This window comes from Muntiacus reevesi, chromosome 1 (genome assembly GCF_963930625.1).
Source record: "Muntiacus reevesi chromosome 1, mMunRee1.1, whole genome shotgun sequence".
NCBI lineage: Eukaryota > Metazoa > Chordata > Mammalia > Artiodactyla > Cervidae > Muntiacus > Muntiacus reevesi.
Genome location: NC_089249.1, coordinates 158,051,111 through 158,123,199, shown reverse-complemented (window position 1 = coordinate 158,123,199; position 72,089 = coordinate 158,051,111). Strand labels below are relative to the sequence as shown.

General features: G+C 43.9%; 1 protein-coding gene and 2 pseudogenes across 2 annotated transcripts in view; all 3 read right to left on the bottom strand.

Annotated features, from left to right (window-relative positions):
• The window catches only part of LOC136152343 (taurochenodeoxycholic 6 alpha-hydroxylase-like), a 16,075-nt gene extending 4,875 nt beyond the window's left edge, over positions 1-11,200 (bottom strand). The window contains exons 1-9 of one of the 2 annotated variants that reach the window (XM_065913634.1): positions 10,996-11,200; positions 8,235-8,376; positions 7,598-7,642; positions 7,017-7,144; positions 5,703-5,827; positions 5,189-5,343; positions 4,636-4,742; positions 4,361-4,551; positions 4,130-4,263 (exon numbers count right to left, since the gene is read on the bottom strand). In XM_065913634.1, coding sequence (XP_065769706.1) covers positions 4,130-4,263; positions 4,361-4,551; positions 4,636-4,742; positions 5,189-5,343; positions 5,703-5,827; positions 7,017-7,144; positions 7,598-7,642; positions 8,235-8,376; positions 10,996-11,190 — 1,222 coding nt within the window. In that variant the 5' untranslated portion in view covers positions 11,191-11,200. The remainder of the gene's footprint in view (positions 1-4,129; positions 4,264-4,360; positions 4,552-4,635; positions 4,743-5,188; positions 5,344-5,702; positions 5,828-7,016; positions 7,145-7,597; positions 7,643-8,234; positions 8,377-10,995) is intronic. The other variant, XM_065913638.1, reaches the window with a different exon arrangement.
• A 19,751-nt stretch (positions 11,201-30,951) lies between these two features.
• On the bottom strand, positions 30,952-45,587 carry LOC136152372 (taurochenodeoxycholic 6 alpha-hydroxylase-like; annotated as a pseudogene).
• A 2,323-nt stretch (positions 45,588-47,910) lies between these two features.
• On the bottom strand, positions 47,911-61,333 carry LOC136150091 (cytochrome P450 4A25-like; annotated as a pseudogene).
• Positions 61,334-72,089: the final 10,756 nt, after the last annotated feature.

Here is a 72,089-nt window from a genome sequence, read left to right as displayed (position 1 = left end):
AAGGGACAAGATAAAATTCCAGAAAAACAGCTAAATGAAGTGGAGATAGGCTACCTTTCAGAAAAAGAATTCAGAATAATGAAAGCGAAGATGATTCAGGATCTCATGAAAAGAAGGCAAAGATTGAGAAGATGTAAGAATCATTGACCAAAGACCTAGAACAACTAAAGAATAAACAAACAGAGATAAATAATACATTAGAAGGAATCAATAGCAGAATAACTGAGGCAGAAAAATGGAAAAATAACCTGGAGGACAGAATGGTGGAAATCACTGCTGCAGAACAGACCATAGAAAAAAGAATGAGAAGAAATGAAGAGAGCCTAAACAACATTTGCAGTGTAGGGGTCTCAGAATGAGAAGAGAGTGAGAAAGCACCAGGGGAAATATAAGAAGAAGTAATAGCTAACATGTTCCAGAACATGAGAAAGGAAATAGTCAACCAAGTCCAGGAAGCACAGAGAGTCCCAGAAAGGATAAATTTAAGGAGGAACACTCGGAAACACATAGTAATCAAATGGAGAAAGATTAAAGACAGAGATAAAATATTAAAAACAACAAGGGAAAAACAACAAATAACATACAAGGGAACTCCCATCAGGCTATCAGCTGACTTCTCAACAGAAATTCTGCAAGCCAGAATGGAACGGCATGATGTAGTTAAAGTGATGAATGGGAAGAACATACAACCAAGAATACTCTACCCAAAAGACACTTCTTCAGATTTCATGGAGATAAAAAAAGCTTTCCAGACCAGACAAGCAAAAGTTAATAGAATTCAGCACCACCAAACCAGCTTTACAACAAGTGCTAAAGGAACTTCTCTAGGTAGGAAACACAAGAGAAGGAAAAGACCTACAGAAAATAAATCCAAAACAATTAAGAAAATGGTAATAGAATCATACATATCAATAATTACCTTAAATGTAAATGGATTAAATGCACCAACCAAAAGACATAGACTGGCTGGGTGGATGAACACATGTGCATATATGCACTTCAACTTACCACATCACTCTGCTTACCACCCAAATTTTAGGTAATCATTTTAGTGTTGTTGCTGTTCAGTCACTCAGTCAGGTTCAACCCTTTGCCATCCCTAGAACTGTAGCACACCAGGCTTCCCTGTCCTACACCATCTCCTGGAGCTTGCTCAAACTCATGTCCATTGAGTCAGTGATGCCATCCAACCATCTTATCCTCTGTTGTCCCCCTCTCCTCCTGCCTTCAATCTTTCCCAGCATCAGAGTCTTTTCTAATGAGTCAGCTCTTCGCATCAGGTGGCCGAAGTACTGGAGCTTCAGCTTCAGCATTGGTCCTTCCAATGAGGAGTCAGGATTGATTTCCTTTAGGAATAATTGATGTGATCTCTTTGCAGTCCCAGGGACTCTCAAGAGTCTTCTCCAACACCAGAGTACAAAAGCATCTATTCTGCAGCTCTCAGTCTTCTTTTTGGTCTAGCTTTAACATCCATACATGACTACTGAAACAACCGTAGCTTTGACTAGATGGAACTTTGCCAGCAAATTAATGTCTCAACTTTTAAATATTATACAGTGGAAGTGACAAATAGATTCAAGGGATTAAATCTGATAGGAGAGTGCCTGAAGAAGTATGGACAAAGGTTTCTGACATTGTACAGGAGGCAGTGACCAAGACCAGTACCAAGAAAAAGAAATGCAAAAAGGCAAAATAGTTGTCTGAGAAGGTCTTACAAACTGCTGAGAGAAGCAGAAGACAAGCAGAAGGCAAAGAAGAAAAGAAAAGATATACCCATCTGAATGCAGAGTTCCAAAGAATAGTAAGGAGAGATAAGGAAGTCTTCCTTGGTGATCAGTGCAAAGAAATAGAGGAAAACAATAGAATGGAAAAGAACAGAGATCTCTTCAAGAAAATTAGAGATACCAAGGGAACATTACATGCAAAGATAGGCATAGTAAAGAACAGAAATGGCATGAACCTAAGAGAAGCAGAATATATTAAGAAATGTGGCAAGAATACACAAAAGAACTATACAAAAAAGATCTTAATGACCCAGATAACCAGGATAGTGTGATCACTCACCTAGAGCCAGACATCCTGGAGTGTGAAGTCAAGTGGACCTTAGGAAGCATCACTATGAATAAAGCTAGTGGAGGTGATGGAATTCCAGTTGAGCTATTTCAAATCCTAAAAGATGATGCTGTGAAAGTGCTACACTTAATATGCCAGCAAATTCGGAAAACCCAGCAGTGGCCACAGGACTGAAAAAGGTTAGTTTTCACTCTAATCCCAAAGAAATGCAATGCCAAAGAATGTTCAAACTACCACACAATTGCACTCATCTCACACACTGGCAAAGTAATGCTCAAAATTCTCCAAGCGAGTCTTCCACAGTATGTGAACCATGAACTTCCAGATGTTCAAGCTGGATTTAGAAAAGCCAGAGGAATCAGAGATCAAATTGCCAACATATGTTGGATCATAGAAAAAGCAAGAGAGTTCCAGAAAAACATCTACTTCTGCTTCATTGACTATACTAAAGCCTTTGACTATGTGGATCACAACAAACTGTGGAAAATTCTTCAAGAGATGAGAATACCAGACCACTTTACCTGCCTCTTGAGAAACCTGTAAGCAGGTCAAGAAGTAACAGTTAGAACCAGACATGGAACAACTGACTGGTTCCAAATTGGGAAAGGAGTTCAAGGCTGTATATTGTCACCCTGCTTACTTAACTTATATGCAGAGTACATCATGGGAAGTGCCAGGCTGGATGGAGCATAAGCTGGAATCAAGATTGCCAGGAAAAATATCAATAATCTCAGATATGCAGATGACACCACCCTTATGGCAGAAAACAAAGAGGAACTGAAGAACCTCCTGATGAAAGTGAAAGAGGTAAGTGGAAAAGTGGCTTAAAACTCAACATTCAGAAAACTAAGATCATGGCATCTGGTCCCATCACTTCTTGGCAAATAGATGGGGAAACAATGCAAACAGTGACAGACTTAATTTTCTTGGACTCCCAAGTCACTGCAGATGGTAAGTGCAGTGATGAAATTAAGAGACACTTGCTCTTTGGAAGAAAAGCTATGACCTATCAAGACAGCATATTAAAAAGCCAAGAAATCACTTTGAGACAAAGGTCCATATAGTCAAAGCTATGGTTTTTCCAGCAGTCATGTATGGAAGTGAGAGTTGGACCATAAAGAAAGCTGAGCACCGAAGAAATAATGCTTTTGAACTGTAGTGTTGGAGAAGACTCTTGAGAGTCCATTGGACATCAAGGAGATCCAAGCAGTCAATACTAAAGGAAATCAGTCCTGAATATTCATTGGAAGGACTGAAGCTGAAGCTCCAGTACTTTGTCCACCTGATGCAAAGACGTGACTCATTGGAAAAGACCCTTTTGCTGGGAAAGACGGATAGCAGAAGGAAAAGGGGATGACAGAGGATGTGATGGTTGGATGGCATCACTGACTCGATGGACATGAGTTTGAGTAATCTCTGGGAGTTGGTGATGGACAGGGAAGCCTGGCGTGTTGCATTCCATGGGGTTGCAAAGAGTCAGACACAACCGAGTGACTGAACTGAACTGATGTCTACATCCCCATTCCTTCTCTGAAAATGGGTTCATCAGTACTATTTTTGTAGATTCTCTATATATGTGTTAATATGTGATATTTGTTTTTCTGTTTCTGAGTTACTTCACTCTGTATAACTGGCTGCAGGTTCACCCACCTCACTGCAACACTCAGTTCCGTACTGTTTTATGACTGAGTGGTATTCCCTTGAGTTTATGGACCAGATCTTTATAATCCATTGATTTGTCAATGGACATCTAGTTTGCTTCCATGTCCTGGCTGTTGTAAATAATGCTGCAATGAACACTATGGTACACGTTCTTTTTGATTTCTGAGGTCTCAGGTTATATTCCCAGTAGCGGGATTGTTGGGTATATGGTAGTATTATTCCTAGATTTTAAAAGAAAAACATTTTTCAAAACTCATTGAAACTGCAGAGTAAATATTATGTTCTGGCAGAAAAGAATCAGAGCATACTGCAACTGGGAAAGCACATGTGGAATTCTGGTCTAACCATGTGGTCCTACAGAGTGCTTAGCTGAGTGGTGAGGTGAAGTTCATACCTGCAGGTAAGGAGCGTCCATCAGGGAAGGTGATGGGCTTGCTCAGCTCTCTGCCAATGGCTGGCACTGGTGGATAGAGTCTCAGTGCCTCCTTGATGCACATGGTGGTGTAGGGCATCTGGTCCAGATGGTCCCTGAAAGCAAGCCCATCTGAGAGCAGGCAGGACTGGACAAACAGGGGTTCTCTCTAGCTCAGGTGGAACAGGATTCTTCCATCTCCTGGACACTCACCAGGTGATGGAGGTGTCATCTCCCAGGAGGCTCTGGATCTCTTCCCTGCATCTCTGCTGATGCTTGGGGTGGGAGGCTAGAGCATAGAGTATCCAGGAGATGCCACTGGCTGTGGTGTCATGACCCTCGAACATGAATGTGTCCACTTCGGCACGGAGATCCTCATCAGACAAGCTGCTCCCATTCTCCATCTGTGGAGGCAGGGCCAGAGTGCAGGGTCTGCCCTTCCTGTGTGCTTCTGCCCAAAGGCTCAGGCCTCTCCTGCCCACACTCACTTTGGCAAAGAGGAGGATGTCCAGGAAGTCCAAGTGCCTCCTGCTCCTCATCTTCTCCAGCTCTCCCTCCTTCTGCAGGTGAGCCTTCCTCTCCTTGATCACTGCATCTGTCCCAGAACAGTGGTTCCCAGCCAGAGCTGAGGACTCTGGGGGCCCATATACAGCATCCCTATAGACCCATCTGCCCCTCAGGCCCAATCTGGATGCCAGGTGGATGAGGGTGAGGGTGGGACTGGGTGAGCATATCAGGACTGAGAGCTCCAGCATCATCTACTCCCAGCGGCAATCCCTGCGGTAACACAGCCCATGGAGGGTCTGTGTGAATCCTGCTGGGAGGGGGTCTCACTCAGTCATCACCAACCTGGTAACTCCTGTAATTCCCTACACAATACCTGACACCTTATCTCTGGGTTCCCAGCCCTGCAGCTGGCGGTCATGAGCCAGCTCCTGAAGAGGAAGCAGGAGTCTGGGCTCTGCCTGAGGGATTAAGGCCAGGCCCTTTCACATGTGCCTGATGAAGGTATGTCGAGCAGCACACGAGAAGGAGGAGAACCTGTGTGTTGATGCGTGAGCTGGCAGGCCTGGTGGTTCCTGCGGCCTTCACGGGTCAGCCTGTAGATGAAGTCATTCTGGTAGAAAGCATTCCTCACTCGGGAAAAGCTCATATAGCTGAGGTCCCTGATGGCCTGGATGTAGGACTGGGAGTTCCTGAAGGGAAAGGATTCAGAAGAGACTGGAGTTGAGGGAATCTCTGACCTACTGGGGCTCTGGGTCAAGGATTCCTCAGTCAGAGGGGACAGGCAGCACTGAGGTATTGTCATTTCTGTCTTAGCCTGAGGAGTCCCTCAGTATTTACAAGAGTCCTGAGGATCCGGTTTCTCCCTGCATAGGAAAGTGGGACTAATGATTGAATCAAGAATAATCTGGGTAGAATTTGACTGTGGTCCATGCCTCTGCAGAACTTACTTTTTGGGCTTAGAAGCATCCACACTGCCCTTACTGCCTCTCAGGAAAGTCCTTCCCAGCTGGTGAGAAAAGGACCCTGCTGTTGAAGAGGTGTCACTGACCTGTCCGTCTGGACGCTGCCCTGGTAGCTGAAGGCGCACTTCATGATGGTGTCCAGGGTCATCAAGGAGACATGTTCAAAGATCTCCAGATGTGAGTCCTGGCTGACAAGCTCCTCCCAGTTGTCCTGTGGAGGGATGGGGACTGACCCTACTCTGCTTCCCCAGAAGGCCTGGTTTTCTCTCTGTCTCTACATCTTCAGACGAAATTTCCTAATTTTCTAAGCAGACATGTTTTAGCAACTTAGGGCTGTAACACACATGTATACTGTGATTCCTATTTCTTTGAAGCGTTACTATAGTTGTATTCTCTTCTAATATCCTAGTTAATCATGAACGTTAGAAATAATTTATGATATTAACCAGCTGGCAGCTGAGCAGAAAGCATAGTTTCTCGGGGGAGAAAATTTTGTGTCCTGAAATCAGAACTGGACAAGTGATATCTAACACTACAAAGCAAATATTTCAAGGCAAGGAAAAGCTAAAGTGACTCTAATGGGGCTCTTAGAAGGGGCATGAACTACTCAATTCCTTTCATTCATTTAATGTTACCTAAGACCACGTAAAGGACTATGTCCTTTAACATTCAGAAAACTAAGATCATGGCATCTGGTCCCATCACCTCATGGGAAATAGATGGGGAGACAGTGGAACAGTGTCAGATATTGTTTTGGGGGACTCCAAAATCACTGCAGATGGTGACTGTAGTCATGAAATTAAAAGACGATTACTTCTTAGAAGGAAAGTTATGACCAACTTAGATAGCATATTAAAAAGCAGAGACATTACTTTGCCAACAAAGGTCCATCTGGTCAAGGCTATGTTTTTTCCAGTGGTCATGTATGGACGTGAGAGTTGGACTGTGAAGAAAGCTGAGTGCCGAAAAAGTGATGCTTTTGAACTATAGTGTTGGAGAAGACTCTTGAGAGTCCCTTGGACGGCAAGGAGATCCTGAATGACATCCTGGGATATCCACTCTGCCACCGAATCTGCCATTGCCCAGGCCAGCCAGGACCAATTTGCACTGACCTCCTTGATCTATTCCCTGTGTTCAGACATGGAGATGGGAAACATGTGGACCCTGAATACACCATGGCCCTGATTTCTCTTGGTGAGGAGAAAATTATGGATCCAAGCTGGTGCCTAGATGTTCCTCTGTCCCACCTAGCTTTAATGAATGCTGTCTCATACTAAGTCGAGAATGCATCATTCCATGGGGCTCTATTCAATGGATGTCTGAGGGACATAAGTGTCTGATAGTGGACTTTGTCAGCTGTGCTGGATTTTAGTGCTTACAATGACAAGTGATGGACTCACCAGCATCACTCGGACAGAGTCGGCCATGAGTCCCACATAGGGCTTCAGGATGTCATAGTGGAAGGCTGGGGTCAGCATCCGCCGGTGCTGGAACCACGTCTGCCCCTCCAAAAGCAGCAAACCTTTCCCTGAACCACAGATGGGTGTGTATGGGCATTGGGGAGAGTGGGGCCAACTTGGGAGGAACCAAGGGTGTCAGGAGAAGGCTCATCATAGGCAGGGGTGGGAAAGCCCAGTATGTTTCAGGGATGTGAATTTACAATATGTCTGTCCATAGGATGTGATTATGAGAGCAGTGAGATAGAGGTTGAAAAAGAGTAGGCAGACAGGTGATAGAAGGACTTATCGAAAAGTTGGGCTGGGAACATTAGTAAAGACTGAGAAGTTATGAAGAAGAGGCTTAGCTAAAAGGAGGGCTACAGCACCATTATAAAGGCTGAGGGTTTTATTAGGAGAAGAGAAATGAGGTTTGATTCAGAGATAAGGGTGCCTGGCACCTATTGTTCTCCATTTATGCAAAGAGACCACTCTTGGTTAACCTAAGTGGTGGGTGGTCTGCAGTTGTATTTAAATGTACTTACCAATCCAGGGAGTCAAGTATTTGTAGGTTCTATGAGGCTTTGGGTCTGAAAGGTATAGAAAGAATGTGGATGGCAACAAACTCTGCAAGGAGCCTCCAGAGCAGCTGAAGTCTAGACCACGGACTCCCTTCCTTGCTTGGTTCTTGTCAGATGACAACATTTCTGAAGCCACAGCACTCTTGCCTCCCATCCCTGACTCTCTCTGTCCTGATAGTCATTGTGGTCCCAGGAAGGTAGACTCGGTGCTTCAGAGCAGAACACCCACAGGACTAAGATGGTGAATTGCCCTGAAACAAACTCAGTTCATTACCAGAGAATAAGACAGAACCTGTGATTTTTCTACAGCGTGTGGTCATCTGGCCATTGTCAGATGACCCAGAAGAGGCAACAATGAGAGGTGCCCCACCTAGATCAGTGTGGACAGGGAACTGTCTTCCAGTTCTGGGATCATCTCAATTTGTTTATAAAAAGTAAAAAGTAAGACATAAAAGAGAAACCCTCGTCTGGCTTGTGGTTGGGAGGGTGTTTGGAGGAGTTCAGGCCTTGATGTCTAAAGTGTCAGTCTCTTGTGGAATTTCACACCCAGGGACATGTACTCAAAAGGAAGATTGTCTCCAGCTGAGGGTTTCCTTCTCACCTGATCTCCCCAGGACCATCTTCATGTAGTCAGGGTCATAGACCAACACAAAGGCCCTTGTGCCCCACAGCCAGCGAACACAGGCACTCGGGTATTTCTCTAGCCTCTTCAGTAGGAGTGGCAGCTCACTCTCCTCTTGGTACTGTCACCAAGGGAAAGACAAGTCAATGATGCCTTTCTTTTAGTTCTGGAGCTGAAGTCAGGGTGAAGGGCTGGAAAGGTGCCAGGAAATCATTCTGGATCCATCAGCAGAACTACGAGTTTAGAACTATTCCTTCTGACCTGGAATCTCATCCAACCTTGCAGAATGTCCATCACTGTCCTAAGATCAGATTCTGTCCCATGTCGGGTAGAGGTATGGGCCAACACTACAAATTGCCTACAGAAACTTAATCAAAGATAATTATTTGGTTTATGAAAATTTTGGAAATCATTTGTACACAATGACATAATTGTTTGAACAACTGATGATGTTTGGAATGTATATAGCTAAGTGGAAAAAAATTAAATACCACATTGTATGTATATATTATTATTTTTCATATTGAGTGTGTGCACAGTTGTAGGACAGATTCTGAGTGTACACATATGAGAATGGTATTGAAATAAGGTTTTGATATGTGGATTTTTAATCTCATTTTCATTGACTTACTGTCAGAAACTTTGGTACACTTCCCACTGCTTAGAGGAATATTTGTAACATCATTATGGACCACTAAGGCGTTTCCTTTCTGGTTCTACTGTCTCTACTCTTGCCCTGATGAGGTGGCGATTTCACAGGATGCTCTGCTCTGCCTTCAAGATGCTGCCTGTGCTCCTTGCACTGGCTCCACCTGCTCATCTTCCAGGTCTTTGCCCACGTTCTTCCCTCTACCTGGTGGCCTGTTCTCTGTGCCACAGAACAACTGCCTTTCCTCAACTTTGGAGACTCAGTTTGTTTTGTCACCTCTGGATTTCTCATCAACAGTTGGCCCCAGGTGTGTTTCATGCAGTCAAATTGTCATTTCAATGACTCTGTGTAACTCAGAGCAACCTTCTGCCCCTTTGGTATCTGATCTCCACCTACATTCTTCTGCCGTCAAAACTCCCCAGCTTTGAGGCAACTTGTACTGTGGGTCACGTTCCTTCACTGATCCTCTGTTTACTGAGCATTTACTTTGTGCCAGGTATGGATTTAAGTTACTAAATTAGGATGCTGTTCTAGATGCTCATCTGTTTGGACCCTGCAGGCTAGTGGGGGAGACTGAGAGGTTAAGCGGCCAAAACAGGAGTGGGTCATGAATGTGTGATGGAGGGAAGACAAAGCCTGTGGGGAAGCTTTGAGGAAGAGGGTCTAACTCAGACCTGGGTGTTAGAAAAGTCTTCTTCCTGCACTTGCTCATTGTTTGACTCATAAATTACCAAGATGCTTTCAAGATAGAAAAATGAACCAGAGGCAGGCTTTCCAGAAGAAGCTCATATCTACGATCTTGCAGAGAGAAATAGCTGAATCCAGTTACCACTGACTAGTGAGGAAGACATCCAAGGGAAAAAGAGTTGTCCTCTCCTCTCCTGGAAGACCCAGGATGAAAATGACTTGGGCCTGGGGCTTGTGAGAAAGTCATGTGAGGAATGAGATCACTGCAGGGAGAAGGCACATGGGAGCCACGTCCCAGAGGCTGGAATGCACAGGCCGGGGAGGAGGACCTTGAGTGACCTGGGGTGCAGGAGATTAGGAAGGAGAGGGGAGAGAGGTACTGGGCCAGCCCACAAGGAGCTTGGGCTGCTTCTGGTACTTGTCCTTGTCTCCACTATGCTCTAATCATACTGCTGACAAAGAAAGGCCTCAGATCTTTTCAACCTGTGATTGTCTCCTAACACTTGTTTAAGCCACAAACCCTTGGTGAGCCATTTCCACGTGGCCCCTGACTTTGCTCTGAGCTCCCCCCACCTCCAGGCAAGTGCTGCCCCTCCCAGCCTGCAAGCTGCTGCTTTCCCTCTTTGCTGTCCCTTCACACAATGGACTGACACCCCTCTGTGCAGGCTGGGCTGGGTGCTGACGGTGAGGGGGATTACAGGCTCAGTGCCAAGAGCTCACAGTCCAGAGAGAGGACACCAGGCAGGCAGTACCCCTCACCTGACCCCATCCTGGGAAACTGTTCCTGCATGCCAACAACGTGTCAGGAATTAAGCCATGTAATTACACGTCTGGAAAAATCCCTCAGTCCTAAGAAATCAAGCCAGTTTTTTTTAATACCTGACATAACATGACCCAGGAGGTGAGCCTCTTTTCTGTGACCTGCACTGTCTTAGATTCCTGTCTATTGTCTCTACACACAGTGAACCCACAGGGCTGATCCATCAGACTGACGTCTGTGCTCCCAGGCAAGCTCAGGGCCAGGCAGGGAGCATGCAATTGAGTGATGAGCAGGGAAGCATCTAGAAGCCTGTTCTGTGAGGACAGTTGAAGCTCCTCTGCCTGGAGAGCAGGGAGAGTCGATAAGGAGCAGCCATTGTCCTCAAAGGGCAGGGTTTCCAGGACAGCCTGAGATCTCCCTGAGGAAGGAGTGTCTGGCAGAACCGAGGGCATCAGCACAGGGCCTGGGAGGAGTGAGCCCCCAGGACTGGGTGAGGAGCCTGGATCTAAGATATAAGCTGTGTGACTTCATGGGGCCATGTGCTGGTCACACAAGAAGGCTTTGTCCCATGGACTAACTGACCATGACCATCCCTTACCCCAGCCCTCCCGGCCCTCCCACTCCCCCATCCTGCCCTATCCTACCTCTTTCTTGTGTCCATAGAACCAGTGGGAAGGAGGACACGGGAACTGATGAAGGGCTTTGAGCAGCCACTGTCTGCGCAGATAGAACTGTGCCAGCTTGAGCAGAAGCAGAACCAGGCCGAGCAGGGAGACCACCTGCAGGAGCCCAGAGACCCCGCCCAGGGCTCTCGTGGGACTCAGCACATAGACACTCATGGTGCAATGGCTTCTGGATCGCTGACTGTCCCTGACTGTGGCTGACCTTCCTGGAGCACCTAGCTAGGTCTGGGAGAATTTCCCCGCCCACATGGGGGAGGGCAAAGGTGAAGACAGATCTCACACCTGGGCCTTCAGAGTTTTTTTGTGTGTTAGTGTTTGGTTTTATTTAATGTAATCTCTCTTATGTTACAAAATGTAAAGAATAAAAAAGAGAAGATAGTACTTATAACGTGAAGGGGGAGTTTGGGTTGTTCCAGGATCCTGCAAACTATCACATGCTTATATATATTTTTAAATAATCAGACAATTTGAAATAAAACAGAAAAGTAAATGTTTTTTAAAGTTTCCTGATGGCTGCGTTCCCTCGATGTTCACCTGAAACTATCATATATTGTTAACTATGTTCCAGTACAAAATTGGGCTGGTAGTTCAAACAGTAAAGAATCTGCCTGCAATGGAGGAGAACCAGGGTTCGATCCATGGGTAGGGAAGATTCCCTGAAGAAGGGAATGACAACTCACTCCACTATTCTTGCCTGGAGAGTTCCATGGACAGAGGAGCCTGACAGCCTGACAGCGTATCTATAGATATCTATAAATAGATATCTAAGAGGATAAGATGTCAGAGGAGCCTGATGTCTAGACATCTATCAATGTCTATAGACATCTATCCTCTTAAATTTTTAAATGTGTAATACAGTACTATTTTCCATCCCCAAACAAATTTGCAATTTGGGGTTGCAAAGAGTTGGACACAACTGAGCGACTAATACTTCCTTTTTGATAGAAAATAAAAAAATTATCTGCATTTAAAAAATTGCAGATAAAAAATGGTCAGACATTTCCTTTTTTTCCAGAGCCCCACATATGTTTCTAATGAGCAGTCATGTTTAAAATCATCTGAACTATACGATGATCTTTTACTTTATCTTGTTTGTTTCACTTTTTCTATTTCATATTCAGAACTCCGATTTCATTTTGTTTATGTTCTCCAATTTCTCCATCTCTTTTTTTTTAATGTTCTTTGTCAAGCCTTTATCAAGTGTAGTAGAAAAGACTTTGTATACGTACATATATAAATATGTATAATACATATATTTTAGAAAACATGAAGTTTTGCCTAACTAAGAAATGTATAGCATTTTTATTCCACTTGTTTGACTTAGTATGAATAGAAGGCTATATTTCTAATTTAAAAATAGATATACAACAAATAATGAAGGTTTACTGTATAACATAGGGAACTGTAGTCAATATTTTGTAATAACCTATGATGGAAAATAATTTCAAAAAAATATATATGTATTTGTATAACTGAATCACCTTGCTGTGCACCTGAAACATTGTAAGTCAACTGTATTTTAATAAAATGTATATATTTATTTAAAAATAAAGCTTCCTCGAATAATTGATACCTGTGTTAGCTTATTTAACATTTGATGTTACACAGAACCGGAGTTGAAGTCTGTAGTAACATCTAGCTGTGGAGTACCTTACAAGACCACATGGCTCATTTTCATTCGTCCAACGTAACTGAAAATTCTCCTTCTTTTATTTAAACCCTCCAATAGGTTAATACACACTGAGGCTATGGATGCTTATGTATTTTCTTAAGTTTGCAGTGACTTGTCTATGTGAATATCCCTACTATCCATCTTAAGAGATGAGAGAATATAAATTTGAAATACAGTGAAAGATAACCACTACTGAAAAATGAGAGTCTTAGTTTTTTGTTTTTTTAAATTTGGGATCATGTAATTAAGGTTTAAGAAATTTTATTCAAATCTCTTGCTTTAGTTACCTTTTGTAGCCTTCAGTTTCTTAAAGCAAGTTTTCTTTCTGAGTTATTGTTTTCATCCTGTTGTTTATTAATCATTTGCTTCACCTATGTTTTTCTGTTGGGATAGATAAAGTAGTTAGCTGAGAATCTTGTAATCTTTATAGAGTGAGCTATGTTATAGGGGCAGCTTCTTTTGCTATATATGAAAGTCATCCTGAATACAGTGTTTTTTCGGTAACAAAAAGAAAAAAGGCCAAAGAAAAGGGGACAAATGAAATTTCCATTTAAAAAGTCATAATCAGCAGTGACAATGTGAGGAAAGAAGATGCCACTTGGTCATTTTGGAGAGGCATTTAGGTTTTGGGTCAGTGCTTCTGATAACGATGACTAATGTCTTTCTGGGAGTAAGCACGTACTCCAACATACTCTCCAGCCTAGAAGGATGGCACTCAGCAATAGGCATCACTCAGCAAAAGCATTCAGGTGTTCTAAAATAAAGGCTTTCCCATGCAATCAGTGTGACAGTATTCTCAAAAAAATGCAAACGTAATTCTAAGGCATGTAACAACACATTTTAAGCTCTTTCATGTCAAGTACTAGGAGAAACTATTTTAAAATTAAAATGTAGATAAATGAAGCAATTTAAGATGTGCTCCCTACTGTGTTACTTCCAGGAACAGGACCATGTATTGCTGTTATTGTTTAGTCACTAGGTTGTGTCTGGCTCTGCTACTCCATAGATTGCAGCACGCCAGGCTTCCCGTCCTTCACTAACTCGGGGAATTTGCTCAAATTCATGTTCATTAAGTCGGTGATGCTGTCTAACCAAGTCATCCTCTGCCTTCCTCTTCTCCTTTTGCTTTCATTCCTTCCCAGCATTGGGGTCTTTTCCAACGAGTCGGCTCCTCGCCTCAAGTGGACAAAGTATTGGGGCTTCAGCTTCATCATCGGTCCTTCCAATGAATATTCAGGGTTGATTTCCTTAAGGATTGACCGGTTTGATCTCCTTGCAGTACAAGGGACTCTAAGAGTCTTCTCCTGGACCACAATTTGAAAGCATCAGTTCTTTGGCGCTCAGTCTTCCTTATGGTCCAACTCTTACATCAATACATGACCACTGGAAAAACCATAGCTTCGACTATATAGACTTTTGTCAGCAAAGTGATGTCTCTGCTTTTTAATATGCTGTCTAGGTTTGTCATAGCTTTCCATCCAAGAAGCAAACGTCTTTTAATTTCATGACTGCAGTCACAGTTCCCAGTGATTTTGGAGTTCAAGAAAATATCTGTCACTGCTTCTACCATTCTCTTTCTATTTGACATGAAGTAATGAGGCCAGATGCCATGATCTTGGTTTTTTTGAGTGTTGAATTTTAAGCCAGCTTTTTCACTCTCCTCTTTAACCCACATCAAGAGGCTCTTTAGTTCCTCATCACTTTCTGCCATTAGACTGGTATCATCTCCATATCTCAGGTTGATGATATTTCTCCAGGTAATCTTGATTCCGGCTTGTGATTCATCTAGTCCTGCAGTTCACACGACGTACACTGCCTAGAGGTTGAAGAAACAAGGTAACAATATATAGCCTTGTCTTACTCCTTTTCTAGTTTTGATCAGTCCGTTTTTAAATGTGAGGTTCCAACTGTTGCTTCTTGACCCACACAGAGGTTTCTCAGGAGACAAGTAAGGTGGTCTGGTGAAAGGCTGTTGCTGAACGATAAGACACCAGGATTCTTGGCCTCCAGAGGAGACGAATTCAATCTGGGACCAGAGACGAGGCTGGATCGCTCAGAGCTTTTATGTGAGAAAGTTTTATTAAAGTATAAAGGAGATAGAGAAAGCTTCTGACATAGGCATCAGAAGGGGACAGAAAGAGTACCCCCCTGCTAGTCTTCAGCTGGATGTTATATAGTCACTAGCAGTCTGTTAATGAAAAGAAAGGAATGTCTTAAAACTCAGAATGGCACCAGGCCCCTCATCCATAAATTGCATTTTGTGATAATCCTGGCACCAAATGATTCATCCCAGGCCATAAAATGATTGACTTGAATCTTGTAGAAGGGCAGATTACCATAAAAATAGTTTTGTTTACATAGATTAGGGGAACAATATCTGAGTATAACATACTGGTTTGTCAAGTAGGTTCTGAGCCATTTGGCCGAACAGATTGGAGTTAGTCTGGGGTAAGTGCATAGTACATTAACATAGCTTAAGACAAACATTTCCATAAGAAAAATGTATTGGTTAACTCAAGGTTTGAGAATAGTTAGCTTCAGGTGAAACCAGGTGTCATGGCAACATAGCATTTTAAGAGAAACCTTTTAAATTTATGTAGAGAAGGAAAAAAATATCGCTAGTTTGTTTCCTCCTGCTGCTTAAGAGAGATAAAAATGTCTGGCACTTGCAGCTTATTTCCTCCATTTGGAGACCCCTGGCCAACAGGAGACCCCTGTTACCCTGTCACTGGTACTACCTACTCTTTAAGAATTTTCCATAGTTTTTTGTGATCCACATAGTCAAAGGTTTTAGGGTAATCAAAGAAGCAGTAGATGTTTTTCTGGAATCCCCTTGCTTTCTCTATGATCCAACAAATGTTGGCAATTAGATCTCTTCTTCCTCTGCCTTTTCTAAACCTAGCTTGTACATCTGAAAGTTCTTGATTCACGTACTACTGAAGCTTAGCTGAAGTATTTTGAGGAAAACCACACTTGTCTGGTAGTGAGAGAGTTAAAGCTTAGTCAGGTAGTCCAAGGCCCTTAAAGGAGGAGGAGGCAGTCTTTCATACTTTTTTTTTTTTTTTTTGCCTTAGTCACTCTAGCATGTGTTTCTTTTAGCCCTAAACTGGTATTGGAACAATACATCTTGCCAAAGAGAACTGGTTTTGTTCAGTTCAGTTAAGTCGCTCAGTCGTGTCTGAGCGACCCCATGAATCGCAGCACGCCAGGCCTCCTTGTTCATCACCAACTGCCGGAGTCTATCCAAACCCATGTCCATCGAGTCGGTGATGCTATCCAGCCATCTCATCCTCTGTCGTCCCCTTCTCCTCCTGCCCCCAATCCTTCTTCCCAGCATTAGGGTCTTTTCCCATGAGTCAACTCTTCGCATCAGGTGGCCAAAGTATTGGCGTTTCAGCTTCAACATCAGTCCTTCCAATGAGAGAACTGGCTACACAGCAGTAATACATATTACTCGGGGAAAATCCTTTCCTAAGACTCCCATTATGCTTTTCTTAGGGTCTGTGTTAATGGTTATATTTGTAACAAATCTTGCCTGGGAACCTGTTTCTCAAGGCTTATATTCCTGATTACACAGAACAGTATATTTTGTCCAGAGACGTTGCCTGAAACTTGTTCCTATTGGCTAATTTTGTATTGAAGTTATCTCAGGATGTATGCCTTGGTAAAGGATCTGGTGGAACTTTCACAAAACTTGAGGTATCCTTTTTATCTATTCTCAGCAGCCAGTTGAGAAGTATATAATCCCTGTTTTAGTGAGTGAGGGTGGGTACTCTCCTACCCGCTTCCAGTGCCTTTTGCTGGAGGTTTTATCTATCCTTTTTGCTCTAATAAAACCTTGTTACACAAAGCTCTGAGTGACTGAGTCTGTCTTTGGTCCTGGAGATAAATTTTCTCCTTCAGAGACCACAAATCCAGCAGCACCATTCACTGAACACCATAAACTATCAGTAGTTTGAACATTCTTTGGCATTGCCCTTCTTTGGGATTGGAATGAAAATTGACTTTTTCCAGCCCTGTGGCCACCGCTGAGTTTTTCAAATTTGCTGACATATTTAGTGCAGCACTTTAACAGCATCATCTTTAAGGATTATTAAATAGCTCAACTGCAATTTCATCACTTTCACTAGCTTTGTTTGTAGCAATGCTTCCTAAGGGTCACTTGACTTCATATTCCAGGATGTCCAGCTCAAGGTGAGTGAGCATGCCGTCATGGTTACCCTGGTCATTAAGACATTTTTTGCATAGCTCTTCTGTGTATTCTTACCACTTTTTCTTAATATCTTCTTCCTTTGTTAGATCCTTACCATTTCTATCCATTTTGGTGCCCATCCTTGCATGAAATACCCCCTTGATAGCTTCAATTTTCTTGAAGAGGTCTCTAGTCTTTCCCATTCTATTGTTTTCCTCTACTTCTTTGCATTGTTCATTGAAGGCATTCTCCTTGCTAGTCTCTGGAACATATATTATCTGTGCACAAAATCACTTGTGTTAAGAAAACTTTAAAAAGAGCCACACATACAGCAGGGTTTTTTCATACTGCATTGCTATATCCCGAGTAAGCTTTTCATGATTACAAAAAAGAGAATGAATGACTAAACAGATCTTTTTAGATCTTTTAATATTAAAAGTTTAAGATTAAAACAGCCCCGAATGTTCATTGGGAGGACTGATGCTGAAGCTGAAACTCCAATCCTTTGGCTACCTGATGCGAAGGACTGGTTCATTGGAAAAGACCCTGATGCTGGGAAAGATTGGAGGCAGGAGGATAAGGGGACAACAGAGGATGAAATGGTTGAATGGCATCACCGACTTGATGAACATGAATTTGAGCAAGCTCCTGGAGTTTGTGTTGGACAGGGAAGCCTGGCGTGCAGCAGTCCAATGGATCGCCAAGAGTCAGACACAACTGAGTGACTGAACTGAATTGAACTGAATCCTAACTAGACTGCTTACAAAATGAAGATGATGTGTTATTGCCTCAGTTTTTCTTAAAAGTGTACGACCTTTCAGAAGAGCATTTGCAATGCTTCTCATACTTTTTCATATACATCTTATTGGCCTGACATGTCTTAAGAACCATGAGAAGACAGATGTCATTGCATTCAAACAATACTAATCATTCTGGAATTTTTACAGCCTCAGTGACTGCATGTAACTCCCAATTATAAATGTCCATGCAGCCTATAGTGGGAACACGTTGCACATGAAAACAGTGAGACACAAAAATTGTGAGACAGGGGAGGAACAAGATGGCGGAGGGCTGGGTGAATCTCTCCATGGATACATAAGGAATACACCTTCAGACACAGAAATGCATGCAGAACACCTGCTGAGAGTGCACAGGAGTACCTGACCAGCAGAAAAGAATATGTAGACTTGGTAAAACTTGGTAGGACAAAGGAACAAGGGGGGAAAATGGGAGTGTTAGTAGGACTGGATCTGCCCTTGGCAGGTGGGGGAACTGAAGCAGGGATCCGATCTCCACATCAGGGCAATTGTCTGAGTCAGAGGAGAAACATTTAATGATGAGAGGGAAACAGCTGATCTGTGGCAGCCTAAATGGAAAGAGAATCAGACAGTCCTTGACGCAGCCATATATAACCTAGACGGCGCAGTTGCTGGGAGCTGGAGTTTAGGGACTGTGGAGAAATCCCAGGGCGAGGGCTGCTCTTGACTGCAGAGACAGATCAAGGGGATGTGAGGGAGGATATTGTGGTGGGAAATACCTGTGGAGGAAAACTGGGCAGCCATGGAAGCAAGGCGATACTGCTAAGTCACACGTAGGGGGTGGAACCATCATCATAACCTCTCTCCCCCCACACGCCAACATTGGCAGCTGAACAATAGAGAGGCTGGCCCATCAAACACCTGATGCACTGAACTAGAGTTGGACCCCACCCGGGGTGCCCCGTTCAGTGCCTGATGCACCGATCTACAGAGTAGGACCCCAGGCAAGGAAGCCCTCTAGGTGCCTGAATGGGTGGAGTTGCGGAGAAAGACTGGCCAAAGAGGCCTTCTGATCGACAGCTTCAAGAAGCTTGAGAAAAGACTCTGATAGGGTCATAACTCCTGCAGCAGAGGCAGTCCGTGTCCCTGCACAATTGGCACTGCCAGAGTCCCTGCAAGCCAATCACGTATGCCACATTCATGCTCAACTCTCACTGGGGCAGCTGCCACAGGCAAAAAAAAGTCTTGTGCCTATGTGTGCAGGGTCGTTTTGGTATTGTCCGCATCTTTGCACCTCTGTGGACTGTGGCTTGCCAGGCTTCTCTGTCAGGGAGGTGGTTTCTCCGTGCAAGACACTGGAGCGTATTGGCCAATACTGGATGCCATACCCTTCTAGAGCACTATATTTCCTGCTGCCCTACCTGCCAATTCCCCTGAGTACCTGGTGCTGCCAGAACCCCTGCAACCCAAGCAGCTGCACCACCTCCACACCTGGCCCTCACAGGGGTAAACCCAAATCCTCCAGGGCAGCCTCACGAGCAACCTGAGGACCCTGACAGGAGTGACTCAAGAAAAACATTTATTATTCTTATGTTTTGACTTGTCCTGTAGATTCTTTTGGATTTTTTTCTCTTTTTTTTCCTCCTCCCTCCCCCCTCCCCCATTGTAGTTGTCGATTTTATTGACACTATGAAATCTAACTAAACTTTTGAGGTTTTTTCTCTCAGTCACATTTTTTATTGTTATTATAAACGTCTGCCTCTATACTGGGCTTTTGCAGTTCTGAGGAGTTTTTTTCCCCCTCTCTCTCTATCTTTAATTTTAATTTTTTAAACCTATTATTATCTTTTCTACCTTTATTCCTTTGTTTGCTTTTCCTACTCTTCTTTTCCTCTTGTGGTTAACCTTTAATATATATAAATCTTCTTTATCTGCCTCTATTTAACTTTGCATGTCTATTCTTTGTTTATTTCTTTCCTTTAGTCTCAACATATTTGTTACTTTTATTTTCATTGCTTTATACCCCAATTGACAACTTGTATTAGTCTTGTTTTCCACTTTGTGCTTTAGTTGGTTTTGTTCTGGTAGGTATAATTTTAGGTTTCCTTTGTTCTCTGGGTCAATCTATTGTACTTTATTTTTGTTGGACTGCTTTGATTTGCTTATAGGTGTATGTATATCTGTATATATTCAGCCATACTTTTTATTGTTTTTATAAACCTCTGCATGTATGCTGGGCTTTTGTAGATCTGTGGAGTTTTCCTCCCCCCCCCCCTTTTTTTTCTTCATCTGTTTTTTTTAACCTTTTAAAAAATAATTTTAACTTTTAATTTTTTAAACCTATTATATTTTTTCTACATTTATTCCTTTGTTTGCCTTTTCTACTGTTCCTTTCCCCTTGCAGTTAATCTTTAATATATATCAATCTTATTCATCTATCTCTATTTAACTTTGCATATCTATTCTTTCTTTCTTACCTTTCCTCTCAACATATTTGTTAGTTGTGTTTTCATTGCTTTATTCCCCACTTGGCACCTTGCTTTAGTTTTGTTTTCCAGCTTGTGCGTTAGTTACTTTTGATCTGGTAAATATAATTGGTATAATAAATATAACTGGTAAATATAATTTTTGATTTCCTTTGTTTGCCAGGTCAATCTATTGTACTTTATTTTTGTTGGGTTGTTTTGACTTTGTTCATGGATGTATATGTATATGTGTATACTCCACTGTTTTCACTTTTATCTGACTGATTTTGTAACTGCCATTTGTCTGCAGTTCATCTTTGGTTTCTCGTTTTTGGATATTTGTTTTAATCTCACTTAATGCCATAACAAACCACTTGTGGAATCTTTGTTCCTAATCAGAGATCAAGCCCTGAGCCTTTGGAGTGGGAACATTGACTCCAAAACACTAGATTACCAGAGAACTAAACCTAGGGGTTATCAAATAGTGAGAACTCACACAAAGGAAACCACTCAAGTACAAGATCTGGCATCACCCAACCACCAGTAGCACCCTGTGCAGGATGCTTCATCTAAACAACAAACAAACAGGTCAATATCACTGATGAACATAGATGCAAAAATTCTAGCAGACAGAAATTAATAAAATTCTAGCAAGCAGAATCCAAAAACATATTAAAAAGGTCATACATCCAAGTGGGCTTTATCCCAGGAATGCAAGGATTCTTTAATATCCACAAATCAATCAATGCAATACACCACATTAGCAAATTTAAAGATAAAAATCATATGATTATCTCAATAGATGCAGAGAAAGCCTTTGACAAAATTCAACATCCATTTATGATAAAAATCATACAGAAAGCAGGCATAGAAGGAACATACCTCAACATAATAAAAGCTATATATGACAAACTCACAGCAAACATTATCCTCAATGGTGAAAAATTGAAAGCATTTCCCCTAAAGACAGTTACAAGGCAAGGGTGCCCACTCTTACCACTACTTTTCAAGACAGTTTTGGAAGTTTTGGCCACAGTGATCAGAGCAGAAAAAGAAATAAAAAGAATCCAGGTTGGAAAAGAAGAAGTTAAACTCTCACTGTTTGCAGATGACATGATCCTCTACACAGAAAACTCTAAAGACACCACCAGAAAATTATTAGAGCTAATCAATGAATATAGTAAAGTTACAGGATATAAAATTAACACATAGAAGTCCCTTGCATTCCTATACACTAACAATGAGAGAACAGAAACAGAAATTAAGGAAACAATTCCATTCTCCATTGCAAAGGAAAGAATAAAATATTTAGAAATACATCTACCTAAAGAAGCAAAAGACCTATATATAGAAACTATAAAACACTGATGAAAGAAATCAAAGACACAAATAGATGAAGAAATGTACCATGTTCAAGGATTGGAAGAATCAATATAGTGAAAATGAGTATACTACCCAAAGCAATCTATAGATTCAATGTAATCCCTCTCAAGCTACCAACGGTATTTTTCACAGAACTAGAACGAATAATTTCACAATTTGTATGGAAATACAAAAAACCTTGACTAGCCAAAGCAATCCTGAGAAAGAAGAATGGTACTGGGGAATCAACATGCCTGACTTCAGATTATACTACAAAGCTACAGTCATCAAGACAGTATGGTATTGGCACAAAGACAAAAATATAGATCAATGAAACAATGTAGAAAGCCCAGAAATTAATCCATGAACCTATGAACACCTTATCTTTGACAAAGGAGGCAAGAATATACAATGGAGAAAAGACAACCTCTTTAGCAAGTAGTGCTGGGAAAGCTGGTCAACCACTTGTAAAAGAATGAAACTAGAACACTTTCTAACACCATACACAAAAATAAACTCAAAATGGATTAAAGATCTAAACATAAGACCAGATACTATAAAACTCCTAGAGGAAAACAGGCAAAAACACTCTCCGACATAAATCACAGCAGGATCCTCTATGACCCACCTCCCAGAGTAATGGAAATAAAAGCAAAAATAAACAAATGGGACCTAATTAATCTTAAAAACTTTTGCACAACGAAGGAAACTATAAGCAAAGTGAAAAGACAGCCTTAAGAATGGGAGAAAATAATAGCAAATGAATCAATGGACAAAGAATTAATCTCAAAAATATACAAGCAGTGCCTGCAGCTCAATTCCAGAAAAATAAACGACCCACTCAAAAAAATGGGCCAAAGAACTAAACAGACATTTCTCCAAGGAAGACATACAGATGGCTAACAAACACATGAAAAGATGCTCAACATCACTCATTATCAGAGAAATGCAAATTGAAACCACAATGATGTACCACCTCACACCAGTCAGAATGGCTGCTATCCAAAAGTCTACAAAGCAACAACTGCTGGAGAGGGTGTGGAGAAAAGGGAACCCTCTTACACTGTTGGTGGGAATGCAAACTAGTACAGCCACTATGGAGAACAGTGTGGAGATTCCTTAGAAAACTGGAAATAGAACTTCCATACGACCTGGCAATCCCGCTGCTTGGCATACACACTGAGGAAACCAGAACTGAAAGAGACACGTGTACCCCAGTGTTCATCAAAGCACTGTTTACAATAGCTAGAACATGGAAGCAACCTAGATGTTCATCAGCAGATGAATGGATAAGAAAGCTGTGGTACATATACACAATGGAATATTACTCAGTCATTAAAAAGAATGCATTGAATCAGTTCTAATGAGATGGATGAAACTGGAGCCTATTATACAGAGCGAAGTAAGCCAGAAAGAAAAACACCAATATAGTATACTAACGCATATATATGGAATTTAGAAAGATTGTAACGATAACCCTGTATGCAAGACAGCAAAAGAGACAGATGTATTGAACAGTCTTTTGGACCCTGTGGGAGAGGGCGAGGGTGGGATGATATGGGAGAATGGCATTGAAACATGTAAATTATCATATGTGAAACAAATTGCCAGTCCAGGTTCGATGCATGAGACAGGGTGCTCGGGGCTGGTGCACTGGGATGATCCAGAGGGATGGAATGGGGAGGCAGGTAGGAGGGGGGTTCAGGATGGAGAACACATGTACACCCTTGGTGGATTCAAGTCAATGTATGGCAAAATCAATACAATGCTGTAAAGTAAAGTAAAGTAATTAATTAATTTAAAAAAAAAAAGAAAAAGGGTGAGCAAACAAAATTAATGATTAAAAAAAAAACTGGAAATAGAACTGCCATATGATGCAGCAATCCCACTGCTGGTCATACACAGTGAGGAAACCAGAATTGAAAGAGACACATATACCCCAATGTTCATTGCAGCACTGTTTATAATAGCCAGGACATGGAAGCAACCTAGATGTCCATCAGACGAATGGATAAGGAAGCTGTGGTACAAATACACAATGGAATATTACTCAGCCATTAAAAAGAATACATTTGAATCAGTTCTAATGAGGTGGATGAAATTGGAGACTATTATACAGAGTGAAGTAAGCCAGAAAGAAAAACAACAATACAGTTTACTAACTCATATATATGGAATTTAGAAAACTGGTATCGATAACCCTATATGTGAGACAGCAAAAGAGACACAGATGTATAGAAGTCTTTTGGACTCTGTGGGAGAAGGCCAGGGTGGAATGATCTGAGAGAATAGCATTGAAACCTGTATATTATCATATGTGAAACAGATCGCCAGTCCAGGTTCGATACATGAGACAGGGTGCTCAGGGCTGGTGCACTGGGATGACCCAGAGGGATGGGATGGGGAGGGAGGTAGGAGGGGGGTTCAGGATGGGGAACACATGTAAACCCATGGCTGATTCATTTAAATGTATGGCAAAAGTCACTACAATATTGTAAAGTAATTAGCCTCTAATTAAAATAAATTAATTTAAAAAATAAACAACAAACTACAAAAATACAAACTCAGTCATCAGCAGACAAAACTCAGCCTTGCCCATCAGAGGAAAAACAAATGAGCAAACAAACAAACAAAAACAGCACCAACCTAACCCTATAAGAAGCTTACACAAACCACTGGACCAACCTTAGAGGGCAGAAAACAAAAGGAAGAAAGAATTCAACCTTGAAGCCTGGGAATAGGAGACCTCGAAACTAATAAGTTTAAAATGTAATGAAAAGGCAGAGAGATACTACACAAATGAAGGAACAAACTAGAAACACAGAAGTCCAAATAAATGAAGAGGAAATAGGCAAACTACCTGAAAACGAATTCAGAATATTGATAGTAAAGATCATCAAAAACCTTGAAATAGAAATGGAGAAAATGCAAGAATCAATTAACAAAGAACTAGAAGAATTAAAGAATAAACATGCAGAGACAAACAACACAATTACTGAAATTAAAAATACTCTAGAAGGAATCAATAGCAGAATATCTGAAGCAGAAGAACAAATCAGTGAGCTGGAAGATAAAATGGTGGAAATAACTTCTGAAGAGTAGAATAAAGTAAAAAGAATGAAAAGAACTGAGGACAGTCTCAGAAACCTCTGGGACAATATCAAATGCACCAACATTCAAATAATAGGGGTCCCAGAAGAAGAAAAGAAAAAGAAAGGATATGAGAAAATTTTTGAAGAGATTATAATTGAAAATTTTCCCAGCCTGGAAAAGGAAATAGTCAATCAAGTCCAAGAGGCACAAAGAGTCCCATACTGGATGAATCCAAGGAGAAACATGTCAAGATACATACTAATCAAACTAACAAAGATGAAACATAACCAAAGAATATTAAAAGCAGCCAGGGAGAAGCAACAAGTAACATACAAGGGAAACTCCATATACTTAACTGCTGATCTTTCAGCAGAAACTTTGCAGGCCAGAAGGGGATGGCAGGATATATTTAAAGTACTGAAAGGGAAAAATCTACAACCAAGACTACTGTACCTGGCAAGGATCTCATTCAAAATTGATGGAGAAATCAAAAGCTTTTCAGACAATCAAAAGTTAAGAGAATTCAGTACCACCAAATTAGCTTAACAACAAATGTTAAACAGACTTATATAGTCAAGAAATACAAGAAAAGAAAAAAGATCTACAAAATAAACCACCCCAAAATTAAGAAAATGGCAACAGGAACATATATATCAATAATTACTTTAAATGTGAAAGGATTAAATGCTCCAACGAAAAGACACAGACTGGTTGAATGGGTACAAAAACACTACCAATATGTATGCTACATATTTTCTACAAGAAATCCACTTTAGACCTTAAGACACATATAGACTGAAAGTGAAGAGATGGAAAAATATATTCCATGCAAATGGGAAGCAAAAGAAAGCTGGAATAGCAGTCCTCATATCAGACAAAATAGACCTTAAAATAAAGAAGATTACAAGAGATAAGGAAGGACATTACATAATGATCAAGGGGCCAATCCAAGAGGAAGACAGAACAATTGTAAATATCTGTGCACCCAACATAGGAGCACCTCAGTACATAAGACAAACACTAACAGACATAAAAGGAGAAATTGACAGTAACACAATAATAGTAGGAGACTTTAACACTCCACTCACATCAATGGACAGATCAGCTAACCTCCAATATTTTGGCCACATCATGCGAAGAGTTGTAGGGATTGCGGACAGGAGGAGAAGGGCATGACAGAGGATGAGATGACTGGATGGCATCACCAACTTGATGGACATGGGTTTGGGTAGACTCCAGGAGTTGGTGACGGACAGGGAGGCCTGGCGGCTGCGATTCATGGAGTCACAAAGAGTCGGACACGACTGAGCGACTGAACTGAACTGAACTAAACTGAATAAGGAAACACAAGTTTTAAATGATACATTAGATTAGTTGGATCTCATTGATATCTTCAGGACATTCCATCCAAATGTCAAAGAATACACCTTCTTCTCAAGTGCACATGGAACATTCCCCAGGAGAGACCACATCTTGGGTCACAAATCAAACCTCAATAAATTTAAGAAAATTGAAATCACATCAAGCATCTTCTCCAACAACACTACGAGACTAGATATCAATTACAAGAAAAAAAAAACTGTAAGAAACAAAAACACATGGAGAATAAACAATATATTTCTAAATAATCAACAGGCTACTGAAGAAATAAAAAAGGAAATAAAAACATTTCTAGAAACAAATGACAATGAAAACATGACAACTCAAATCCTAGGGGATGCAGCAAAAGCAGTCCTAAGAGGGAAGTTTATAGCAATACAATCCTACCTCAATAAACAAGAAAGGCATTGAATAGATAGCCTAACTTCACACCTAAAACAACTGGAAAAAGAAGAACAAAAAAATCCCCAAAATTAGTAAAAGGAAAGAAACCATAAAGATCCAAGCAGAAATACATGAAAAAGAAATGAAAGAAATAATAGTAAAGATTAATAAAACTAAAAGCTGGAACTTTGAGAAGATAAACAAAACTGACAAACGTTCAGCCAGACTCATCAAGAAAAAAAGAGAGAACAATCAAATCAACAAACTTAGAATGAAAAAAGAGAGGTTACAAACAGACAATGCAGAAATATAAAGGATTATAAGAGAATATTATAAAAAACTATATGACAATAAAATGGACAACCTGGAAGAAACGGACAGATTCTTAGAAAAGTTCAATCTTCCAAGACTGAACCAGGAAGAAATAGAAATTATGAACAACCCAATTACAGGCACTGAAATTAAAGTTGTGATCAAAATCTCTCAAAAAACAAAAGCCCAGGGCCAGATGACTTCACAGGAGAATTCTATCAAACATTTCAGGTCAGTTCAGTCGCTCAATCAAGTTCGACTCTTTGCGACCCCATGAACTGCAGCATGTCAGGCCTCCCTGTCCATAACAAGCTCCCAGAGTCTATCCAAACCCATGTCCATCGAGTCAGGGATGCCATCCAGCCATCTCATCCTCTGTCGTCCCCTCCTCCTCCTGCCCCCAATCCCTCCAAGCATCAGGGTCTTTTCCAATGAGTTAACTTTTCGAATGAGCTGGCCAAAGTACTGGAGTTTCAGCTTCAGCATCAGTCCTTCCAATGAACACCCAGGACTGATCTCCTTTGGGATGGACTGGTTGGATCTCCTTGCAGTCCAAGGGACTCTCAAGAGTCTTATCCAAAACCACAGTTCAAAAGCATCAATTTTTTGGCGCTCAGCTTTCTTCACACTCCAACTCTCACATCCATAAATGACCACTGAAAAAACCATAGCCTTGACCAGACGGACCTTTGTTGGCAAAGTAATGTCTCTGCTTTTTAATATGCTATCTAGGTTGGTCATAAGTTTCCTTCCAAGGAGTAAGCGTCTTTTAATTTCATGGCTTCAGTCACCATCCACAGTGATTTTGGAGCCCCCCAAAATAGCCTGACACTGTTTCCACTGTCTCCCCATCTATTTCCCCTGAGGTGATGGGACCAGATGCCATGATCTTAGTTTTCTGAATGTTGAGCTTTAAGCCAACTTTTTCACTCTCCTCTTTCACTTTCATCAAGAGACTTTTTAGTTCCTCTTCACTCTCTGCCATAAGGGTGGTGTCATCTGCATATCTGAGTTTATTGATATTTCTCCCGGCAATCTTGATTCCAGCTTGTGCTTCTTCCAGGGCAGCGTTTCTCATGATGTACTCTGCATAGAAGTTAAATAAACAGGGAGGGAGATGGGGAGGTTCAAAAAGGAGGAGATATATGTATACCTATGGCTGATTCATGTTGAGGTTTGACAGAAAACAACAAAATTCTGTAAAGCAATTATCCTTCAACAAAAAAATAAAGTTAAAAATATTGTGAGACAGGCTTTTTAGTCTCCTATTGTTCTCAAATAAAACTTGAAAGAAAAAAAATACCTGACACAGAAATTTCATTCAGTCTATTGCATTTGAACCATACTTGGGCAACATTTTCCTTTCTAGTAAGTTTGTTATGCTTTAGTGTTCAGTGAAATCTATTACCCATCTGTTCTTTAACCCTTTTGTACAATCTTCTACATTATTTTGTCTGCAAGCTTCAAGGGAGATTTCTGTATGTGGCTTACAGTTTGAGAGAAGGACTAATTGTGAGATGAGTCTTTCTGAAATGCCAGTGCAAAATAATGCATATGTTTGATATGCTCTTCTGGGCTGCAAATAAATGTTTAATGAGGCGCTGCAGCAAGTGTGGTTAATTTTAATACCAATAAGTGCAGTCATTTTATGCTTTTAACAAATGTCATTTCTTTGTACAATTTTCTCTGTAACGTTCTGATTTCAATTGATGTTTCACGGTGTTTAGGTGCAGTTTTTTGTTGCTGTTTTAAACTAAAATTTTAATTTATATTGCTATCTAGTTGATTTGCAATGTGTTAGGTGTACAGCAAAGTGATTTAGTTATACATGTACATATATCCATTTTTTCAAGTTCTTTTCCCATATAAGTTATTACAGAATACTGAGTAGATTTCCCTGCTATGCAGTAGGTCCTTGCTAACTATCTCTTAAAATATAGTAGTGTGGATATGTTAACGCCAAGCCCCTAATTTACCTTGCCCCTAATTTTTCCATTTGGCAACCATAAGTTTGTTTTCCAATTCTGAGTCTTTCCTTCAAACTGCTCCCTTACCAGCTTAACTGGGATCCCAACACCATCTTCCTTTGTCTGAACTCATGATGGAGGGTGGTTCACACACAACCGATGGGGCCATGTGTTGGACATCTGTCCAAGCTAAAGGTCAGGGGTGGGTAACCACCTACACTCAACCAACTCCCAGCCCAACCTACACCCCTTTTGGCTTCCTCTCACATCTCTTCCTTCCCTTCCCCTGAGACTCTGAACAATGAAACTTTCCTTTATTGGTTCAGCAATGTGGTTCAGTGTTAAGAATAGTGAAGAGAGTGAGGGACCATAATCTCATCTTCTCAGAGTGACCAGTCTGTGCCTTTCTGACTCCCTGACCCTGGGGGACCTTGCCAAGTTTCCTGCCCAGGATACTCCAAACTAATTTTCCTCCCCACCTCCAGTCAAACACAGTGTCCATCTGGCCCCTTCTTGGAGCATAATGAACTTGCCTAGTGACCTAGGAACCAGTTGCAAGAGGACTGATCTCAAGGTCTCAGCTTCAGGCACCAGCTGGAGAGATGTCCCTTCTGGAGGCACATGGCGCCATCAAAGCACAGCACAGGGCTGAAGGGAGGACTCCTCTGGCACCAGGGCCCTGGTCTAGGAAGGGCAGGAGTGGGAGGGAGGACCTGTATACAGAACCAGAAGAGAGCAGGGCTGGGTACAGAAAGGCTAGAGGTGGAGTACAAGGGGCCTGGTTCTGGTCAGTGCCCAGGGTCGGGAGGACAGGCCCCAACATGATCTCCAGGAATGGCAGGGCTGAAGAAGCCTGTCCTCACACAGAGTGGCCAGTCCACATGCCAGGGATTCCAAGATGCTATCCTGTGGGAGAGGTAACACCCGCTGTCCTGGATTTGAGTCTGACATCCCCACCCAACAGCCAAGGCTTGTGCTCAGCTGGTTACTCTCAGGTCCTCCAGCACAGGTGCCCACTCTTGGCCTCTGAGGAGCCTGAGACCTTGCCTGTGAGGAAGGGCTACCAGGAGGCTGGTGACATGGCCAGGCTGGGCTCTTCTCAAATCTCTTCTGGGGTGGAGACCCTTGTGCCTGGACAAGTCTGTAAAGTCTTCCTTGGTCAGCACAGGGTGGGCGCTGACTGGGCCCCTCTACAGACGTGGTGAGGAAGCTACCACAGAAAGCAGGGAGGCTCCTTCGCTGACAGGTGTTGGTCTGAGCGTCTTCCATCTAAGCCTTTGGAAATGAGCCCTTTCTCCTGACTCAGATGTCATGGGGACCTCAGACACTGGGCAGGGTATGGGGCATGAGGGACCCCAGAGTGAGAGGCTGCAGGGGGGCCGAACATGCTCTCCATGCTGGGGTTCTGGCCCCACAGAGCAGGTGTCATCTCCCCTCATCCTCTCTGCTATCTTCCCTCCCCTCCTCTCTCTTCTGTTTCATCCAATTCCTTTCAGAGAAGACACACACACTCCATATGATATTGTGAACTTTATCCAGAGATGGGGAAAGAGGAAGCCATGTGAGTGAAACAGGAATAGACCCATCTCACACACAGGAGAGAGCTGAGCCACAGGGCAAAGGAGTTATACAGGACTTAGCAGGTCCTGTGATGGCTCCCCAGGTGGCCTCCTCCTAGTTCCCCAAACCCCAGTACAAGCCTATTTTATCTGAATTGCCCAGATGAATCACAAGTCCTGCTGAAAGAGAAGGTTATGTGAAGACAGAAGCAGAGGGACATTTGAAGATGCCGCTGAATTTGAATGTGGAGGAGGGCCCAGGAGCCAAGGAATGCAAGGATTGCAACTCTAGATGTGAAAATGGCAAAAAGTGCAATCCTAACCGAGATCTCTGGATAGGGCATCTGCCATCATCTTGGTTGTGTCCAGGGAAACCCATTTCTGACTTCTCACTCCAGATCCATCAAAGGATAATTTTATGTTGTTCTAAGTCCCTAAGGCAGAGGCAAATTATTTTAGCATCAAAACAGAAGTGAATACAGGGACAGACAGGCAGGCAGAAGGGGAGAAACACATTGGAGAATAGATATATTGGAGGAGAGCAGGCAATCAGGATCAGGTGGACAGTGAGAGATACAGGGGATCAGAGACAGATGGAGAGATAAGCAGACATGGAGCCTGGAGAAAGGTGAGAGGAAAAGGGCAGAAAGTCTGCTGCTGGGCAGGAGGCAGGAGATGAGGCAAGCTGGCAGGGGGGCAGATAGAAGCAGGAAGTGGGCAAAAAGCAAGGACAGAAGAGAGTGACAGCAAGACAGAATGGCAGACCGGGGCCCTCAGAGCTTGTACTTGTCCCCACCTGGATCAGACAGCTTCCTGAACTGCAAGTGGATCCCATTTTTGGATCTCAGCACCATGACTGGAGTGGGCACAGGGACCCTGGAGGGATCCGGTGACAGCTCAAAATGAAACAAGGTCAGGGTCACGGCCACCTTCAACTCATTCATGGCAAACTGTTTCCCAATGCAGTTCCTGGGTTGGGAGATAAAAAGGAAGCAAGCAGAGGCTTCTAACCCCTGCTGAGAACAAGGATTCAGGGCTACTCTCCACGTGGCCCAGCCCTGATTCCTTCCTTTTCATTACACTGAACTTGCCCAGCCAAGACTTGGGCCAAACTCTTCCCCCTGACCTGTGACAAAGCCCACCTCTCTGAGGACTATCTCCAACCTCCTACTTCTGCTCTCAGCAGGAAACCTGTAAGGAGGCATCAGTGCTGTAAGCCACAGAGTCAAGTCAAATGGATTAAAATGTGAACTTGTACTTTATTCACTTGTCCATAGGCAATTCTTGGTTTCGGGTCAGGCCAGGGCACTGTAGGGGGCAGGGGTCCTGAGACACCCTCTCGGGACCTTACCACCTATGGTGGAAAAACAGGCTGTTTAGTCCCAAGAGATGGCAAGATAGGGTTGTGCAAGGAATCAGAATGGTGACAGGGAGGCTTCCTAGAGAGGACAAGGGTTAATGACTCTGAACCTGCTGACCATTTGCCTCCCATTTAATGGTCTGACTTTTTGTCTCCCTTCAGCTCCTCAGTCAATCTACCTTGGGAACTTTCCCATTCTAATCCAGAAATGACCCTTCTAACCATCCCTTGGGCTCCTCATCTGGCCTTTTCAGCCTCCATTCCTTCCCTCCCTCTAAAACCACAGTACTCCAGCCCTGCTATATTCCCTATCACAGGGAAGACACGTCCCAGTACTTCAGCTGCATCACAGCCCTCTCTGGATTGTTCTTCAATCACCTGGACTCTGTCCAGCTCCTCTTCTTGACTCAGTTCCTATTGAGGTTCCCTCCCCCCACCTCTGCCATCTTCATGCTCAAGGCTCAATTCAGTGACCACCACCCTCACCCCCTCTTCCCACTCTGGACCCTCAAGCCATCATGGGTTTTAACTCAAGGACACATCACATCCAGTGCCCAGCACAGTGCTGGATCATGGATCCTTCCACAATCTGCTCAATGAATGAATGAGTGAAAGAGTGGATGTGTGAATGATGTCTGTCTTGAGTAGACATGTTGATATGTTGACAGTGAGCCCTGAGGGAGGAACGCGTTATCATGTCTGTGTTCCCATCTCCTAGCACAGATCTTGGCATACAGAGACATGCTTAATACTTACTTTCATATTTAAAAATTAACTGAATTGAAAACAACCCACATGGAATGAGAGTATAATAAATATTCAGTGTGACCTAGGAATCAAACCGCCTAGTTCCTCCTGCCCTCTAGTAGGAGCTGCATGACATGCTGCCATGTCTACAAGGAATGAGTGGACCCTGGTGTAAACTAAATCCTAGAACCAATTTAGAATGACAATTTACTTCAAACCTGTTCTGTAAAGGTTGATTCACCAACTGAAAATTTCCTAGGACTGTAGAGTCAGAAAAACCTGTTTCTACTAAGTCACAAAGTCACTGAAATTATGACCCCATGGACTATATGTAGCCCACCAGTCCATGGGATTCTCCAGGCAAGACTACTGGAGTGGGTTCCTTTTCCTTCTCCAGGGGATGTTCCCAACCCAGGGATCAAACTCAGGTCTCCCGCATTGCAGGCAGACTCTTTACCAACTGACCCACCAGGGAAACCTAACTTTCTGTAGCCTTTAAGATTTTCACAGCAATCATTTAGGAGTGTATCATCCAGGTTAACAGCTATTTCAAGGGTGCTTTCTACTTTACATGCAAGGGATTTTCAAATGCATCTGTCAAATACAAAGAAATTTCCCCCCTGAAGGGAAAGAGCAAATAAACCAAGATGGTGTGGTCAGGCTCTCTTGCCCTGTGGCCTCTTACTCTTGCCCCACAGTTTGTAAATAATGGTTATGTAACAGCTGAGATCATGTATAGCACTGCATTCACACTTCACATGGTACACTCTTGGACTGGGGCTACTTTTGTTATATCAGCTCCACTTGGAAAGGCCCTGGGGGTGGTGTGTGGTATACCTTAATGAGTTTCACCATGAAAACCCTGGCTCCTCCTGCATTGGGGCTACATTGGAGCGACATCATGGTTATGTTATATGAGGTTATGTTCTGGCTGTGTTCTGGCTGCCTTATGGTTATGTTATGACTGGTGCTACAGCTGCTGCCTCAGCAAGGAGACAGGCAGTGTTATGGCAGCCTTGCCAGCCAGGAGAGAATAAAAGTGTCTGCAGTTCCTATGGCTCCTCCAGTCTTCTTCCAGCCTCTTAGCTCATGCCTTGCCTACCCTGGGTTCAACAAACAATGTGCACAGTGTGAATAACAAGACAGTTGGCGTCGTGAACAAGATCAGCAATACACTCCCCAAAGCAGACTTTATTGTCCTCCACTTTATGCTTTTTCTTGCTAACATTAGACTCTGTAGAATCTGGGACTATGGTATATAACCTCTGCTATTATATAAAGAATTTTGACAGCAGGAAAATATGTCACAGTTATATTAATACACAGTCAAAACTATCGGAGGTACTTCAGAAATAGAGAACACACTCATGACTGTGAAACTTTCTTCAAATGACAACTGTTCTGTTCAGTTCAGTTCAGTTCAGTTCAGTCACTCAGTTGTGTCCAACTCTTTGTGACCCCATGAATAGCAACATGCCAGGCCTCCCTGTCCATCACCAACTCCCCGAGTCCACTCAAACTCATGCCCATCGAGTCGGTGATGCCATCCAGCCATCTCATCCTCTGTCATCCCCTTCTCCTCCTACCCCCAATCCCTCCCAGCATCAGAGTTTTTTCCAAAGAGTCAACCCTTCCCATGAGGTGGCCAAAGTATTGGAGTTTCAGCTTCAGCATCAGTCCTACCAATGAATACCCAGGACTGACCTCCTTTAGGATGGACTGGTTGGATCTCCTTGCAGTCCGAGGGACTCTCAAGAGTCTTCTCCAACACCATAGCTCGAAAGCATCAATTTTTCAGTGTTCAATTTTATTTACAGTCCAACTCTCACATCCATACACGACCACTGGAAAAACCATAGTCTTGACCAGACAGACCTTTGTTGGCAAAGTAATGTCTCTGCTTTTTAATATGCTGTCTAGGTTGGTCATAACTTTCCTTCCAAGGAGTAAGCGTCTTTTAATTTCATGGCTTCAGTCACCATCCACAGTGATTTTGGAGCCCCCAAAAATAAAGTCTGACACTGTTTCCACTGTCTCCCCATCTATTTCCCATGAAGTGATGGGACCAGATGCCATGATCTTAGTTTTCTGAATATTGAGCTTTAAGCCAACTTTTTCACTCTCCTCTTTCACTTTCATCAAGAGGCTTTTTAGTTCCTCTTCACTCTCTGCCATAAGGGTGGTGTCATCTGCATATCTGAGTTTATTGATATTTCTCCCGGCAATCTTGATTCCAGCTTGTGCTTCTTCCAGCGCAGCGTTTCTCATGATGTACTCTGCATAGAAGTTAAATAAGCAGGGTGACAATATACAGCCTTGATGTACTCCTTTTCCTATTTAGAACCAGTCTGTTGTACCATGTCCAGTTCTAACTGTTGCTTCCTGACCTGCATACAGATTTCTCAAGAGGCAGATCAGGTGGTCTGGTATTCCCATCTCTTTCAGAATTTTCCACAGTTTATTGTGATCCACACAGTTGAAGGCTTTGGCGTAGTCAATAAAGCAGAAATAGATATTTTTCTGGAACTCTCTTGCTTTTTCAATGATCCAGTGGATGTTGGCAATTTGATCTCTGGTTCCTCTGCCTTTTCTAAAACCAGCTTGAACATCTGGAAGTTCATGGTTCACGTATTGCTGAAGCCTGGTTTGGAGAATTTTGATCCTATACATGGAAGGTAGCTAAAGTTCCAAACCCATGCAAACATGACAGATACTGTGAGGGGGGATTGGTGAATTAAACAGAAAGGCAGTTTGCCAACTAGGAATGTAGGAACAGAGAAAATAATCTTTTAAGGTGGCTGAAATTGTGCCAACCAAACGTATACTTTAACGTTTATGAAAACTTCTAGTGCTAAAAAGTCATACTCCTAAAGTGAGGAAAACTCTGAATACTTTGGATTGGCCACTGACATGAAAATGAGGCCAATTCTTGTGGACATCAGGAGGTCAACGTCATTGTGGAGGGCCCTTGAAAGTTTTCTTATACACGGAGACCCAGGCCTCCTTCTCAGCACATCAACATACAAAAACAGAACTGCCTGCTCCACATATGAATGTAGACAGTCACACATATCAGGTAGTAACCAGTGACACCTGCTTCCCCAAGTACAGAGGCCTCACCTGGATCCTCCTGAGAAGGGCAGGAAGGCATGGCTGTGTCAAGTAGAACCTGATGTGAACCAAGATGGGTCAAACACCTGCAGAGAGAGCACCTGGGCCAGGACATGTAGGGTCAAACTCCTAACATCAATCTACTAGGGGACAAGAATCTCAGAGCAGGAGCTGGAGAGTAGGTTGTTATGGAGAGAGCATCCCATGCCCTCCTCCCACCACCATCGTACCTCTGGGTTTGGCCACACCTTCGGGTTGTGATGAAGCCCATAAAAGGAGAGGGAGGATGATTCCTGTGGGGCAGAAAGGAGAGAGAGAAGCCTGATGGTCCCATGGTACAGGGGATGTGCGTGTTCACAAACATCCTGGGAGCCACCATGGGAGTACCCTCCATCACTCTGAATGAAATGATGCTCTTGAACACGGGTGGGCGGGGCATGGCAAAGTACATGAGTACTGATTAGGATTCGGTGACCAGGGCTCAGGATTGAGAAGTAAAAGAACTGCAAGGTTACACTTAAGAGCAGTCGAGTGACAATTCACATTTATCAAGTGTCATTATGACTCTAGGGAATATGCAGTAACTCATTTAATCCTCACACAGCTCTCAAGGCAAGCACTTCTATACCTACGAGCAAATGAAGCACCTGAGTCTCAGAGGGGTTAAGAGTTGGGTCTATGATCCCACAGCTAGGAGGGAGTAGGGCTGGGATTCAGACCCACTGGGAGGTGAATTAGTGGGTGACCTCCAGCCATGGCAGGGCTCTCAGATACATGATCAGCTGCTCTCTGCCATCTACTAGGGGGTACCTCAGAGACCAGACCAACTGACCCATGACAGTGCAGTCCTTGAGCTCCCTCCTTTACTTAGACTCCATATGAAAGAACCATGCCTCCCCCTTTGCTTTTCTCTTAAGCCTCCGTGTTTCAAGGAATTAGAATTTTAGGCTCCATCATATGATCATACAGAAGGGTCAACATTTGTTTACTCAGTTTTTGTTGCATTCAAGTTCTGCATCAATCATTTTTTTTTTTTTTCATTTGGAGGTTAATTGATTTACAGTGTTGTGTTGATTTCTGCTGTACAACAATGAAAATAATGCACAATTACATACACATTTCATGGCAAATAGATGGGGAAACAGTGGAAACAGTGACAGACTTTATTTGGGGGGGCTCCAAAATCACTGAAGATGGTGATTGCAGCCATTAAATTAAAAGATGCTTACTCCTTGGAAGGAAAGTTATGACCAAGCTAGACAGCATATTAAAAGCAGAGACATTACTTTGCCAGCAAAGGTCCATCTAGTCAAAGCTATGGTTTTTCCAGTAGTCATATATGGATGTTAGAATCGGACAATAAAGAAAGGTGAGCACCGAAGAAGTGATGCTTTTGAACTGTGGTGTTGAAGAAGCCTCTTGAGAGTCCCTTGGACTTGCAAGGAGATCCAACCAGTCCATCCAAAAGGAAATAAGCCCTGAATATTAATTGGAAGGACTGATGCTGAAGCTGAAACTCCAATATTTTGGCCACCTGATTTGAAGAATTGACTCATTAGAAAAGACCCTGATGCTGGGAAAGATTGAAGGTAGGAGGAGAAGGGGATGACAGAGGATAAGATGGTTGGATGGCATCACCGACTCAATGGTCTTGAGTCTAGGTAAACTCCAGGGGTTGGTGATGAACAGGGAGGCCAGGTGTGCTGCAGTCCATGGGGTTGCAAAGAGTCAGACATGACTGAGCAACTGAACTGAACTGCACTGGACATACATACATATATATAGGTATATATACATACACACACACACACACACATATATATACACGTACACATATATATATAGAAGAAAATGGCAACTCACTCCAGCATTCTTGCCTGGGAAATGCTATGGACAGTGGAGCCTTGTGGGTTACAGTCCATGGGGTTGCAAAAGAGTCAGACACAACTCAGCGACTAAACAACTATATACATATCCCCTCCATATTGAATCTCACTCCACCTTCGCATTCCAGCCCTCTAGATCATCTCAGAGCAACAGGCTGGGCTCTCCGTTATATAGCAGCTTTCCACTAGCTACATATTAATATTTTACACATAATGATGTGAATGTCAACACTACTTTCTCAATTTGTCCTACCCTCTCCTTTCCACCTGTGTCCACCGGTCCATTCTCTATGTCTGAATATTCATTCCTTCTCTGGAAATCGGTTCATCAGTACTATTTCTCTAGATTCTCTGTGTGTGTGTATGTGTGTGTGTGTTTCAATATTTGTTTTTCTCTTTCTGAGTTACTTCACTCTGTGTAACAGGCTGTAGGTTCATCCATCTCACTGTAACTGAATCAGTTTCATTCTGTTTTATGACTGAGTAATATTCCATTGTGTATACGGATCACATCTTCATTACCCATTCATGTGCCAGTGGACACCTAGGCTGCTTCCATGTCCTGGCTGTTGTAAATAATGCTGCAATGAACATTGGGGTACATGTCCTTTTTGAGTTCTGGATTTCTCAGGTTATATTCCCAGTTGTGGATGGTTGGATATATGGTAGCATTATTTGTAGGTTTTTAAAGGAAAGTGTTTTTCAAAACTCATTCAAACTACACAGTAAATATTATCTTCAGGCAGACAAGAGCTAGAACCTCCTGGAACTGGGAATGCAATGTGGATTTCTACTACATGGTCCTACAGAATGCTTAGCTGAGTGGTGAGGTGAAATTCATAACTGCAGGTAAGCAGCATCCATCACAGAAGGTAATGGGCTTGCTGAACTCTCTGCCAATGACTGGTACTGGTGGATAGAGTCTCAGTGCCTCTTTGATGCACATGGTGGTGTAGGGCATCTGGTCCAGATGTTCCCCAAAAGGAAGCCCATCTGAGGGCAAGCTGGACTGGACAACCAGGGATTCTCTCTAATTCAGATGGGACAGGGTTCTTTTATCTCCTGGACACTCACCAGGTGATGGAGGCACCATCCCCTAGGAGGCTCTGGATCTCTTCCTGGCACCTCTACTGATGCTTGGGGTGGGAGGTCAGAGTATAGAGGATCTAGGAGATGCCACTGGCTGTGGTGTCATGATCCTTGAACATGAATGTGTCCACCTCAACATGGAGATCCTTGTCAGATAAGCTGCTCCCATTCTCCATTTGTGGAGGCAGGGGCAGAGTGCAGGGTCTGCCCTTCCTGTGTGCTTTTGACCAAAGGTTCAGGCCTCTCCTGCCCACACTCACTCTGGCAAAGAGGAGGATGTCCAGGAAGTCCAAGTGCCTCCTGCTCCTCACCTTCTCCATCTCTCCCTCCTTCTGCAGGTGAGCCTTCCTCTCCTTGATCACTGCGTCTGTCCCAGAACAGTGGTTCCCAGCCAGAGCTGATGACTCTGGGGGCCCAGATACAGCACACCCACCATAGACCCATCTGCCCCATCAGACCCAGCCTGGGTGCCAGGTGGATGTGGGTGAGGGTGGGACTGGGTGAGCATATCAGGACTGAGAGCTCCAGTGTAATCTACTCCAGATGGGAATCCCTGCAGTAACACAGCCCATGGAGGCTCTGTGTGAATGCTGCTGGGAGGGGGTCTCACTCAGTCATCACCAACGTGGTGACTCCTGTAACTCCCTGTTCAACACCTGACACCCCGACCTCTGGTTCCCCGTCCCTGCAGCAGGCAGGTGTGAGCCAGCTCCTGAAGAGGAAGCGGGAGTCTGGGCTCTGCCTGAAGGATCAAGGCCAGGCCCTTTCACATGAACCTGATGAAGGAACTGCCCACGAGAAGGAGGGGATCTTGTGTTGATGGGTGAGGTGGCAGGCCTGGTGGTTCCAGCATCCTTTAGGGATCAGCCTGTAGATGAGGCCATTCTGGTGGAGAGCATTCCTCAGTTGGGAAAAAATCAGATGACCGAGGTCCCTGATGGACTGGATATAGGACTGGAATTTTCTGAAGGGAGAGGATGCAGAAGAGATTGGAGTTGAGGGAGCCTCTGACCTGGAGAAGTCACTCAGTTGTGACCCCATGGGCTGTAGTTTACCAGGATCCTCTGTCCATGGAATTTTCCAGCAAGTGTACTGGAGTGGGTCGCCATTTCCTTCTCCAAGGGTTCTTCCTGACCTGGGGATCAAACCCATCTCCTACATTGGAGGCAGACGCTTTACCATTGGAGCCACCAGGGAAGCCCAAGAAAGTGAAGTTGATCAGTCGGGCTTCCTTGATAGCTCAGATGGTAAAGAATCTGCCTGCAATTCAGGAGACCTCAGTTAGATTCCTGGGTTGGGAAGATCTGCTGGAGAAGGGAAAGGCTATCCACTCCAATATTTATGGGCTTCCCTTGTGGCTCAGCTGGTAAAGAATCTGCCTGCAATGCAGGAGACCTGGGTTCAACCCCTGGTTTGGGAAGATCCCCTGGAGAAGGGAAAAGCTACCCACTCCAGTATTCTGGCCTGGAGAATTCCATGGGCTATATAGTTCATGAGGTTGCAAAGAGTCGGACACAATTGGGCAATTTTCACCTTCTGACCTGGAGAGGGAGTGGGGCTCTGGGTGGATGATTCCTCAATCAGAGGGGACAGGCAGCACTGAGGCATTGTCATTTCTGCCTCATTGTCCTGTAGCCCCTCATCCTGGAGTCCTTTACAAGTGTCCCAAGGGGCCAGGTTTCTCCCTGTTCAGGAATCAGGGACCTGTGACTGAGTCAAGGATGGCCTGGGTGGAATTTGACAGTGGTACATATCTCTCTGCAGAACATTACTGTTTATGCTGAGAAACATCCACTCTGCCCTTATGCCTCACAGGTAAGTGCTTCCCAGCTGGTGAGAACAGGACCCTGACCTGGAAGAGCTATCATTGACCTGTCTGTCTGGACGCTTCCCTGGTGGCTGAAGGCGCATTTCATGATGGTGCCCAGAGTCATCAAGGAGATATATCCAAAGATCTCCAGATGTGAGTCCTGGCGATGAGCTTCTCCCACTTGTCCTGTGGAGGGAGGAGGCACTGACCATGCTCTGCTCCCCTAGAAGACTTGTGCTGCCAAGGCTAGGCTTTCTCCCTGTCTCTACATCTTCAGATGAGATTTCCTCATTTTCTAAGCAGACATATTTTAGCAATTTAGTGCTGTAAGACACATAAATAATGTGATGCCTATTTCTTTGAACCTTTACTATATAATAGTTACATTCTCTTCTAATATCTTAATTAATTCTGAATTTTAAGAATAATTTATGATAATACCCCAAATGGGGCAGAGCAGAAAGCATAGTTTCTCAGGGGACAAAGATAGAAACTTTTGTGTCCTGAGATCAGAACTGGACAGGCGATGTCCAGCATGAATAAGCAAATATTTCAAGGCAAGGAAAAGCTAAAGTGGCTCTAATGGGGCTTCTATAAGGGGCATGAATTGCTCAATACCTTTCATTCATTTAATGTTGCCTAAGACCAGGTGGTACCTCTGCCAGCTCAGAAGTGATGTTTGTGAAGACCCAGCTCTGTGAGGGTAGACCTGGACTCATTCCCTCCAATAAGTGGCTCAGTGATGTGCAGAAGCCATGGAACCCAGGCCAGAGCCCACCTGAGTGACATCCTGGGTTATCCACTCCGCCACCGAAGCTGCCATTGTCCAGGCCAGCCAGGGCCAGTTTGCACTAAACTCCTTGATCTACTCCCCTGTGTTTAAACATGGAGATGGGAGAAGAGTGGACACTGAATACACCATGGCCCTGATTTCTCTTGGTGAGGAGAAAATTACGGATCCAAGCTGGTGCCTAGATGTTGCTCTCTCCCACCTAGCTTCAATGAATGCTGTCTCATACTAATGCATCATTCCGTGGGGCTCTGTTCAATGAGTGTCTGAGGGATATAAGTGTCTGATAGTGGACTATGTCAGCTGTGCTGGATTCTGGTACATATGGTGACAAGGGATGGACTCACCAGCATCACTCGGACAGAGTCAGCCATGAGTCCCACGTAGGGCTTCAGGATGTCATAGTGAAAGGCTGGGGTCAGCATCCGCCAGTGCTGGAACCATGACTGCCCCTCCAACAGCAGCAAACCTGTCCCTGAACCACAGATGGGTGTGTTTGGGTGTCGGGGAGACTAGGGTCATCTTTGGAAGAACCAAAGGTGTCAGGAGAAATCTTCTCATGGGCAAGGTTCAGCGAGGCCAGTACACTTCAGGGATGTGAATTTCCAATATGTCTGTCTATAGCATGTGATTATGACAGCAGTGAGATAGAGGTCTAGAAATGGGGGGCAGGTAATTGAAGGACTCAACGAAAAGTCAGGCTGGGAACAATAGAAATGACTGAATAGTGATGAATAAGAGGCTGAACTTCAGGAAGGCTATAGCATCATTTCAAAGGCTGATGGTTTTATTAGAAGAGAAATGAGGTTTGATTGAGAGAAGAGGGTGCCGGGCACCTGTTGTTCTTCATTTACACAAAGAGTCTGCTCTTGGTTAACCTAAATGGTGTGTGGTCAGCAGTTGTATTTAAATGTACTTACCAATCCAGGGCTTCAGGTATCTGTAGGCAATATGAGCCTTTGGGTCTGAAAAGTAAGGAAGGAACGTGGATGGAGTGAAATACAGCATACAACCTCCAGAGCAACTGATATTTAGACCATGTAGTCCCTTTCCTTCATAGTGCTTGCCAGATGGCAGTCTGTCTGAAGCCACCACACCCTTGCCTCCCATCTCTGACTCTCTCTCTGTCCTGATAGTCACTGTGGTCCCAGGAAGGCAGACTCAGTATTCCAGAGCAGAACACCCACAGGACTAAGATGGTGAATTGCCCTGAAACATAAACTCTGTTCAGTGCCAGAGAATGAGACAGAACCTGTGTTTTTTCAATAATCTGTGGTAGTCTGGCCATCTCATGACCCAGGAGAGGCATTAGTGAAGAGGTGCCCAACCTAGTCAGTGCCCTGCCAGGATCACTCTGGAACCACCAGCAGAACTACGAGTTTAGAACTATTTCTTCTGGAATCTCATGGAATCTCATCCAAACTTGCAGGCATCATCCTAAGATCAGATTCTGTCCTATGTTGGGTAGAGGTATGGGCCAACACTGTAAGCTGCCTACGGAAACTTACATCAAGTGGATAGAGAATTGTCTTCCAGATCTGAGATCATCTCAGTTTGGTTGTCAAATGGAAAAAGTAAGACACAAAAGAGAAACCAGCCCCACTCAGGTGTTTAAGCATGTTTTAGTCTGGCTTGTGGTTCTGGAGGGTGTTTGGAGGAGTTTAGGCCTTGGTGTCTGATATGCCAGTGTCTTGTGGAATTTCACACCCAGGGGCATGTACTCAAGTGGAAGATTGTCTCCTGCTGGGAGTGTCCCTCTCATCTGCTCTCCCTGGACCATCTTCATGTAGTCAGGGTCATAGAGCAATACAAAGGCTCTTGTGCCCCACAGCCAGTGAACACAGGCCCTTGGGTATTTCTCTACCCTTTTCAGTAGGATTAGCAGCTCACTCTCCTCTTGGAACTGTCACCAAGGGAAACACAAGTCAATAATGTCTTTCTTTTAGTTCTGGAGCTGGTGTGGGGTTAAGGTCTGAAAGGGTACCAGGTGATCACTCTGGATCCATCAGCAGAACTAAGTTTAGGACTATTTCTTCTGACCTGGTAGCTCATCCAAACTTGCAGGCTGCTACCACCATCCTAAGATTGGATTTGTCCTATGTTGGGTAGAGTTACGGGCCAACACTACAAACTGCCTATGGAAACTTACATCAAGGATAACTCCTTGATTTATGAAACTTTTGGAAATAATTTGTACACAGTGACATGACTGCTTGAGCAATTTATGATAATTTGTATTATTTGGTAAGCAGTTTTGTTATATAACTTTGTTTATTTAGAGAATAAATGGGTATTTTAGGAATTGAATTTATATATTGATTTCATTTTGCCATGATGATCATTATATATGTTTAATATCATCCCAGCATACATGTTAATGTTTCTTAGTATGAAAGAGTCTTTGGAATGCATATGGCTAATGGAAAAATTAAATACCACGTTGTGTGTTTATATTATTTTTTTTCGTATTGTGTGTGTGCCCAGTTGTAGGACAAATTTTGAGTGTACACATATGTAAATGGTATTGCAATAAGATTTTGATATATGGAGTTTTCATCTCATTTTCATTGACTGTCAGAAACTTTTGTGCACTTCCTGTCTTGTAGTGGAATCTTTGCAGACTCCTGAGTGTGGATCACAAAGGCCTTTCCTTTCTGACTTTACCCTCTCTCCTCTTGCCCTGACAGGATGGCGATTCCACAGGACCCATTGCTCTGCCCCCAAGATGCTGCTGCCTGCGCTCCCTGCACTGGCTCCACCTGCTCATCTTCCAGGTCTTTACTCATATTCTTCCCTCTACCTGGTGGCCTGCTTGCCACAACTGCACAAAGCAACTGCCTCTCCTCAACTCTGAAGACTCAGTTTGTTTTGCCACCTCTGGATTTCTCTTCAACAGTTGATTAGAAAAATGTTCCATGTAGTCAAATCTTTATTTCAGTGACTTCTGTGTGACTCAGATCAACCCTCTGTACTTTGGTATCTGATCTCTGCCTGCATTCCTCTACCATCAAGATTCACCATCTCTGAGGCAACTTGTCTACTCTGGGTCACATTCCTTCACTGAGCTTGTGTTTACTGAGCATTTACTCTGTGCCAACATGGATTTAAGGCACTGAACTGGGATGCTGCTCTAGATGCTCACCTGTTTGGACCCTGCAGGGTAGGAGAGGTGACTGAGAGGTCAAGGGGCCATAAGAGGAGGGCATCATGAAAGTGTGATGGAGGGAAGACAAAGTCCATGGGGAAGCTTTGGGGAAGGGACCTAACAAATGGATATTAGAAAGCTCTTTGTCCTGCACTTGCTCATTATTTGACTCATAATTTACCAAGATGTTTTCAAGATAGAAAAATGAACCAGAGGCAGGCTTTCCAGAAGAGGCTCATAGCTATGATCTTGCAGAGAGAAACAGCTGAATCCAGTTACCACCGACTACTGAGAAGGACATCCAAGGGGAAAAGTGTGTCCTCTCCTCTCCTGAGAGACCCAGGATGAAAATGACATGGGCCTGGGGCTTGTGAGAAAGTCATGTGAGGAATGAGATCATTGCAGGCAGAAGGCACATGGGAGCCACGTCCCAGAGGCTGGAATGCACAGGCCGGGGAGGAGGACCTTGAGTGACCTGGGGTGCAGGAGATTAGGAAGGAGAGGAGAGACAGGTAGTGGGCCAGCTCGCATGGGGCTTGGGCTGCTTCTAGTTCTTGTCCTTGTCTCCACTCTGCTCTAATCATGCTGCTGAGAAAGAGAGACCTCAGCTCCCTGCAACCTGTGATTATCTCCTAAAATTTGTTTAAGCCACAGACCCTCGGTGAGCCATTTCCACGTAGCCCCTGACTTTGCCCTGAGCTCCCCCACTCCCAGGCTAGTGGTGCTGGTGCTGGGCAGGCAGGTGTTGCCCTCCCAACCTGCAAGCTGGTCCTTTCCCTCCTGCCTGTCCCTCCACACAGTGGACTGACTCCGCTCTGTGCAGGCTCTGTTGTGGTGCTGAGGGTGAGGAGGATTACAGGCTCAGTTCCAAGAGCTCATAGTCCAGAGAGAGGACTCCAAACAGGCAGCTCTCCTCACCTGGCCCCATCATGGGAACTTCCCTCCTGTGTGTGGCCTCTGGTGTGGGTTTCTAGCACTGACCTTATGGGAATAGAAAATCCCTTAGTCTGAATGAACCAAGCCAGTTTGTCTCCACACCTGACATAACCCAACCCAGCAGGTAAGCCTCTATTCCTGTGACTTGACACCTTCTTAGATTCCTGTTTGTTGTCTCCACACACAGTGAACCCACAGGGCTGATCCATTAGATTAGACATCTGTGCTCTCAGGCAAGCACAGGGCCAGGTATGAACTTGCTGAGTGTGACCATGCTGTAGCTCTCCAGCCCTCCTGACCCTCCCACTCCCTCATTCAGCTCCATCCTACCCACCGCTTGTGTCCATAGAACCAGTGGGAAGGAGGAGATGGGAAGTGATGAAGGGCTTTGAGCAGCCACTGTCTGAACAGGTAGAGCTGTGCCGCCTTGAGCAGAAGCGGAACCAGGCCGAGCAGGGAGACCACCTGCAGGAGCCCAGAGACACCGCCCAGGGCTCTCGTGGGACTCAGTGCAGAGACACTCATGGTGCAGTGGCTTCTGGATCGCTGACTGCCCCTGACTGTGGCTGACCTCGCCTGAGCACCCAGCCTGATCTGGGAGGATCTCCCCGCCCACCTGGGGAAGGGTGAAGGTGAAGGCAGAACTCAGACCTGGGTCTGCAGACTGTTGTTGTTTTTAATTTAAACCAATCTCTCTTTTGTTCCAAAATGTAAGTATTATAAAGAGAAGATAATATTTATAATTTGAACTAGGAGTTTGGGTTTTTCCAGAATCCTGCAAACTATCACATGCTTACATTTTTGAAACCTCTAGACAGTTTTAAATGAAACAGAAAAGTAAATGTTTTTTTAAAGATTTCTGATGACTGAGTCCCTTAGCGATTCACCTGAAAGTAACACACATTGTTCACTGACTGTCCAGTTCAGTTCAGTTCAGTCGCTCAGTTGTGTCCGACTCTGCGACTCCATGAATCGCAGCACGCCAGGCCTCTCTGTCCATCACAAACTCCCTGGGTCCACACAAACCCATGTCCATCAAGTCAGTGATGCCATCCAACCATCTCATCCTCTGTCATCCCCTTCTCCTCCTGCCCCCAATCCCTCCCAGCATCAGGGTCTTTTCCAATGAGTCAACTCTTTGCATGAGGTGGCCAAAGTATTGGAGTTTCAGCTTCAGCATCAGTCCTTCCAATGAACACCCAGGACTGATCTCCTTTAGGATGGACTGGTTGGATCTCCTTGCAATCCGAGGGACTCTCAAGAGTCTTCTCCAACACCATAGTTAAAAAGCATCAATTTTTCGGCGCTCAGCTTTCTTCACAGTCCAACTCTCACATCCATACATGACCACTGGAAAAGCCATAGCCTTGACCAGATGGACCTTTGTTGGCAAAGTAATGTCTCTGCTTTTTAATATTGACTGTATGCCAATACAAAATTGGGCTGCTGGCTCAGAGGGTAAAGAGTCTGCCTGCAATTTAGGAGACCCAGGTTCAATCCCTGGGTCAGGAAGATCCCCTAAAGAATGGAATAGCAACCCACTCCAGTATTCCTGCCTGGAGAATTCCATGGACAGAGGAGCCTGGCATATTCCAGTCATAGCGTTGCAAAGAGTTGGACCCAGCTGAGTGACTAACACTTTCTTTTCAATAGAAAATACAAAGACTAACAAAATAAAAATAAAAATAAAAATAAAACCATGCAGATAAAAAAATAAAGCTTCCTTGGATAGCTTATCCCCTTGTTATCTCATTTAGCAGTGTGATATTGCACAGAACCAGTGTTTAATTCTGTAGTATCAAATAACCTTGAAGTACCCCACTTGACCACATGAATCATTTTTATTTATCCAATGCAACTGAAAATTTCAAAGACTCCCTCCTTTTTTTTAACCCTACAGTAAGTTAATGTATACTGAGGTTAAGGATGCTCATGTATTTTTTAAGTTTTCAGTTACTTGTCTATGCGAATACCTTTATTTTCCATCTTAAGAAATGAGAGAATATAAATTTGAAATACAGTGAAAGATGGCCACTACTGAAATATGGCAGTCTTAGTTTAAAATAAAAAAAGTTTTGGGCTTGTATAATTAATGTTTAGAGAAATTTTTTGGAAGAAATTTTAAGAGAAGTTGACGTGAAGACAGAAGCAGAGAGATGTATGAAGATGCTGCTGGATTCATATAGGAAGGAGGGCCCAGAGCCAAGGAATGTAAGGATTACAGTTCTAGATGCAGAAGAGGCAAAGAGCAGGGGTGCTGTCCTAGATCCTTGGAGTGAGGCACACCATCATTTTGGTTGTGTCCAGGGAAACCCATTTCACATTTCTGACTCCATAGCTGTCAGAGAATAACTATGCTGTTCTAAGTCCCTACATGTGTGTGCATGCTAAGCCACTTCAGTCATGTCCAACTCTTTGGGATCCTATGGATTGTAACCTGCCAGGCTCCTCTGTCCATGGGATTCTCCAGGCTAGAATACTGGAGTGGGTTGCCCTGCTCTCCTTCAGGGGATCTTTCCCACCAGGGATTGAACTCATGTCTCCTGTATTACAGGCAGATTCTTTACCACTAGCATCACCTGGGAAGGCCTCTTAGTCCCTAATACTGTGGTTAATTATTTTAGCAGCAAAAAGAAGTGAATACAGGAAAAGACAGGCAAGCAGAAGGGGAGGAACAAAGGGAGATATTAGACAGAGTGGAGGAGGGAAGTCTGCTGGGCAGGAGGCAGCAGATGAGGCAGGCTAGCAGGTGGGCAGATCGAAGCAGGAGTGGGCACAGAGGCAAGGACAGAAGCAAGTGACAGCAAGATAGGATGGCAGGCAGGGGCCCTCAGAGCTTGTCCTTGTCCTCAGTTGGGTCAGAGGAGCTTCCTGAGCTGTAAGTGGATCCCATTTTTGGATCTCAGCACAGTGACTGAAAGGGGCTCAGGAGGGATCCGGTGACAGCTCAAAACGAAGCAAGGTCAGGGTCACGGCCACCTTCAACTCATTCATGGCAAACTGCTTCCTGATGCAGTTCCTGGTTTGGGAGATTAAAAGGAAGTAAGCAGAGGCTTCTAACCCCTGCTGAGCACAGGGATTCAGGGCTGTCCTCCACGTGGCCCAGCCCTGATCCCTTCCTTACATTAAACACTGAACTCACTACACAAGTCTTGGTCCACAGTTTCCCCCTGATCTATGACAAAGCTCGCCTCTCTAAGGACTAGCTCATAACTCCTATTTCTGCTCTCAGCAGGAAATCCTGCTGGGGAGCGTCCACACTCTAAGCCACGGAGTCAAGTCAAATGTGTCAGGAAATGTGAAGTAGAACTTTGTTCAGGGGTCCACAGGCAGTTTCCGCTTTCAGGCCAGGCCAGGCACTGTAGGGGGTGAGGGCGGCCACACCCTCCAGTCCCTGTCTTCTATACGGAAACACAGGGACCTGAATCCCCAGACATGACAAGACAGAGTCAGTAAGGAAGTCTGAATGGCAACAGGACATCATGTCTGTCATTTTTATAAAAATGTAATCTTATTTATTTGGTTAGTTTTGGTTGTGATGGGTCTTTGTTACTATGTGGGCTTTTCTCTAGTTGTGGAGAACAGGGGCTACACTCCAGTTGCAGTGCACAAACTTCCCATTGCACTGGTCCCTCTTGTTGCAGAGCACAGTCTTCAGAGCTCATGGGCTTCAGCAGTTGCAGCACGGGGACTCAGAAGTCGTGGCTCCTAGGCTCTAGAGCACAGGCTGTGGTGCACGGGCTTAGTTACCCTGTGGTATGTGGGATCTTCCTGGATCAGGGATGGATCTTCCTGGATCCGGGATCGAACCCTCATCACCTGCATTGACAGACTGATTCTTTACCAGAGTCACCTGGGAAGCCCCACCCCACCCCATGTTTGTCTTGAATATCGATATTTGTTTCTTTCACTTTTATGTTCCAATTTTCTAGTACAGGACTTGGCACACACTGACAGACTTAATACATAGTTTTATAGTTGAACAGTGTTAATTAAACGGAAAAAACCAGCCCAGACTGAAATGAGTATAGTAAACATTAACTCTGACCTAGGGATAGAGCTGCCTACTCCCCTCTGTCCTCTAGTGGCAACCCCATCAAATGCAGACATGTCTACAAGAAAGGACTGGACCCTGGCAGAAGCCAAATTCCAGAGTACATTCTGGAATATTCTTTGCCTCAGACCTATTTTATGAACGTTGAGTCACCAACTGAAAATTTCACAGAATTATGGATTTAGGAAAAAATGTGTTTCTGCTAAGAAAGTTATAAAGTTGTGGAAGTTGCTATTTCAGTGGAGGATCTATAGCCATCAAGGTTTTCAGAACATACATTTAGGGAGTGTATAATCCAGGTCAACAGCTATTTCAAGGGTGCCTTACATTTTACATGCGAGGGACTTTTCAAATGCTAGTGTCAAATGCAAAATAGTTTTGTCCAAAAGCCCTTGACTGTCTTCTACTTAATGCTTTTTGCCAGTATTAGACTGTTTGGATTTTAGGACTGTGGAATATGGAATATAAGCCCTGCTACACATAAAGAATTTTAGCAGCTGGGAAAGGTGTAATGTTTATAGGAATATGCAGTCAAAATTTCCTTCAGATGGACTACAGAAATAGAGAACACACACATGACTGTGTAACTTTCTTCAAATGGCAACTGTAACTGATCACAGACATGACTTGAAGCCTCAGGGTATGGAGGGCAGCTGGAAATCCAAACTCATGCGAACACGACAGATACAGTGAGGGGCTAGTTGATGAATTAAGCAGAAAAGGCAGTGGGCTGGACTAGGAATGTGGTAAAAGAGAAAAACACTTTTAAAGATGACTGATAATTGTGAAAACAAACATCTGAAATTCAACTTTCATGAAAACTTCTAAAACTAAAAAGTCATACTCTTTTTTAAAAATATAAACGTATTTTAATTGGAGGCTAATTACAATATTGTAGTGGTTTTGCCATACATTGACATGAATCCACCATGGGTGTACATGTGTTCCCCATCCTGAACCCCCCTCTCACCTCCCTCCCCATCCCATTCCTCTGGGTCATCCCAGTGCACCAACCCCGAGCACCCTGTCTCATGCATCGAACCTGGACTGGCGATTCGTTTCACATATGATAATATACATGTTTCACTCTAAAAGTGAGGAAAATCCAAGAATAATTTGGATAGGCCACTGACATGGAAATGTGGCCAGTCATTGTGTATGTCAGGAGGTCAATATCTCCGTGGCAGGCCCTGATGGAATTCTTAAACATGGAGACCCATGCCTTCTTCTTAACAAACCCATCAGCATACAAGAACATAACTGCATATACTTCATATGAATGTAGACAGTCACACACATCGGGTAGCAAGCAGTCACACATCTTCCCCAAGTACAAAGGCCTCACCTGGATCATCCTGAGAAGGGAGGAAGGTATGGTTGTGTCCAGCAGAACCCAGTGCAGACTAGGATGGGTCAAACACCTGAAGAGAGAGTACCGGGGCCAGGACAGGTGAGGTCAAACTCCTCCCACCAATCCACCAGGGGACAAATATCCCAGAGAAGGAGCCGGCGAAGGAGTTGGTGTGGAGAGAGCATCCAATCCCCTTCTCCCGTGGCCATCATACTGAAGAGGAAAATTTAAAACCTTTCATCCAGCTGGAAATAACCTCATGCTCTTTCTGTTTCTGCAACTCAGCTAGCTCCTGAAAAGTCATGTAAGTTACATAGTTTCAGGAAGACAGAAACTTACAATGCTAAGAGCTGAAACTTACCTCCCTCACCCTTGTCAATTACCCAGCCCCTGTACTCCTACTTAACCATGTTTGTTTGTGGAAAGGTCAGGCATCACCTCTGCTGTGTCCTAACTGCTGCTTCTGCCTGCATGAGACCCCTAGTTTGAACTAGTCTATAAAGAGTTAGAGATGCCCACTAAAGTCTGGTGTCATGCACAGTCTATAAAAACTGTAACTCGGTTGTTCAAGCCTCACAACTGGAAGTGTTAACTCCTCTGGGCTCACCAGCATAGTAAACCTGAGTTTTCCAACTCTCCGAATGTGGTGCTTGGTTTCTCAACAGACCAACTTCTGCAACAGTACCTGAAGGAAATGGTGGTCTTACAAGACAGGCAAGCTGGGAATGACAAAGCACATGAGCAGAGATTAGGACTAGCTGACCATGGCCCCGAACTGAGAAGTAAAATAATTCACAGGTTACATTTAGGAGCAACTCAGGTGACAACCTATATTTATCAAGTGCCATCATGGCCCTTGGGGAATGTGAAGTAACTCATTTAATCCTCACATAGCCCTCAAGGAAGGCAGTCCTGCCCCCATGATAAGATGAAGCCCCTGAGCCTCCAAGAGGTAAGGGATGTGTCTATGATCATAGAACTAGGAAGTGGCAGGGCTGGGATTCAGACCCACTGGGAGGTGAACCAATGGGTAGCCTCCAGCCGTGGAAGGGCTCTCAGACCTCATCATCAGCTATTCTCTGCCACCCATCAGAGGGCTCCTCAGAGACTGGACCATCTGACCCGTAACAGTGGAGTTCCTGATCCTTCCTATACTTAGACCCCATATGGAAGAATCACACCTCCTCTGGCTTCGGTCTGCTCTTCTCTGAAGCCTTCACATCTCAAGGAATTAGACTTTTAGGGTCTATTACAAGACGACATTCAGGAGCAAACATTTGTTTGTTGGCCTTTTTATGTGTTCAGGTTCTGTGTCATGCATTTCATACACCTTATCTGAGTTCAGTGTCTGACTCTTTGTGACCCCATCAGCTGCAGCACGCCAGGCTTCCCTGGCCATCACCAACTCCCAAAGCTTGGTCAAATTCATGTTGTCCCCTTCTCCTTCTGCCTTCAATCTTTCCCATTGCAAGGTAAGGAGGTTAGAGAAGGCGAGGTTCAGAAAAAGAATGAGACTGGCACTTTACAGGCACCTTTACAGATCACCTTTAATGAGGCGAGAAGGGGCAGCAGTCAGATAGATTAGTGAGCTGTTGCACTTATCCAAGGAAAGAGTGAGTATATATAGGCATGTATGTGGAAAGTTACTGTCTTAAGGGGGCCTGTTCTTCTCCAAGGTTGTTTGGAGTAGTTATCTCTTAAATGGCTGGGGCAAGGAATTTTGGAGATAGGCCAGAAACTGGACCAGCTGGGAGCTGGGCATAATCAACCTTAATGTCCATTTTTTTCTTCAGGTGAGAGAGTTCTTTGTTTTGCATAGAATGGTGGGGGGACCTGGGGGGTAGTTTTAACTCCAGGCTATTTTGAGCCTTGTAACTTTCCTTCGTTCCAGACCCTAAGGAATATATAGAAAAAGAGAAAGAGAGGTGGGCGCCATTAATGTTCAAGGCTTCTTCGTGCTGAAAAATGAGGGTCAGGGATTAGTGGTCTGGGAGGAAGGGAGTCTAAGGCTCGTAGTATTGATTTTTTATTTTAGCCATTAGGGTCTCAAGCAAAAGAACAGTCTTGACTTGGTCTCGGGAAATGGCTTGGATTTGGTCTTGGAGGAATCTCTGGAAAAGATTAAGCAAACAAGGCCCACAGGTGAGAAGGAGGATGATAAAAATGAATGGTCTGAGAAGGGGTAAAAGTTATAAAAGGTTTTTTGTAGACACAGGCTGGAGATGTAATTTCCAATGTGTTTGAGCGTGGATCCTTGAGGACTCGAGACCCAGATATCTGCTAGAAGTTGTTTCAGGAATAATTGTAGCTGTGAAACCGACAGGCTCATCTGCCACCAGTTGGGGCTGGTGGAAGTCATGAGAACTTTAGCGTTGTAGGGTCTGTGTGAGAAACTTGATAAGTATTAGTCTGGCAAGCATTTTCATCATTGGGCTGCATAACCTTTTTTTTTTTTTTTTAACCGGGTGATGTGTACCCAAGGGGTGATTTCTTTTAATTTTGTAGCAGTAGGGGTTAGCAGAATTACCATGTAGGGTCTTTGCCATTTGGGGGTTAGATCTGAGTGGGACTGAACTGTCATATAGACTTTGTCTCCTATTTGAAGGGATGGGTATGGAAGATTGGGGTGTGGTCGAGGGAGTAAGTTATTCATATGTTGCCAAAGGGCATCTCATATCTGGGCAAGTAAAGGAAAAGGAAGGTGGGAGGCAGTTTGGGACTGTCTTGGGAGGGGGGAAGACCCAAAGGTATTATGGGCCTCCCATACACGGCCTTGAATGGACTGACATTTAAGGGTTTGTGGTTTTTTTTTTTTTTTGGTAAGGCCTGGAACTTTAAGAGGGCTAAAGGGAGGAGTTTAGTCCAATCTTGATGAAGTTTGATCATTAATTTGGTCAGAGTTTCTTTTAGGACTTGGTTGACTCTCTCTACCTTACTGGAAGATCGGGGATGATAAGGAATGTGAAATGCCTAAGGAACTGGAAGGGCTTGTGCAATATTTTGGGTGATTTGGGATGTGAATGGGGCCGTTGTCAGACTGGAGGGAGGAAGACATTTCAAACCTTGGGAGGATTTCGGTAAGAATAAGCTGAGCCACAGTAGCGGTTCATTTGTTAGTAGTCAGAAAAGCTTCAACTTGTCTAGAAAATGTATCTACAAAGACTAGGAGAAATGTAACCTTTTTTACAGGTGGCATGTGGGTGAAATCTATCTGTCAGTCTTGTGCGGGAAGATGTCTGAATTTGGTGGGTGGGGAAAGGAGGGGGGCGAATGTTAGGGTTTGTCTGCTGACAAATAGTACAAGTTTGGGTCAGATTATTTAAATAAGTCACATTGTCCTTAGTCAGTTTAATAAAGTTCTGAAGGAAAGCCTGAAGTACTTTTGCAGAGGGGGTGGAAAAGCGAATGTAAATATGAAAGTAATGTGTGGATGTTAGGCTCATCAATTTGGGCTATAATAAAGACAGGACTAACAGAGGCGGCCTGCCGCTTTATGTCCTGATCTGTTATATTGTTATAAAAGGAGATAGGACTATGTCGCTGATGTCTCCAGCAAGGTATTACAGCAGCTTGTTTTGGGAGCTGAGCCGCATGGAGGAGTTCAGAAATAAAAGAAGCATTGAGAATAGGTGTGTTTTTGTAAGTGAGGAATTTCCTCTCCCTCCAGATTATAATGTTAGAATGTAATATGTTATAGACATATTTGGAGTCAGTGTAAATGTCTATCTTTTGGTCTTTAGCTAGGGTCAAATCTTGTGTAAGAGCTATCAGTTCAGCGTGTTGTGAGGATGTGAGAGTTGGAGTGTGGGTGACTTGATGAGGCGAGGAGGGATAACTTTGTTGGGCTGTCCCTAAACTATAGTGTATCGACCCCCAAATGGGGCTTGTTTTCGGGCAGTGTCATCTGTGAACCAGGATGGAACTTTGGGGTCAGTAAGGGGTTGATCAGTTATATGTTTAAAGGGATTAAGTGTCATACCTAAGGTCTGAACGCAGTCATGAAATAGGTGTTTTGTTTCTGGATCTGGTGTAGGAAGTAAGCTAGCAGGATTAAGAGGTTTACAAGGCATAAAAGAAAATGATGGGTCAAGGAGGTGTGTGTGGAGGATTTGTAGTCGAGCAGGGGGCAGAGAAAGAAAAGCCTGATGGGAGAGTAAATCTTGGAAGGAATGAGGTGAGCATACATTTAGAGGAGCATTTCGGGTTAGTTTTTGGGCTTCAGTTATTACAAAGGTGGTTGCAGCTATGTAGGAGGGGGTCTGTTGTAGCGAACGTGAGTAATAAGCTAGTGGGGTTAAGGGGAGAGCAGGGGGAGAATGAGACCTGAGGGTAGAGGAGAAAGGCATGTAGGACCTGTACCCTGGAAAGGGGAAGGGAGAGGAAAGCCGGATGGGATAGTAAGTCTCGGAAGGTGTGTGGAGAAAAGACTGTTAAAGGGGCATGTCTAGAGAGGTTATTTGCTTCAGGTACGAAGGCTGCAGTAGCAGCCATGGCCTGTATGGAGGGAGGCCACCCATTGGTCACCATGTCAAGCTGTTTTGACAGATAGTCTATGGGAGCCCAGGTGTCTCCGGCCCACTAACATAGAAGTCCCAGGGCCTGTCCTTGGTTGGAATGGGCAAAGAGAGAGAATGGTATGGTGTGATCTGGCCGGTGGAGAGTTGGCACTCGGAGGAGGTTCTGGGTGAGCTGGCAAATAGGATTGGCCAACGAGGAAGGGTTAAAGAGGGGCTCATCTAGACATCTTTTAGTTGCTTCATAGAGTGGCTTTGCAATGAGGGAGAAGTTAGGGATCCAGATACAGAAAAAGTTTAGGAGGCAGAGAATAGACTGGAGTTCTCTTTTTGTTTTTGGAAGTGTACAGTTAATTAAGGCCTGGATTCTATCTGGGGGAATAGTTTTTTGTTGGTGGGATATGGAGAGCCCCAGGAGGTGACATTTGTCTGTACTACTTTGTCCTTGGATTGGGATACCCGATAACCCCAGGATCCCAGGGTCCCAAGGAGTTTGGCAGTATGTTGGAGGCAGAGTTTTTGGGTTGGGCTACAAAGGAGGAGGTCATCTACCTATTGGAGGAGAAGACTTGGGGCTAGGTCAAGTGTCTGTAGGTCTTTTTGTAAAGCCTGTCCAAAAAAGTGGGGGCTGTCTCTGAACCCCTGGGGGAGAACTGTCCATGTTAGTTGTTGGGAAACATGAGTCTCGGGGTCTTGTCAGGTGAGGGTGAAAAGGGGTTGGGGGGGGTGTAGGGGGATGGTTAAAAAGGCATCTTTGAGATCTAATACCATGAATTGGATTACAGTTGGGAGTGTGATAGACAGAAGGGTGTAAGGGTTAGGGACTACTGGGAATGTCAGCGTGATGGCCTCATTGAGTTTTCACAGATCCTGGACCAGTCTCCAAGAGTTTTGCCTCTTCTTTACTACCAGAATAGGGGTGTTGTGTGGTGAATGGGTAGGAATTAAGACAGAGGCCTGAAGAAGACGGTCTATGATAGGCTTAAGTCCCTTGTGGGCCTCCGGGGTGAGAGAGTACTGTTGTTGGGAGATTATAGTCAAGGGGTCCTTTAGGGTGATGTGGACTGGGGGATGATGTTTGGCTATGGATGGGTGATCAGTGTCCCAGACTTGAGGGTCTAAGGCGGGTTGATCTAAGGGAAGGTTAGGGGTGAGGGATAGGGATGGTCTAGGTGCCACCTGCATGCAGAATATAGAGACTGTATCAGGATGGGGTGGGTATGGTAATAAAGACTCCCAATTTGGATAACAAATCTCTCCCTAGGAGTGCCATTGGGCACTGAGGCATTATGAGGAAAGAGTGTATGAGGGTTGATTTTCTAAATTGACAGAGTAATGGAGGGCTGATTTTTGGCCTTAAGGGAACTCCAGAGACCCCCTTGATTGTGAGTTCTGAGTCTTGAGTTGGGTCAGAGTAGGAAGTTAAGAGAGAGAAAGTGACTCCAGTGTCTATTATAAAGTAGGTCTTTTTTTCAGTCACTACCCATCTACCCTAAGTTCTGAACTCGTGTCCGGGACACAGACCAGGGGGCTGGAACCCGAGGCCCCGTCATTGGAACAACTCTCGTAGGGTTGGCCTGGGGTTTTGGGGAGAATTGGGAATGTCTCCAGGGGTGCCAGGGTGTCCCTGTGGACATTTCACTCTCCAGGTCTGGGAGGTTGGGACCTCCCCAGGGGTGTCAGGGCATCCCTGGGGACAATCCACCTCTCAGTGTCCCCACTGACCACAGGTTGGGAATGTTTTTGTGGGGGGCCGTGGGTTTGGGCACGGTTTTGTCCAGTGTCCTGACTGGTTGCATCGGAAGCAGGGTCCGGGAGGGAGTCTTAAGTTTTAGTCTGGGATGACTTGGGCTGGGTTGATCTCTTCTCTTAACTGCTGCTGCCAAAAGGGCATATTTAGCTTTTCTCTCATGGTCTTTTTCTCTCTTAGCCTCTTCCTCTCTATCACTGAACACCTTGAAGGCTACTTCTAAAAGATCTCTTTGGGTGGTCTCAGGGCCCTTTTCTAGCTGGCGTAGTTTTCAGCAAATATCAGGGGCTGATTGGCTTATGAACTGGACATGTAGGTACCCACGTCTGACGGGGATGGAAATATCTAGGTTAGTGTGTTTTTGGACTGCCTCAGGAAGCCGTAAAAGAAAAAGGGCAGGATTTTAATCTTTTTTTTTTGAGTCACGTCCCTAATCTTATCGTAGTTAATATGAATGTGAGAGCTTTTTAGTATTTTTTCTAGTAAACAGGTGATCATGATGCAGGTACTGGATGTCAGCATCGCCTGTTTGATATGTCCACCATGGCTCAGTTAAAGGGACTATATCATCAACCATCAGATTAGTCTTATCTTGGTTATGGAGTTGATCAGCATGAGTCCGGGCTGTTTTCAGATCCGTTTCTTTTTATCAGGAGTTAAAGTGGCATTTCAGTTCAGTTCAGTTCAGTTCAGTTCAGTTACTCAGTCGTGTCTGACTCTTTGTGACCCCAAGAATTGCAGCATGCCAGTCCTCCCTGTCCATCACAAACTCCCGGAATTTACTCAAACCCATGTCCATCAAGTCAGTGATGCCATCCAGCTATCTCATCCTCTGTCATCCCCTTCTCCTCCTGCCCCCAATCCCTCCCAGCATCAGGGTCTTTTCCAATGAGTCAACTCTTTGCATCAGGTGGCCAAAGTATTGGAGTTTCAGCTTCAGCATCAGTCCTTCCAATGAACACCCAGGACTAATCTCCTTTAGGATGGACTGGTTGGATCTCCTTGCAGTCCAAGGGACTCTCGAGAGTCTTCTCCAACACCACAGTTCAAAAGCATCAGTTTTTCAGCGCTCAGCTTTCTTCACACTCCAACTCTCACATCCATACATGACCACTGGAAAACCCATAGCCTTGACCAGACGGACCTTTGTTGGCAAAGTAATGTCTCTGCTTTTTAATATGCTATCTAGGTTGGTCATAACTTTCCTTCCAAGGAGTAAGCGTCTTCTAATTTCATGGCTGCAATCACCATCTGCAGTGATTTTGAAGTCCCAAAAATTAAAGTCTGACACTGTTTCCAACTGTCTCCCCATCTATTTCCCGTGAAGTGATGGGAGCAGATGCCATGATCTTAGTTTTTAGGATGTAATAAAGATCATTTTAGGTTAAATGATATGTGTAAGGCAGAGGAATTTTTTCTGTATCTGGTAGGATTTTTTGAAAAGGATCCCAATTTTTTTTTTCAATTTGGCTCATATCAGAAATCGAGAAAGGCACATGAACCCATGTAGGGCCCTCTGGTCCCACTACCTCTCTGAGAGGAAATGTATTTGTTTAAGGTCCTGGCCAATGGAGGTGGGAATCTTTTGGGGGGTTTTGGAGTCATCACTTTCTGTTTTGGAGGAGGAAGGGCTAGAAGATGGGGTCTCATCTCCAGAAGCTTTTTCTCCAGGGCAGTAGGGAGGAGGCTCATCTGTCTGGTCAAAATTGGGGGCTAAGGGTTTTAGATTTGGAGTCTTTTGTAATGGAGGGGGAGAGAGAGCAGAGGAGGATTTGATAGGTAGAACAGTCTTTGTAGAGAGAAGGACTGCTTTAAGGTCTCAGAAGGCTTTGAATATAGGGGACCTTTGGCCATTTGCCATTCTGATTGAGGACGTTAGTGAGATCTGATAAAATACTGAAATCGAAAGTCCCTAACTCAGACCAGCGGTTTTGGTTGTCTAATTGGTATTGAGGCCAGATCTGTATACAGAGTTGTTTTAAGCGGTTAGCTTTGAGTTCAGTGAGTGAGAGTGATCTGAGATTTTTGAGAACACAGGCCAGAGGGGAATCTTTTGGGACAGATTGGCCAAACCCCATAATTGAAAGGCAAGCAGAGGCTCCTATTGGGAACTTGAGTCGTCACCCGTAGTTGCAATCGGAGTTACGAGAAGAGAGTTCTGTGTCGAGGTGGAGCGTCCCCTACTGTCATCTACAGAGTGGCCCTAGGCCAGGGGTCCCTGGGACCCAGAGAGGACTGGGTTCTAGGGCGCCTCTAGAACACCGTCCGGATCTTACCTTAATCCAGGGGCCAGCTCGAGTGGAATGTTGCATGTAGAGTGGTCGAATGGCAAAAGGCCTCTGTCCTGGAGTAGGTCGGTCTCATGGAAAAGAAAGTTTAGAGAAGAGGAAGAGAGAGAGACAGACCAATATTTGTCAGGTTACGTGGAAAACCAATAAAGCCCTTACACAGGACTTGTACTGCTCACGAAGGCACAGGGCGTACTCTCGAGTAGGTCTTCAAAGCCTGGGTGGGAAAGTGAGCTTGGCAGACTTCCACGCTCTGAAGAACTGACTGTGGAGAATGAGAAGGAACCTCAACCTCCCGGGTTTCGGCACCAAAAATGTAAGGTAAGGGAGTTAGAGAAGGCGAGGTTCAGAAAAAGAACGAGACCGGCACTTTACAGGAACAGATCACCTTTAATGAGGTGAAAGGGGCAGCAGTCAGATTAGTGAGCTGCTGCACTTACCCAAGAAAAGAGTGAATATATAAGGACATGTATGTGGAAAGTTACTGTCTTAAGGGGGCCTGTTCTTCTCCAAGGTTGTTTGGAGTAGTTATCTCTTAAACGGCTGGGGCAAGGCATTTTGGAGATAGGCCAGAGGCTGGACCAGCTGGGAGCTGGGCGTAATCAACTTTAATGTCCTTGTTTTTCCTCAGGTGAGAGAGTTCTTTGTTTTGCATAGAATGGTGGGGAGGACCTGGAAGGGAGTTTTAACTCCAGGCTATTTTGAGCCCTATAACTTCACTTCACCCATCATCAGGTCTTTTCTAATAAGTCAGTTCTTCGCAACAGGTGGCCAAAGTATTGGAGTTTCAGCTTCAGTATCAGACCTTCGAATGAATATTCAGAACTGATTTCCTTTAGGATTGACAGGTTTGCTCTCCTTGCAGTCCAAGGGTCTCTCAAGAGTCTTCTCCAACACCACAGTTCAAAAGCATCAATTCTTCAGTGCTCAGCTTTCTTTATGGTCCAACTCTCAAATCCACACATGACTACTGGAAAACCATAGCTTGACTAGATGGATGTTTGTTGGCAAAGTAATGGCTCTGCTTTATAGTATGCTGTCTAGGTCACTCATAGTCTTTTCTTCCAAGAAGCAAGTGACTTTACAGAGTAAATAATTACCTTAAGTTGGATACAATAGTCATGTCATCCCACAACTGGAAAAGCACATGTGGATTTCTGATGTACCACGTGGTCCTACAGAGTGATTAGCTGAGTGGTGAGATGAAGTTCATACATGCAGGTAAGGAATGTCCATCAGGGAAGGTGATGGGCTTGCTGAACTCTCTGCCAATAACTGGTACTGGTGTGTAGAATCTCAGTGCCTCCTTGATGCACATGGTGGTATAGGGCATCTGGTCCAGATGGTCCCCAAAAGGAAGCCCATCTGAGGGCAAGCTGGACTGGACAGCCAGGGATTCTCTCTAACTCAGGTGGGACAGGATTCTTCCATCTTCGGGACACTCACCAGGTGATGGAGGTGCCACCCCCCAGGAGGCTCTGGATCTCTTCCAGGCACCTCTGCTGATGCTTGGGGTGGGAGGCTAGAGCATAGAGGGTCCAGGAGATGCCACTGGCTGTGGTGTCATGACCCTTGAACATGAACCTGTCCACCTCGGCATGGAGGTCCTTGTCAGATAAGCTGCTCACATTCTCCATCTGTGGAGGCAGGGCCAGAGTGCAGGGTCTGCCCTTCCTGGGTGCTTCTGACCAACGGCTCAGTCCTCTCCTGCCCACACTCACTCTGGCAAAGAGGAAGATGTCCAGGAAGTCCAAGGGCCTGCATTTCCTCTCCTTCTCTAGCTTTCCCTCCTTCTGCAGGTGAGACTTTCTCCCCTTGATCACTGCATCTGTCCCAGAACAGATTCCCAGCCAGAGCTCAGGACTCTGGGGGCCCGGATGCAGCCTCACCATAGCCCCAAATTCTTGTCTCTATATGGCAGTAGCACATGTGTGTTGAGGTGTGTGTCACATAAGATGGGTAATAATGTGCCCATGTGTCTGCAAGAGGGAACAGGCTTGGCTGTATAAGGGAGTTTCAGCACGTGACAATGTTTTTGTACACTTCTAGTGTGTAATGTGTGTGTCTCTGGGATTGAATGCATTATTCTGGGGGGCTGTGTCTGATGGATGTTTGACGGATATATCTGTCTAAGAGTGAACTGTGGACTGAGCTTGGTGTGATATGTGCAGATGAGAGAGAGGTGGACTCACCACCATCAGTTGGACAGAGTAGGCCATGAGCCCCACGGAGGACTTCAGGATATCATGGTGGAAGGCTGGGGTCAGTATCCACTGGTATTGGAACCACATCTGCCCCTCCAACAGGAGAAAACGATTCCCTGACCACAGATGGGTGTGTGTGTGGGCGGCGGGGGGGGGGGGGGGGGGCGGTCAGGGAGACTGGATCAGGGGGGTGACTGGGGACTTCATAGGAGGAACCAACATTGTCAGAAGGAGGTATGTGACAGGAAAAGGCAGGAAGGCCAGTACATTTCAGGAATGTGAATTTCCAAAATGGCTGTTCCATTGAGATGTGACAGTTTGAGATAAATGCTGAAAAAGCGTAGGAGAAACAAGGACCTATGGTATAAAACGAGGAACTATGCTCAATATTTTGTAGTAACCTATAAGGGAAAGGAATCTGAATCCTTGTGCTGTACACCTAACACTGCAGAACAAGGTAAATCAACTATATGGGAATAAAAGGTTTTTAAAATGAGTTATAAAAAACTCATATATGTTTGAAATATAATCACATTCTGAAAACATTTAAAAATCTCTTTCCCTTGATAGTTGTTATTACTTATGCATTGTACAGGAAAAATTAAGAAAACTGAGACATCTCAGAAGTTTTATCCATAGTAATAGGTCATGAAAGAATCTCCTCATTTCTACTATATGAAGAATAATATTGTGCAGCTTATAGGGCTATTTTTTTAATTAAAAATTTTTTAAATTTTATTTTAGTCTGTTTGGTTGTGCTGGGTCTTCTTTGCTACATGCAGGGTTTCTCTATTTGTGGTGAGTGGGGGAACACATCTGGCACTTAATAACAAGAGTTCATGTTACTAAGAGTACTTGTTATCTCTTAATCATTAGATCTGAGAAAATACTTCAGAGGGTTGTTGCTACTATCATGATAATTTATAATAATAATAATAATACTATGAGCTGCCTTCCCTTCCTGACGACATTAGCTATCAATTTGTCTCACCCACCGCAAAACTTTCCTCCCATCCCTGACTCTCTCAGGCTTCAAGAATGGCTGGTAGAGAGTCACGTACTGATGCTGAAGGGCCAGTCTCCATTGGAATTTCATAGACCAAGTGGCATGTACCCAAGAGGGAAGATTTGTTCCTGCTGGCATGGGGGTTTCATTCCACCTGTCCTTCACAGGACCACCTTCATGTCGTCAGGGTCAGAAGTCACAGGGCTAACTTTGCTCACCTATAGAAATGGAAGATGAATACATGGGAATTTCTCTATCCTTTTCGAAGTTGTTGCTGTTTCTGTTCCTCTAGAACTATAACAAGAGCAAAAAATAAAAAACAGCAGCAACTCTCTTTTAAGGTCAAGTACTTGAGGTAAGTTTGAATGTTTACACAGGCATGGTGAGATGGTTCTGAATGTATCCACAGAGATCAAAGACTAGAACTGCTGAGCCAGACTTGGATCCAGACTTCTAATATCTCTCCAAAACTTGGCCTAATATCTGATTTAGTTTCCTTGTTTGTTTCTCACTCAGAACTGCCATTAGAACTTTATACACTATGAGTGCTTGACAAATGTTCAGGGATTAACTTCATGGAGTACAAAACATTTTCATAGGCTTATGTAATGCTCAAGGCAAACTTGTATGAGGGGGAATTATTACTTGATCTTGTTTCACTGAAGAATGAAGAAACTCATGTAAAGGACATATACCCAGGTGAGCTCATTTAAACCCAAAGTTGCTGACCCCAAGCTGTCCTTCCCAGGATTCCCAAGGCTCCCTGGGTGCATCTCTTGTCACGTTTCCATTCACTGTTCTAATTGCTTGGCATCATGTTCACAGGCTTGTCTTTCATGTCTATCATCCCTGTTTTAGAGTGAGTGTAGAGCATGTTCATAGGGATTAAGCCTCACTTTTCAAAGAAGCAATAAGTTCATGAAGAAGGAATGAGTACATGTAGGATTGATGAGTGAGTTTTAATACAAAATTCTGTTTGCAAGTGTCAGATAGAATCAGAGCTAATGTAGGAAAGAAGGAAGCACACACACACAAAAAAAAAAACCTGGGGCTCAGGGGCATCTCACAGAGCCTGAGGGCAAGGGCAGCCAGCGTGTGGAAGAGGAGAACTAGGGACTAGAGGGCTGCCAAGACTGCATCTCCCATTCTTTCTCTCTGTACATCCATGCAGTCATCCCTCTGCAAGTGTCTGAGGAGGCTTTACCTTGAACCACACAGTTTTCCAGGGGGTGGTGATACAGTCATGAATCAACAGACACAGCTTCGGTGTGTCTGTCCTTGCACAACTGGGTCTGGGCAGTGGAGAAGGCAATGTCTACCCTTCTGAGGTTGGCATGTTTCCCCATTCTGCCACCCTTAAGCCTGAGGGGCCCTGTTGAATCCTATTCTAAGACTGATTCTAATATCATGGCCAAGGTATCCATTTGTTACAATCAACTGTGGCTGGGGTGAATAGGCCTTCCAAAGACCCACTGTTTGTGAGGGAAGAGATCTTGGAGCAAATGAGCTGGGCAGACATCCCATAATGTTTCCACATCAGTGAATGTCAAGTACATGAAAGAATAGGTGGGTAGATGAGCTGAGTTATTCATATATTTGATACCTATATATTGAGGACTTACTTTGAATCAATTGCCATCTAAGGAGCAAGAGATTCAGCAGCGAGTAACAGAATCCTTGCCCTTATGGAGCCTGTTCTAGTGGGGGCTGACAATCCTGCCCTGGACTGAGACATGTCCTGCTTGAGTGCATTATGAGGGCTGCTCTGTGCTCCAAAGTCATGACCATCATTTGGTCTGCCTTATTCTGCTGATCCAGTGCAGGGACTGACCTTTAGGAGCTTCTTAACACTCCAGTTATGTTACCTAGTTTTCTTGGATCTCCTCTAGTTGGCTCAGAGGACCAGGACATCTTTTCTGATTGCTTGGTGCCCAACAAAGCCAGATGCTGGCAAATCCTTCATCCTGGGCACATCATTTGTTCAACCCAATTAAACTGGCATTCTAATTTCTAACTGTGCCAATAAAACACAGGTATTGAAAAAAATTTCTGTAGTATAACAGCTAGAAATATTTCACTGCAAGTGCTATATTAGACCAGTAGAAATTGAGAGATGATTAAGTGCCATGTGTTTCCATTAGTAGCTCAGTCATGTCCTACTCTTTGCCACTTCATGGACACACAGCCAAGCTCCTGTGTCCCTGCAATTCTCGTAAGTATTGCAAATCTCCAATATACTCCAAAGTATAATGGAGTGGGAGCTGTACCCTTCTCCAGGGAATCCTCCCATTTCAGGGATCAGACCCAGGTCTCATGCACTGCAGGCAGATTCTTTATAATCTGAGCATTATGGAAGCACCATGAGTAATACAATATACGTAAGAGAAATTATCTACGTACTGACTCTATATATTATGTAATGGCCATTAGTGAAATGGGAACATCAGTGAAAGTATTTTAATGGTTCCATGTGTCAACCCTTAGCTCAGAAAAGTGACAATTGCACCCCATAAAAGATATTGATTTCTCAAAATCAAAATAACCTGGAAATCTTATGCAACAACATCCAAACAAACAGGGCTTTGACTGTCTCTCTGTAGCTGCTTCTAACAGGCCCTGTCTTAGCTCCACTCTGCTGATAATGACTGAGACTCCTTCTCTTGCAAAAAGACTGGCCCCACAGTGTGCCCTCACACCCTCTATCCGCCACATCCGCCCCGCCACAGGGCTGAGTGCTGACTGACTCAGTGGGTAGATGCTGCGCTTCCCCAGCCTGCAAGCCCCTCATCTCTCTCTTCCTCTCTCTCTCCACACACCTGGGCTGAGCATCCCTCCAGGTCAGTCTCTGTGCAGAGTACAGCGATACAGGAAGGGGATGACACTTCAGCCCCAGGAAGCTCACAGCACACTGTATGAGGGAAGAACGCCCAGAGATAACCAGACCCAATTAAAGGCACAAGTCAAATATCAGCTCCCTTTGCTTAGAGACTATGCTTGAGGCTGATCAGTCTGTCTGGGAATGTCAGTTTTAAGAAAAGTCCTGCATTCCACAAAATCAATAGTTGGCCTGCTCTACCTGACATAACTCCCCACGCATCAGGTGAGCCTCTTTTCCTGAGACATGACACCATCTTAGATTCCTGTCTGTTGTCTCCACACACAGTGGACCCACAAGGCTGATCCATCAGACTGATGTCTGTGCTTCTAGGCAAGCTCAGGTCCTGGCAGGGAGGGTGGGATTGCGGAATGGGCAGGGAAGCATCTGGAAGCCTGTGAGAACAACTGAAGGTGCTCAGCCTGGAGAACAGGGAGACTCAGGAAGGAACATCTGTTGTCTTCTAAGGGCAGGGCTGCCGGGACAGCCTGAGATCTCCCTGAGGAGGGGGTGTCTGACAGACGTGTGGACACCAGCACAGGGCCTGGGAGGAGTTAGCTCCTCCCAGGTGAGGGGTCAAGACCTGAGAGGTAGGCTGGCTTTTTCCCAGGAACCATGTGATTGTTACACAACAAGACTTTGTCCTGGGGACTTGCTGACCATAATCATGCCCTAAGAAACTGGGCCATTCCTGCCCTCCCAGCCCGCTGTCCTTCCCCCTCCTACCTACGTCCTGGTTGTGACTGTGGCTAATTAACAACCCTTTAAGCACATTTTTATAATCACATTGCAATGACTGATTAGTCACTCCAGGCTTTTCTGACTCTTTGTGACCCCAGGGTCTCTCTGTCCATAGAATTTTCTACCCAAGAATACTGGAGTGGGTTGCTATTCCCTCCTCCAGATGATCTTCCTGACCCAGGGGTCAAACCTGGGTCTCCTGAATTGCAGGTAGATTCTTCACTGTCTCAGCCTTCAGTGGTCATGTATGGATGTGAGTTGGACTATAAAAAAAGCTGAGTGCAGAAGAATTGATGCTTTTTGAACTATGGTGTTGGAGAAGACTCTTGAGAGTCCCTTGGACTGCAAGGAGATCCAACCAGTTCATCCTAAAGGAGATCAGTCCTGGGTGTTCATTGGAGGGACTGATGCTGAAGCTGAAACTCCAATACTTTGGCCACCTCATGGGAAGAGTTGACTCATTGGAAAAGACCCTGATGCTGGGAGGGATTGGGGGCAGGAGGAGAAGGGGATGACAGAGGATGAGATGGCTGGATGGCATCACCGACTCAGTGGGCATGAGTTTGAGTAAATTCCAGGAGTTGGTGATGGACAGGGAGGCCTTTCGTGCTGTGATTCATGGGGTCTCAAAGAGTCGGACATGACTGAGCAACTGAACAGAACTGAACTGAGTTTTACTTTGAGCTGCAACCAGAAAATGTGCTCAACTTGGACTACACCTCTCACTTTCCATCAGCCATAGAGGATCCAACACCTGTTTCAGTCCTACTTCACTGAAGTACTACAGTTGTAGCAGGAGTGGTTTTAGTAATTCCCTTTTATACTATGATAGAAAACAATTATATAATTAATGATTTTATACTCTGCTTGGGAGCCTTTAATATATTGTTTGTTGCAATCTGTTCTTAAACAAAAAAATGGTATTTTAAAACTTGTTGCTTTCTCCTGAGAAAACTTTAGCTAGACTCTCCAAGAAAAAAAAGAAAAAAGATGTTACAAGTGATATCACAGAAATACAAGGTACTTAAGAGAATACTATAAACAATTACATGCTAACAAATTTGATGACCTAGAAGAAATGGATAAATTTCTAAATGCATACAACCTACCAAGCCTGAAACATGAAGAAAATAGAAAATCTAGACTTACTGATTACTAGTAAGGAGATTGAATCAGTAATCAAAAACCTTCAATAAACAAATTACCTAGGACCAGACAGCTTCATGGTGAGTTCTATCAAACCTTTGAAGAAGAACTCATACCGATCCTTTTCAAACTCTTCTCAGAATAGAATAGGTGAAAACACTTCCAAACTCTTTTATGAGGCCAGTATTATCCTGGCAACAAAACCAAATAATGATATCTCAAGAAAAGAAAATTACAGGCCAATATCTGATGGACATAGACACAAAGATCTTCAACAAAATATTAAAAAACTGAAATCAATAAGAATTTAAAAGTTGGAAGCATGAAAGTCCCCATGTACCCAAAGCAATCTTGAGAAAAATGAACAAATCTGGAGGTATCATGATCCCAGACTTCAGCCTATACTACAAAGCTGTAGTAATCAAAACAATACAATATTGTCATAAAAACGTACACATAGATCATTGACATAGAACAGAGATCCCAGAAATAAACCCACACATATGAGGTTGGTTAATTCATGACTATATGATGGGAAAAAGACAATCTCTTTAATAAGTGGTTTTGGGAAAACTGGACAATTAAACTAAGTGTTAGTTGATGGCAAAACAATGATGCTGAACCACTATCTTACACTTAACTGAAAATAGATTAGAGACTTGAACATAAGCTCAAAAGAGCCTAAAACTCCTTAGAAGAAAACATAGGTGATAACCTCCTTGACATCAGTCCTGGCAATGACTTTTTGTATTTGACACCAAAAGCAAAAATAATCAAGTGGGATATAACATATAGGTCAAACTGAAAAGCTCCTGCACAGCAAAAAAAGTGATCAACAGAATGAAGAGGCAACCTACCAGATGTGAGAAAATATTTGCAATTCATATATCTGATAAAGGCTTGGTATACAAAATAGATAAAGAACTCATAAAATTAATAGCAGAATTATATATCTGATTAGAAATGGGTAGAAGAGTCTGGATAGGCATTTTTTAAAAGAAAACATATAGATGGCCTACAGACACATGAAAAGGTGCTCAATATCAATAATCATCAGGGAAATGCAAGTCAAACCACAATGAATGATCACTTCACAACTGTTAAAATGCTTATTACCAAAAAGACAAGAAATGTGTTGGCAAGAATATTGAGAAAAAGGAACACTAGTGCACTATGTGTGGCAATGTAACTTGGTGAAACCACTATGGAATACAGTATATTATTTATAACAGTCAAAATAAAACCCAGAAGCAATCTAAGTGTTAATTGATGGATGAATGAAAAAACAAAATGTTTACAAATGGATAATACATGTATATGTGTGTGTGTGTATGTATCTATCTATATATCTATATCTATATCTATATCTATATTTATCTATCTATCTATCTATCTATCTATCTATATATATATAGAGAGAGAGACAGAGAGAGAGGCTTCCCTAGTGTCTCAGTGGTAAAGAATCTGCCTGCAATGCAGGAGCCACAGGAGACACGGGCTTGATCCCTGACTTGGGAAGATCCACCGGAGGAGGGCATAGAAACCCACTCCAGGATTCTTGCTTGGAGAATCCCCATAGACAGAGGAGCCTGTTAGGCTACAGTCTATAGGGTCACAAGGAGTCAAACACGATTGAAGTGACTGAGCATATATATATGGAATGTATTTCAGACATAAAAAAGGAAGGAAATCTGGCTATTTGTGACAACATGGATGAAACTTGAGGGCATTATGCTAACTAAAATAAGTCAGACCAAGAAAGACATCATCTCACTTAAAAGTCTAATCCAAAATAAAATAACACAACTGGACTTACACAGAAAAAAATTGGACGCTGCCAGAGGACGGAGAAGGTGATGGCAGCCCACTCCAGTACTCTTGCCTGGAAAATCCCATGGATGGAGGAGCCTGGTGGGCTGCAGTCCATGGGGTCACACAGAGTTGGACACGACTGAGCAACGTCACTTTCACTTTTCACTTTCATGCGTTGGAGAAGGAAATGGCAACTCACTCCACTGTTCTTGCCTGGAGAATCCCAGGGACGGGGGAGCCTGGTGGGCTGCCGTCTATGGGGTCGCACAGAGTCGGACACGACTGAAGCAACAGTAGAAGCAGCAGCAGAGGTGGGGGATGGGGGTTAGGCAAAGGGGGTTGAGTCAAAAGGTTCCAACTTTCAGTTGTAAAATAAATAAATCCTGGGGTGTAGGAGAGTCTGACTTGATTCCTGGGTCAAGAAGATCCCTTGAAGGAGGAAATGGCGACCCACTCCAGTGGGATAGACTTATGCTTTGTATCATTATTCGTAATTTAAATGATGAGCAAGATATACAAAAGATAAGACAATCATTTAAAACTCTGCCTGTATATTTGCTAAATATTGGAAGTCTAGCACTAATAGACATACCATTCCTGACAGGCTTCTATATTTTAAAAAGGGCAACAGAAATAAGGCCGATCGTTTGAAAGTTTTTATATTAAATAGATGAAATCGTCTTAAACAAAACAATAAACATTAGCTCTACTCCAAGATGACTTTGTTAAGGTAGCAAAGCCTGGTAATTGTATAACACTTAAACCTTTCTATTCAGAGGGGCAAAACTTAACAATATGTTCATTAGTAACGCTTTATTGGGCTTCCCTGGTTGCTTAGAGGGTAAAGCATCTGCCTGTGATGTGGGAGACCCAGGTTCGATCCCTAGGTAAGGAAGATCCCCTGGAGAAGGAAATGGCAACCCACTCCAGTATTCTTGACTGGAGAATCCCATGGATAGGGGAGCCTGGTGGGTTACAGTCCACAGAGTCGCAAAGAGTCGGACACGACTGAACGACTACACTTACTTCCTTACTTACGAGGACTTCCCTGGTGGCTCAAACGGTAAAGCGTCTGTCTACAATGCGGGAGACCTGGGTTCGATCCCTGGGTCGGGAAGAACCCCTGGAGAAGGAAACGGCAACCCACTCCAGCAATCTTGCCTGGAAAATCCCATGGATGGAGGAGCCTGGCAGGCTGCAGTCCATGGGGTCACTACGAGTCGGACACGACTGAGCGACTTCACTTCACTTCACTTCAATGATTTATTATTAGTTGCCTGAGTACTCGAGCATGTCCAGTCACTCAGTCGTGACCAGCTCTTTGTGTCCCCATGGACTATAGCCCTCCAGGTTCCTCTGTCCATGGGATCTTCCAGGCAAGAATTCTGGAGTGGGTTGCCATTTTCTCCTCCAGGGATCTTCCTGACCCATGGATCAAACCTGTCTCCTGTGGTCTCCTAGACTGGCGGTCGGATTCTTTACCACTGCACCACCTGGGAAGCCCTGTGACTAGCTATTCCTATTTAATTAGCCATAGCACTCATAATATTAATGGTACAAAAAGTTTTTGGGTGTACATAACTTCAGAAAACATCTAGTTTATTGTCTTCAATGGAATACCTATACTAATTGCCGAAGATTATTAAAGAATCACTATACTCATGAGCTTCCTCTGTATTAATAATTATCATTGCTCAGTACTATTGCTTGCCTTAATATTAACACATTGAATTCCTCTACCCATACAACAGCCATTAATTAATATAAAATTAAGGATATGATTTATTTTACCAATAACAAGTTAGCTCTGTACTCCGTCGTAAGGTCAGGATGTGCTTCAAATTGTAAATATGCCTACAATTGGTACATTAGGAGCAGCTGGTAGGGCAGGGAAGGGACTGAAATCACCCGAGAGATTCCAGGGAGAATATGACCCTGCCAAAGTCTTGATTTTGGCCCAGTGATATTGATCTAATAATATGACCCCAAGAATTATAGCACAATAAATTTATATTGTTTTAAGTCACCAAGTTTCAAGTAAATTGCTACAGTTCTCCTGCAAAACTAATAAAGGCAGGATGGTAATCCTTTCTCTGAATATCTCACACAATTATTCATTCAATCGTAGTCATTCATTCCCTCAAAAATTAATATCTTTTGAGTTCATGGTTTAGTGCCTTAGACAGAAAAATGAATTAGCTCAATAATATGTAATAAAGGATGTATGGAAGGCATGAATAGTAGGCTTGGGCCAGCTAGGGAAGGTGAAAATTAAAAATAAAGATATCTGGAGGATGGATTGGAGAACACCAGTTGGCAACACAAGGAAAATTTTCCAAGTATTGGCAAATCCATGGATGTCATACATGAAAAAGCAAGGGATGAGGACATCATTTTCAACTCAACATGCCTCTCACTTTTCCCATGATTATCTCCTTCAAGGTCATATCCAAGACCCATAACACAGAAAGTAAAACACCATACATTTCAGGAAGAATTCTTTGGAAAGCTTTCCCAAAGGGGCCCCATTTCCTACAGACATGCTCTTTGAACTATTTAACCTCTTATTTCCAACACCCTCCTCCTTTGTCCATCCTCATGACAGGGGATTTATTACACAACCCTGTGAGGTCAGAGTTCTTTTCTTTGTCCCCTAAATCCTGAGCTCTGTCCAAACTCCAGGGCATGTAACCGCTTACACTCATTCCTCTCCACTTTCACCTCATTCTTTGGTTGCCTTCCATCCCCCTCTCTGCCCCACACAAGGACTCTTGGACCCTGACTCTTTCCCTCACTTGGCTCAGCACTAGCTTTTCTCCACAGCACAGGGGCAGTAAGGGAAAGAACTCTGAAGTGGGAGCAGCTGGATTTAATTCTGGTTGTTACCCTTTCCCTCCCTCAGTCCTTGGCCTTTTCTATATAGCTGGACTCAAAATGCTTGGTAATAGCTAATGTTAGTAAGCACCCCCTACATTAAAAGAACTAAGCAAAGAACACTATATGTTTTATCCTACAAAGATTCTACAAGACAGATTAAAATAATCCCCATAGTCTAGACAAGAAAACAAACGCACTAAGTATAAACTGATTGCAGCCATGAAATTAAAAGCCGCTTACTCCTTGGAAGGAAAGTTATGACCAACCTAGAGAGTATATTAAAAAGCAGAGACATTACTTTACCAACAAAGGTCTCTCTAGTCAAGGCTATGGTTTTTCCAGTGGTCATGTATGGATGTGAGAGTTGGAGTGTGAGGAAAGCTGAGCACTGAAGAATTGATGCTTTTGAACTATGGTGT